This window comes from Leucopleurus acutus, assembly GCF_964270905.1.
Source record: "Leucopleurus acutus genome assembly, chromosome: 16".
Classification (NCBI taxonomy): Eukaryota; Metazoa; Chordata; class Mammalia; order Artiodactyla; family Delphinidae; genus Leucopleurus; species Leucopleurus acutus.
The window spans coordinates 8,425,189-8,486,136 of NC_139158.1; the positions used below are offsets into that span (position 1 = coordinate 8,425,189).

Sequence of the window (60,948 nt, forward strand, 5' to 3'; positions counted from 1 at the left end):
TTGGGGGGGTTGTTTGTTATGCACTCTATCCCAGCAAAAACTGATGAATACAGTTTCAGAGCTCATATTATAACTAAAACAAGGAATGAAAAAATTGTCCCTTGAATCTCATGATGTGCAGGTCACCATTGACCTGAGGAAGGGTTGTCTCAGTGACGTGCTAAGGACCAAAAGCAGATTGGAGCCATTTGAGTAGTGAGTGAGAGGAAAGGAAATAAAGGTGGATGAGCAGACAGCTCTTTGGGGAAGTTTGGCTGTGATAGGGAGGAGAGGGGTAGGGCAGCAGCCAGAGTGCGGCATGGAGGCCAGTGGCAGCCATGCAGATGGTCTGCTCGGATCTCCCTCCGAGAAAGGAGCTGATGAGTCGTGAGGAATGTAGTCAGCTGACAGCCTCCATTTGTAGCAGCTTTGGGATCTACTGCAGCCTTTGAGCCAAGGGCACACTATTCCCGGGCATCCCCAGCCAGTGACAAAGCATGGTAGGGAGGGACTTCCCTGATGGCCCAGCGGGTGTGGGTTCGATCCCTGGTCAGGAAACTAAGATCCCACATGCCGTGCAGCGCGGCCAAAAAAAAAAAAAAAAAGCATGGTAGGAATACTAGGGCTGGGCCATTTCTACCCTGAAGACCCAACCGACATAGGTTGAAAGGGTTTTCTGTTGTTTGCTTTAAATGACAGAAACCAGTTTGCTTAGAAGCCCCATGGGAAGAATCCAGGTGGGAAAGAGCAACTGAACACGGGAGAGAGAAGACCCACAGATGGAGAGAGGGAGGTCCCCGAGAAGGCAGAAGGAGATGGGGTCTGGACTGCAGCGGAGCAGTTCCTCAGGCCCGGGGAGGAGAGGAGGGCTGAGTGAGGACACGTGAGGGGGTGTAGGTTTGGGAGCTAGGTGATGGCAGACCTCGTATCAGAGAATTTTCTTTTTCTAAGTAGGAAGCAAGATCAGGCTCCAGAGTCAGGGAACTAAGTCCTTCGAGGTTGTACAGGCTGTGTCTCCATTTTCCTCTCTTGGCCTCAGTTTTCCCATCTGCACGATAAGCAGCTTGGGTTAGGCCCCTGATCCCCAAACTTGTTTGAGCCTCAGTAGATTTTCAAAAATACACTTTTGGGGGGAATCCCATCCCTCAACTGCTGGATCGGAATCTCTGGGGCGAAAGTGGTAGGGGCAGGAGTCTGTTTATATTTTTAAGTGCACCCAGGGATGATGTGAATTTGGGAACCACCCTGTGGAGGCTCTTAGGACCCCTTCAGCTCTGAGAGTTTGTGGTTCCAGCCAGAAGGTGCAGAATTCCAGTACAGCATTTGACTGAAGCTATAAACTACAGAGTAAACCCCACGCCGCTACCTGTCACCTATGACTACAAAAGCGCCTAAGTCCCAAAGGTACCGGAACTTAAAAGGAACCACAATAAGGCAAAAAAATCAGCAGCAAAATCAGAGATCCTGCCTACATGGGAAGCCTACCTCATGTACTCTGGCTCCTGCAACCAGGTTTCCAAACCCCCAGGCGGGATGGGTTTGGACATGGTCAAGGGGGAGTCCCAGGCAACGGAACTAAGGGTTGAATCAGGGCTGTCGCAGGAGAGACAGGGATGCTTTTGGCTGCCCTGCCAAGGGGTGGAGGCCTATCCAGGCCTTTCTGAAACCTGAACCCTGGGGTGGGGGAAGGGGGAGGAGGGGCTGCCTGGCCCTGAGAGTCCACGCCTGCCCCCCAACCCCAGAGCTTCTCCTCTGCCCTGTGCCCCTTCTGGGGGCTGCTCCAGACACTGCAGGCCACCTTCACTCTCCCTTTGCCTCCCTCTGCCCCTAAGGTCGGGTGGGGACAGGCTGGGACCACCAGCCAGCTCCATGGACGGGGGACTTTGCCTCTGCTCACCTCCCAGCTTTGGAAAGAAAAGAAGAAAGGTCTGTGTTGATCTGCATCTGGGGGATCCTTCCCAGTCCTAAACTTCTGGAGGCAGAAAAAGTGATTTGACTTCGGACTGACTATAGAAGAAGGAACAGAAAGAGCCTAGAACCTTCCCCCAGGTATGAATTCTTCCCTTTTGCTGGCGTGTGTGAGTGTGAGTGTGTGTGACTAGTTTTCCACTGGACAGATGTGGAGTTGTCCTTAATGATCTCCGGGGCCCCTTCTGACTGCTTCAGTGCTGTGATTCTGCAGCCTTAACCTTCATTCAGTCTCCTTAGTACCCACCCTGTGCCAGGTGCTACCGTTGGGTAAGCCCTGGTCCCTGCTCTCGAGGGTCCCCAGTCTAAACGGGGAAACAGTAATCGTAATAACAGCTACCACACTTATGGTGGGCCAAGCTCTGGGCTAAACTTTTTACAAACTTTAGCTCATGTATCCTAGCAAGAACTGTAAGAGGTAAGTGTATAACTAGCCCATTTTACAGATGAGGACAGCGAGGCGTGGCAAGATGAGCTCACACGGCTAGCAAGTAGATGGTGGAGCGGATTCTTGTAACCACTGTGTGTGCTGCCTGCCCTGAACAGTGAAGAAACAGTTCAGGGCAACAGGTGCACTGCTACAGGGCAGGGAGGGAGCCACAATCCACGAGGGCAGGGAATGGTTAAGCCTCATTTTGACCAAGGTTCCCAGGGTGTAAGGCGGGAGCAGTTTTGGGGACCAAGCTAGGAGCTAGAGATAAGGCAGTTTCCACAAGGCCCACTGAGAGCTCTAGGGTCAGCCAGGACCTGAGATCAGTGGCGGTCAGGATCGGGGGTCCTCCTCCCTCACTCCCGGGCCACGGTGGCAGGGGATAGAGAGGGGGTACTTCAGAATTCCCAGCCAGGTTCCCTGGGAGCTGTGTGTCCCCATACTCACAGAGCAGGGGCTTCCCTGACCTGGGGGGCCAGTGTTCCAACAGCCTGAGAGATGGGTGGCCCCAAGGCCTGGGAGGCAGGGGAAGGCCCAGATCACAGTGGATTCCCCTCAGCAAAGATTGGACCATGGTTCCCCCCTCCTCACAGCTCTCGACTCCCATCTCCCAGCTGTCCCCAAGAACACAAAAGCTGATTATTCCACTGGGGGCTGTACTGGGCCCCATGAATGGAGTATTGAAAACCCTGTGTCCACATCCAGATAGGTTTTCATCCTCTTCCCAAGCAGACTGTTTGTATGCCAGGGTGGAAGCAAAGCCAGGGAAAGATGGGGGGGTGGGCGGGTGCGTTCTGGCTGAGAGGGGCACCCATGTCCCCCGGGAACCTGGCTCTCGGTATGTCCCAAACAGAACCATCTTCTAAACCAGTTGCCAACCATCCAATCATAGTCCACACACTGGGATGCTGGTTACATGGTGCGAATGTTTACTGAGCTCTGCACTTACGATTTATGCACTTTTTGGTTTGTAAACCTCAATCCAAAATTTTTAAAAAAATCCCAAATGGCATTTACTCTCCCAGCCCTATACCATTCTTGCATATTTGTGACTCGTGGGAACTATATTTCCTTGATGTTTTTTCTTTTTTTAATTTGTATTTATTTTAGCTGTGTGGGGTCTTAGTTGCGGCACGCGGGATCTTCGTTGTGGCATGCATGTGGGATCTAGTTCCCTGACCAGGGATCAGACCCGGGTCCCCTGCATCGGGAGCGCAGGGTCTTACCCACTGGACCACCAGGAAAGTCCCTGATGTTTTTTCTTTAAATTAACTTCTTTTTTTTTCTGATTTCAATTAACTTTAGGGAATTCCCTGGTGGTCCAGTGGTTAGGACTCAGCGCTTTCATGGGCCTGGGTTCAATCCGTGGTCGGGGAACTAAGATCCCGCAAGCTACGGTGCAGCCAAAAAAATAAAATTAAATAAATTAAATTAACTTTAAAGGGAAACTTTATGTTGTTCCAGATAAATGAAAAGCCAGAATCCTTTGCCATAAATAGAAGGCAGTGTAAAAGAAAAAATAAATGAAAATGAAACAGTAAATGTCATCTATCTCCCCCCAAAATGATGTGGGTTGCCCCCAGTGGCACAAACACCCTGCTTTGGGATGTGCTGCCCTGGAGGAAAAACTCTGAGCCTTTGGCACAGCCAGGCAGACCTGTCTCGGTTTGGGATCAGACAACCCTCCCACCCCTTGCTTTCATAAACCCTCTGCTCCAGCCAGACCTAACTCCTCATGAGGAGTTTCCATCTGTGTTTCTGTCCTCATCCTCCAGCTGCCGCCTCCACTCAGAATACGAAACCCAAGTGGAAATGTCACGCCCCCACCCCTCACCGAAGCTCTACCTGGGCCCTTCCAGCTGGAAGAAGTGAAGGGGAACCTTTAATTCCAGAAGTTCCAGCTGTGACTTCTCCACCACCCTTTAATGGGACCCTTGGAAAGGCCATCCACTGGCTGGACGCGTAAGGACACGGAGATGCAAGTTGGTCCCCAGCCTGATGAGAAGAGCAGGGGATGGAGGCCGGGAGACAGGAACGCTGCCCCTTCCCCCCTCACCCCTGTCCTGTCCTTCCTCCTCCTCTTGCCACTGGGTGAGTGCCCCCCTCCCCCATTTCCCCTTTCTGGCTCTGAGTTTTCCCAGTTGTAAAATTACGGTGGGCGGTGGCCTGTAAAGGAGGTGGTTTTCAACATTCCCTCCAGCTCTGACATTTGCCCAGGTGTGATGAAAGCTAAGGTCTGAGTTGGGGGAGTGGAAGGCTCAGTGCTAAAGGTGAGGGCTCAATGTACACAGAGTATGGGCAGTTAGGATATTGGAAACAGGTGAGGAGGGAAAGGGCATGGGCTCACCAATGGCTGTTGGAAAGCCAACTGGTGGAACAGATGCATTCAAACAGCCTAGGGGCTATCCTAACTTAGGAAAGAAGAAACTGACTCTTAGTTGCTTCATCTGTAAAATGGGTACACTAGTACATGCCTCAGAGGTTGTAAGGATTCTTTCTCTGAGCTAAGGTATGTGGCTGTGTCTGAGAATTCTGTGCACAAATGAGGGGCTATTATGGGTATTCAATTTCCCATGCTAGGCCAGTTTCCCTCTCAGTCCACGTGCTCAGAATTGTATGGTGAAGGAGAGTGTGGCTGTCCGGGTTAGAATTCCAGCTCTACCTTTTATTTGCGGAATGGCCTTGAGCAATTTACCTAACTTCACTAAACCTGAAGTTTCCCCTTCTGCAAAATCCAAGCTGCCTCATAAGTTGTCCTAATGAGTAAGTGAGTCAGGCCACATAAAGCAATGAGCACAGTACCTGACATACACATATGTGAGAGCCGAACCAGAAGGACTTATACAGGTAAACCTTTGGGGGGAAGTCAGAATGAATCCCAAAGTAATTTACACACTTAAGGCAGAGCTACTGAGCACCTGGGGAGTAACAGGCTCTGGGCAGGGGGCTCTGGGGGAGACCGAGATGAGACAGACATGGCCACATCACCGGGCAGAAGGCCTGGAAAAGGGTATGTATACGGTGCCCAGGTATTCAGAGGAAAAGGAGAGCACTTCTAGCTGAGAGCTCCAGGAAGGCTTCCCACAGGAGGTGGCTCGATCTGCAGGGCTGTAATGAGCTGGGCTAGCAGAGGAGACGGCAGGGTTAAAGACCTGGAGATAAGACTGATGGGATATTAAGAAGTAAGGAGAAGCGGATCAGAAGATCCTAGAAGACTTTGTAGAGAAAACTTAGGTTCTGGGACTCCTGCAGGAAAAGGGGAGCCTTTGAGGAATTCAGCAGTGGAGTGGGATAAGCTGAGCTGATAAGTGTCTCGGGCAGATCTCTCTGGCGTGGCCCATGGACCAATGGGCGAGGGATGAAGCAAGGAAACCAACTGTGGCAGTCAGGGGCTTTGGAAAAGCAAGGGTAGTGAAGAGGAGGGGGATGATGGTGGGGACCATGGGCGGAGGAGGGGGTGCTGTGTTCCTAGGGCCAGGCAGCCAAGGGAGGGGGCTGAGGGGGCAAATGCTCTTCCTCACTCTGTTCCAGCCAGCGCCCTACAGCCCACCTCACTGCCCTTTCCAGGTAGGTGCCCCTGCCCCACCCCCCCACCCTCCCCCCTGCTCCCGAGGTACTCAGATGCTCAGACAGAAGACCCAGGGAATAATGACTAACCAGCCCTCCATTATTCTAGAGGCCCCCGAAGGGATTGCTCTAGTCTCCCCATTTTACAGAAAGGGAGAAATAAGTCCCAGGAGGGCCTGATCCCAAGGACCCCACAGCTTCCGGGCAAGGCGGAGGCACCCTCTCGTTTGGGCCCACTGATTCCCCCCGTGCCAGCTTAACCCACTCCACAGAGCTGAGGCTGGTGGGGGGCCCGAGCCGCTGCCGGGGACGCCTGGAGGTCCTGCATGGCGGCTCCTGGGGCAGCGTCTGCGACGACGACTGGGACGTGGTGGACGCCAATGTGGTGTGTCGTCAGCTGGGCTGCGGCCTGGCTCTGCCCGTGCCGCGGCCCCTCGCCTTCGGCCAGGGCCGTGGCCCCATCCTGCTGGACAACGTGGAGTGCCGTGGGCAGGAAGCTGCGCTGAGCGAGTGTGGCAGCCGAGGCTGGGGCGTCCACAACTGCTTTCACTACGAGGACGTGGCTGTCCTGTGTGACGGTGAGCAGGACAGTCTGTGACCCGGAAGGGCAGACAGGCTGGCAGGCAGCAGGGCTTCCCAGCGGTAAGAATGTTCCAAAGAAGAAGACCGAGCCAGCAGCTGCAGTGCACGGCATTGGGGAAGCGCCCCAGCCTGGCTGTCAGAGCCTGGGCCCCAGCAGTGCTCTGGCTCATTGTGTGACCTCTGCTGAAAACCAGCATTACTGCTTCCATGGAGGGCCTTGATTATCCCAGCAGAGCCCTCTTCCCATTTCTAAAACCAGACAATTGGGGTCAACACTGGCGGTGAGGCCCGCTTGGTGTAGAGCTGCAACAAATCTCTGAGAGGCTTTGACCTTGAGAGCAGTAGTTCAGGTTTTCAAGAAAATCAGCTGGAGGGCTGATCAAAACACAGATGGTGGCCCCATGCCAGAGTTTCTGATCCTGCGTCTGGGGTGGAGCCTGAGAATTTGCATTTCTAACAAGTTCTCAAGTGATGTGATGCTGCTTTAAGAACTAAAAGAACTGAGAGCCAAACGAAATCCTCTAAAGCTACTGCTTTCAGGACTCAGGTGGCCCTTTCTCCTCTCATACCCCAGATTTCCTAGTTTTGACCCTTTGTGTGGCCAGAGGCCCTGAGGGCAGGTACCTTAGGGGTCCATGCCCTGCCCCTCACATACCTGTGTTTGTGAGGATGGAGAACAGAAAACTCCATATTCTCCTCCCTTCCACCCTGCTTCTTTCCCAGAATTCTTGCCCACGCAGCCCCCAACAAGGAAAGTGTTAACCAGTAGGGCACCCCCTACAACTCCCCAGAATGGAAAAGGTAAGTAAAGGCAATGTGGGGGACCACCTGGGTCTTAGGAGAGGGATCCAGGGAGGAATATCCCAAACCCTACCCTAGGCAGTGGGAAGTGAGGGATTACTGATGGGTGAGTTTGGTCATTCCTTCATCCCGCCCTGCCCCTGCACCCCCTCAGGCCACTCACCATCTGGACAGGGAAAGAAGAGTCATTCTAGTGGGATGATAAAAGTAGTCAGCACAAGGTTGGAGAAAATAAGAGAGGTGGGGGCTGAAGCTTAATCTAATGGGAGAGTCCGATATTCACAGAAATGCTGATAATGATGTAGAACAACAAAATGAAAAGTTCCCTTAAAGAAAGACAGATAAAAAGGCAAGAAAATCCAGAGGAGGAAGAAGATCCCATTCATCAGAAATCAGGGAGGGTTTCCTGGAGGAAGAGTTGTTGGTGCTGTACCTGGAAAGATGAGAAGGCTTTCATTGCAGTTGTGTTATAAATGAGGAATCAGCACATCCTAGATGGTTAGCAGAGCATGGATGGACAAGGGCAGGGAGGGTTGCTTTTAGGCAGGAAATGACACAGTCATAGGATTCTGTCCTCAGATCCCACAAAGCACCCCCAATCTAGACTCTGAGGAAGCAGTGCCTTGGGGGTAAGTGGGTGAGCAGCTCCTCCTAGGTTTTAAGTCCTGGGACATCATGCACTGTGGGTATGCGGAGGGCCTGGGGCAATAAGGAAGAACTTTGGGTTGGGATGGGCAGCAAAGCCATGTGGGAGATGCTCCTTGTCCCCCACCCCCATTACCAGGTGAGGGCAGCGTGCGCCTGGTGGGGGGCGCGGGCCCGTGTCAGGGCCGAGTGGAGATCCTGCACGGTGGCCTGTGGGGCACCGTGTGTGACGATGACTGGGGGCTGCCGGACGCCACCGTGGTCTGCCGCCAGCTAGGCTGCGGGGCGGCCCTGGCAGCCACCACCAACGCCTTCTTCGGCTACGGCACGGGGCACATCCTGCTGGACAACGTGCACTGTGAAGGAGGCGAGCCCCGTCTGGCGGCCTGCCTGAGCCTAGGCTGGGGGGTGCACAACTGCGGCCACCACGAGGACGCCGGCGCGCTCTGCGCAGGTGCGGATTTCGGGGGCGGGGCCGGTGGGCGGGGCGGGGCCGAGTCCTGAAGCAGGAGGAGGTGGAGTGGGGCCTGGGAGGGGACCGGGATGTTGACTGTCTTGGTGTTAACCTGAGCTCTTTCAAGAAGGCCCCCGAATTAGTTTTAATTTCTCAGTACTGCTCTAGAAGTGCCTCCGAACATCCTAGTAGACTCCACAGGTATGTAATACTGCAGTATTACCTCACCAATACTCCAGAATTGTCTAACAGTACTCCAAAAATGCCTTCGGAATTTTCCACCACTTTCTAAGTACTCTTTATGGAATACTTCAGAGTAAAGTAATAGTCCTCTAGGATCGCTCCAGAGATACTCCAGAATTCTTTCATTGACACCCAGGTATGTCCCCAGAATTCCCTAGCCATCTGTAATCCTGATTCTCTTATAATAGTAGTTCTTCTCACCTGGTCCCTCTTCCATACTGAGAGGTTTTCTGAAGTAGGAATAATAGGGCTGTTAATGGCATTTCACAAATGGACTCCATTCAACCAGATATAAAGTGCTTGCCCATGCCTCACAGCTAACCAGGGGGCATCATCCCCAATTTACAGATGGGAAAGCTGAGGCCCAGTGAGGCAGAGTGAGCCCTGGCAAAGCCTCAGCTAACCTTGCTGCATGATCTTGGGTATGCCCCTTGCCCTTTCTAGTCTTATTATTTTATCTGTAAATGGGGATAGTGAGTTTTGTTCTGCAAGCACCTCAGGACTGTGCATGGCCCTCCCTGTTGGGCAAGGCCTTCTTTATCTCCCCATCTTGGACACACATTGGGCTTCTGGGAGCACTGGAGAGAAATGAAAGCACATCTGTGAATGCCTGTATAAACCGTGAAGTGTACACCTAGGCAGCACAAATAAATTACAAGAACTGGCAAAGTGGGGCAGACTTTCTTGGACCCCAGTTGGGACTAAGCCCCCAGCTCTGAAAGTAAAATCTGTTGTCTTCTCCAGGGAGACCCTCCCATCCTCTCCGAGAGCCCAAGGCTGACCAGGAACCAGAACCTTGGCCTCTGACCCTACTCCTTTCTCTGACTCCTACTCTAGTCCTGGGGCACCTGACTCTCACAGCACTGCCACCGTCGGGCACAAGAGCGGACTGGGCCTGGCACACAGAGCCAGAGGGTAAGGAGCCCAGCCCACCAGGCTGGAATGGTAGGGGCAATGGTAGGGGGGCAGGGCTGGGAATTGGGAAGACTGTTCTGGACTCAGGGGGAGGGGGCCCGGGCTAGCAGGCCAGGGCTTTTGACCAGACGGTAAAGAGGTGGGTGAGAGAACAGATGAGCAGGTGGAGCAAGGGTGAAATCCAGAGCTCTGAACAGTTCAGCAGGGTGGGAGGAGGCACTTCCTCAAAGCTCTGAAATAAAACTTGGGTTGGGGCTGAGGTTGGAAATTGAGAGGCCTTGTGAGAAGTGAGATATAACTTGAAGGAAGGGTCGAAGTACATTTGCAATTAGGGCTGGACCTATCATTGGGATCGAAATTAGGATAATGCATGGAAGTAGGATTTGGTTTATTCCCTTCAAGCTTCCTGAGGACCCCACCACAGCATACAACATGGTGACGCTAGGATTGAGGCTGAGTGGGGTGCAGGTGTGGTAAGAGTTGGGGCATCTCAGTAGATGCGCCCTGTGCCCTGCTGCAGGCCAGAAGCCCTCTTTGTCCCCTTCAAATGCTCTAGATACCCTGTCTCTGCAGCTACAGGAGTTGGTGCCCTGCCTTCCAGGGAGCCGGCACTGTTCACCACAGCGGCCTGGGCGGCGGGGAAGAAAAGTAAGTGTCAGGGCCGGGGTTCCGTTGTGGGTGGAAGAGGGTGGGGCCGGGGCTCTGCCCGGGAGCCGATGGCCCCAGCCCAGCCCCTCTGGCCGCGGGCCTGTGCGCCCCGCAGGCGGGCGGCTGCGGCTGGTGGGCGGCCCGAGCCCGTGCCGCGGCCGCGTGGAGGTGCTATACGCCGGGGGCTGGGGCACCGTGTGCGACGATGACTGGGACTTCGCGGACGCGCGCGTGGCCTGCCGCGAGGCGGGCTGCGGGCCGGCGCTGGGTGCCACGGGCCTCGGCCACTTCGGCTACGGCCGCGGCCCCGTGCTGCTGGACAACGTGGGTTGCGCCGGCACGGAGGCCCGCCTGAGCGACTGCTTCCACCTGGGCTGGGGCCAGCATAACTGCGGCCACCACGAGGATGCGGGCGCGCTCTGCTCAGGTAAGGCCGCTGGAGGACCACGTATGCACGGCGGCACGGGCGGAGCCGAGCGCCATCTGAGGAATGGGGGGGCGGGGGGGCGGCGGGGTGCCGAGCGCAGGCGCTTACTGCGACACGGGCGGGGCCTGCTGTGAGATGGGCGGGACCGGCGCAGGCGCGTACAGAGGCGCGGGCGGGATGAGGCAGGCTCTGGGGAACGGGCGGGGCCTCGCGCAGGCACGCTCTGCGGCGCGGGAGGGGCGGGGTCTGTTGGGAAATGGGCGGGGCCGAGCGTCAGAGCTCGCCGAGGCACTACGGCGTGAGCGCCGCGGGAGAGGATTCACGCTCCGCAGGCAGAGGCGGAGCCCACCATCGGCGCGCTCTGCGGCTGCGCGGCATGAGCGGGGCCGCGAAGGGAGCGCGCTCTGCTGCAGTGAGGGGCGGGGCCCGAGGTGAGAGGCCGAAGTCCCTTGGTAAAGTGTGGCAGAACCTGTGACAGACAGGCGTGGCCGGGGAGGTTTTGTTCTGCTGCGTCAAGGACCCGAAAAACTGTAGTTAGCAGGGAGAGTTGATCAGCTTTCGGGGAGCAAGCGTTTGACCCTTGGTGGGAGTCAATGGAAAAGGGGTGTTTGCAGAGTCTGACACATTTAAAAATGCGTCTCTTTATTGATTGCTTTGGGAATCGGTATTTTCGCCCTTGTTTGGTGTCCTGGTAGCCTTGGCCACAAAGGGTTCTGCTTTGGGCCCCAGGGTGAAAGAAGCACAACCCACGTTTCTGTACCAAGGAGCGGGGACCTATGAAGTCCTTTCTGACCCTAAATCAGTCCTCCCTTGGAGAGTAAGAGGTGACCTGGCCTCAAGGGACTTGTTCCCCAATGTGACAGCCACCTGTTTCTTTATCCTTGCGGAACCAGGCCCAGACGAGCTAGTCCAGCAGGACGGTGCTGAGACCACCCAGGTGCCCACTCCTCGGCCCAGGGACGGTAGGTGTCCACCGTCCCCAAGAGTGAAGTGGAGGCATCAGGATACGAAGGACCAGATTTGGAAGGAGGTCACAGCCCGGGGTTACACAGCAGTCCTGGAGCCTTTGTCCTTCTGCGAGAGTCTCAGGCCTCATTAATAGAGGCATGATGTCCAGAAAGAGGGAGGTGGGTTTTAAGCTAGAGTCATCTAGAGATTTCTAGAGTTGGGACCAAAATAAAGGGATGGGCTCCTGTCCTCAGGAGAGCAATGAAAGAATTCAGACTTTAGTCTGGGGAGTCCAGGGAGGAGGGGAGACGATGATGATAGAGAGGAGCCCTGGGTCTGAGGTATTGGGATTGTGAACAGAGAACTAAGGAGAGAGCAGACATGAAGCTCCCAGCATGCAAAGAGCGCCCCACGAAGTCTTGTGCACATTCTTCTATCTTGAGATGCAGTCTGGACCGATGCCCATCTTATTTTAATCTCATTTGTCTGCCTTCGTCCAGTGGTTCCCAGGGCACTGCTGTGTCCCAAACCACCACCCTTTGCCTCCTCTAACTACCCCTTACCTGGCCTAGCTTGGGAGTGGCCTGGCCTGGGCCAGCCCCTTTCAGCCCCAGACCTTGTCTCCCCACAGGGCACTTACGTCTGGCCAATGGAGCCCACCGATGCGAGGGCCGTGTAGAGCTCTTCCTAGGGCAGCAGTGGGGCACTGTGTGCGATGATGCTTGGGACATGCGGGCAGCCGGCGTCCTGTGTCACCAGCTGGGCTGTGGCCAGGCCCTGGCAGCCCCTGGAGAGGCCCACTTTGGCCCAGGCCGAGGCCCTATCCTCTTGGACAATGTCAAGTGTCGTGGGGACGAGAGTGCCCTGCTGCTCTGCTCTCACATCCGCTGGGATGCCCACAACTGTGACCACAGTGAGGATGCCAGTGTCCTGTGCCAGCCATCGTGACCCAGCCCACTCTGCAGACCACTTCTGGGAGCCTACTGTGGCCTGCCCCTCTTCCTTCAGGAAGTCCTCCTCCTGTGACAACTGCAGTTCACTCTGCCCTTCCCTCCCCTTGCCTGGGAGAGAGCCTGCCCAGATGGTGTAGTCCTGCCTAAGGGAGCCTGGCTCTATCCCATCAACTTAGTGTGTGACCTCACCTGTCATCACCTACTGTGGGCCCATTTCAATGAAAACTCCTACTTTCTGCTCAGCTAAAACAGAAACTGGTGGGAAGGGAAGAACTCCTAACTTTCCTCTTTGGTGGGACTCCTGTTACAATACCCTTAACCCAGCCTTCCTTAACCCTGGTCCAGGAGGTTCAGGTGCTCTCTGTAAATGGGGTATCTCCTTTCCCCCCACCCATCTGGGGATCGTCAAGAAGAGGGGAAGGCAAGAGAGGCCTACAGCTCTTACCTTAGACTGGCCTGGGGCTGCAGAAGGACCTGGGTCGTTGCCCTGGCCTGCTCTGTGAGGGCCTGGACTCAGATGGTGCTTGGCTGGACAAGGGGACCGGAGGGGCCAAAGCAGGGACAGTGGCCCCTCCCTGCAGCTGGAACCAGCAACTCGATTTATGCTGCTCCCACCACAGAGCCTCCACTTTGCAGAAGCAAAGAACCCTGGGGGCCTGTAGCCACCCGTTCATAGGTGCCAAGTCAATAAAGCATTGTCCCCCCTGTCTTTTAACCGAGGTCAATGTTTGGGCATAAGTGCGTTGTTTGTGGCAGCAGGGAAGACTCTGGTTAGGACTCTCTGGAGGAGACCTGCCTGGGGTGGAGGGCAGTTCAAGAACATCATCAGAGAGCTTTCGGCGGGCCCATCACATGCTGGAAATGCTGACTCACAGTGTCAGGCCAGGAAGGCCCCTAAAGGGTCCCCTAGCCCATCCCCATTTTCTTTTTACATACACAGAATCCTAAAGGAAGGGGTCTGCTCAAAGGCACATAGCAAGAGTCCCTAGAAGAGAAAAAAATTGAGAGGAGGCAGAAAGGATGATGGAGGAGAGTAAAGCAGCATTGGGGCTTCCCCAGGGGCTGCTCTTGAGGTACCTCACCTGGCGCCCCAGGGCCAGAGGGAAGTGAGGGATCCTGCCAGAGCCTCTCTCAGCCCCCCGGTGGCTGACTTGCCAGGAGCAACTGTCTGACGTCAAACCCCCGCCCTCCACATCAGCCTGCAGGCTCTGTATGAGTTTCCTATCCCTGCCGTAACAAATTACTATAAATTTAGTGGCTTAAAACAACAAATTTATTATCTTACGGTTCACAAGGTCACGAGTCTGCAAGGGTTTCCCCGGGCTCAATTCGAGGTGTTGGCAGGGCAATATTCTTTCTAGAGGATCCAGTGGGGAATCCTTTTCCTTACCTTGTCCAGCTTCTCGAGGCTGCCTGCGTTCCCTGCCTGCTCACAACCTCCTTCCAGCCAGCATTGCATCACTCTGACCCCAGCGTCCATCATCTCATCTCTTTTTCTGATTCTTCTGCCTCCCTCTTCCATCCTCGAAGGCCCTTTGTTATTATATTAGGCCCACCTGGATAATCCAGGATCATCTCCCCATCTCAAGGTCCTTAATTTAACCGTGTCTGCAAAATCTTTTTAGCTACGTAAAGGAGCATTTTCACCAGCTCCAGGGATTAGGACTTGACCTCTTGTGGCGGGGGGGATTATTCTGCCTCCCACAGGCTCCAAACCCAAGTCCTGGCTGCCAGCCAAAGAGTGAGGCAGACACTTAAGCTCCAAACTCCATCAGCTCTTGGCAGTATTGGTTTTGTCTCCATTTGTCGGGGAGCTCTGTGACCCACTGTGTTATTGGAGGGATGAGGGCTGAAGGAGTGAAAGGAATGAAAATGCTTAAGAATTCAGGGAGTCGGGGCAGAGGGACAGGGATGCTCTAGCTGCCCTCAGCCCCTAGACCTCAGTGCAGCACACTCAGATTCTGCTTAGCCTGTGGTCATTGCCACTCCAGCCACATCCACACTCGAGTGTGCCTCTCTATTGTCTTGAGATGTGTCACGGCTTCCCACCCCTGGACTCCCCTTCCTCATCTAAACAAAGTGCTTTCATCAATGCTCAACTAAAGGGAAGTATTAGCATCCCTTTTTACAGACAGGGACAACTGAGGCTCAGAGCGGGGAAATGACTTGTACAAGTTCGCAGAGGAGACCCAGGACCAGAAGTTAAGATTCTTGATGCCCATTACTGGGCACCAACATGTCCAGTTCTTCCCCTTCCTGGCATATGGTAGATTTGTACTTCCCTGTCCTCTTGAAGCGAGGCATGGCATGTTGACACGCTTTGGCTGATGAAATGTGAGTGGCAGTATCCCCCTCAGGCAGAAGCCTTCAAGGACCCAAGCACTGTCTGCCAAGTTCCTTTCCTTCAAGGTGACCAGTGACATTCCAGGTGGTGGAGGCTCCATCAGTCTGGGTCCCCACCTGGAGAAAAGCTTCCATTGACTCAAGATGGGCAGGTAGAGTGAGTGAGAAATCTGAGTTTGGGGATGGTTTATCATAGCAGCATAACCTAGCCCATCCTGAGTGAGACACCGAGGCTCCCAAATTTTTCTCTGTCCTGTGGGGCCGACCTGAAACCTGTTTTCCAGACAGTTATCAAAGCTGTTCTGCTGTCTGTTTTCTGTGGTTCTGTGTACACTTTGGTGTTCTGTGGGCCAGAGCCTACTGGGTTTGGGAACACGCAGATAAATAAGGGTTTTTGCCCTTGAGAAACTCACAGAATAATCCAAATGCTGATTTGAGCGCCCTGTGCGCTCCTGAAACTCAACCTGTGAGACTTAGAACCTCATCACCTACACCTAAACCTGGGTTTCCCTGTTTAGGAAGTAACACTACCAAGCACTAGCTTAAGCTGGAAATCTGGGTGTTATCCCCAAAAGTCCCCACCCTTGAAAAACGAATTAGTCATTAAAGTCTACTGATTCTACCTCCCAAACACTGCTGGAATATGTTCGTTTCTCTTACCATTTCTTCTCTTACATTTCTTTCATGGCCTCTTCGCTGCCTCACTGTCTCCAATCCATTCCCCATACCGCAAGAGCAGTGAATTGTCTAATGTTGACAAATCTGATTGTGCCACTCCGCTGCTTAAACCCCTTCCATGGCTCCCCAGTGTTTTCCTCAGCAACCTAGCTCAGTCTACAAGGTCCTGCAACAGCCTGGTTCTACTTGTGTTCGACATCATCCCTTACCACTTGCTGCCAGGCTCTTGCCAGGCTGAACTACTTTCAGTTCCTCTAGTGTCTGGGCTTTCTTCCCACCGGGCCTCTGCACATGCTGTTCTCTCTGCCTGGAATACACGTCACCCTCTCCCCTCCTTCCCTTTGGTCAACTCTTATTTAGCCTCATGTCTCAGCTTTCATTTTCTCCAGAGGCCTTCACGGATACCCCCTCCCCCACCCACGGTCTGGACTAGGAGCCCCCATCACACCCTGTACCTCCCCAGTGACAGCACTCACCCCTACATCACAGCAGACTGCTGACTTAGCTGTGTCTTCCACCAGCCCAGGGGGGCTGGGAGGGCTGGGACTGGGTCTGTTGTGCTTGACTTTGCACGTAGGACCTTATACATGGCAGGTGCTCAGATAATATTTGTCCAGTGAACGGAGGACGTGAACAAGTATTTCTGGAGCACCTGTGTGCTAGTCTGAGCACCGTGCTGGCCTCTGGGCCTGCAGAACAGGAAGAGATCTAGACCAGTTACTGTTTGCATGGCCCAGAGATTACCTTCAAAAGAAGACCCATGATAAGCCATTGAACAAGTCAATAGCCCAGAGAGTCTGAGCTAGTGATTAGTGCTACAAAGAACATGAAGCAGGGTGTTATGGGGAGGGTCAGGTGGTCAGGGAAGGCCGCTGAGGTGGTGAGCCTTGAGCTGGGCCCGAGGAGTGAGGGCGAACCAGCCATGAGCCTTTTGCTGATCATGAAAATGTTTGGGGTGGACCATTCCAAGTCCTTCACCGGGGATTTAGCCTGGCCTGCAGAAGGACCAGCAAGAAGGGCATTGTGATTGGAGCAAAGAGAAACATGATAATAGATGAGTCAGGAAAGCTGGTAGGCGCCAGACCACTCAGGATTTTCTAGGCCACCGGGAGGAGTTTTATTCGAAGAGCAATGAGAATCCATTGGAAAATGAAGAATGCAGGCGGCCCAGATGTCAGCCTCTTGAGCATTTCCCACCTCTTTTAACTTGCTGAGTGCACCTTGCCTCTTAAGATCTAATCAAAGGGACCCATTAAAGCAGGATACCAGGATCCCTACCAAAAGCCTCAGGAATGCTTAGGGAGCTTAGGTTCTGCTAAGTACCCCCGACTTTTGCTGATTTCTAAATCTTCCATCTGCTTTTGCCTCCTTTGTGACGCTCCTTTTACCTGTTCACTGACCAAGCCCTTCACTCCCAAAGTTCCACCGATTCTAGGCTGTGCGTGGTGCACACCTGGCTGACGATCTGAAGCAAGCATTCAACAAACAGCCGGAAATGAGATACCCTGTTTTTAAAAATCCCTTGTATATTCACATACACACACACTGCCACCATTACCACCACCGCACACACAGGCACATTCCCACGTAATTGTTACTGATATTCTCTACTCTAGCCCTAATGGCCTACCCCAAATGCTGAGACCCTCCGTCTCCTACCACCTCCTTCCGCATTTGCAAGCCCTCTTGACTCCCACATTTTTGCTCATTGCTTTTTCTTAAATAACAGCTTTATTGTGATATAATTCACATACCATCAAATTCTCCCTGTACACTCAAGTGTACAATTCAGTGGTTGTTAGCTATTTGCAGGGTTGTGCAACCATCACCACTAATTCCAGAACATTCTAGAACATTTCATCACCCCACCAAAAAAACCTCATACCCATTAGCAGTTACTCTCCATTTTCCCCACCCCGGGGCCCCTGGCAACTGCTAATTTACTTTCTGTCTGTATGGGTTCTAGACATTTCCTAGACATAGAATCAGGCAACATGTAGCCATTTGTGACTGGCTTCTCTCACTTGGCATAGTGTTTTCAAGGTTCATTTGCATTGTAGCATGTATCAGTACCTCATCCTTTTTTTTTTTAAATTTATTTATTTTATTTTATTTATTTACTGTTTCTGGATGCATTGGGTCTTCGTTGCTGCGACCGGTCTTTTCTCTGGTTGCGGTGAGTGGGGACTGCTCTTCGTTGCGGTGTGCGGGCTTCTCATCGAGGTGGCTTCTCTTGTTGCGGAGCACAGGCTCTAGGCGCGCAGGCTTCAGCAGTTGTGGCACGTGGACTCAGTAGTTGTGGCTTGTGGCTCTAGAGCGCAGGCTCAGTAGTTGTGGCACACACACCCAGTTGCTCCGTGGCACGCAGGATCTTCCCGGACCAGGGATCGAACCCGTGTCCCCTGCACTGGCAGGTGGATTCTCAACCGTTGCACCACCAGGGAAGCCCTCATCTTTTTTTAAGGTGAAATAATATCCCTTTGAATGGACTTATCAGATTGTGTTTATCCATTCATCTGTTGATGGACACGGGCTATTTTTACCTTTTGGCTTTTGTGAATAATGCTGCTTTGAACAGTCCTGTACAAGTATCTGTTTGGGAACCTGTTTCCAGTTCTCTTGGGTATATACACAGGAGTGGAATTGCTAGGCCATATGGTAATTCTATGTTTAACATTTTGAGGGACCACCAAACGGTTTTCCACAGTGGTTGGGCCATTTTACATTCCCACTTTGCACCGCACAGGGGTTCCAATTCTCCACATCTTTGCTAACTCCTGTTCCCTCCTTAAAAAAAATTCTAGCCATCCTACTGGTTGTGAAGTGTTATCTCCTGGTTTTGTTTTTTATCTACTTAATGACTAATTATGTCAAGTGTCTTTTGTTGTTGTTCTCATTGGCTATGTGTATATCTTCTTTGGAGAAATGTCTATCAAGTCCTTTGCCTATTTTTCACATGTGTTCTTGCTCATTTCTTATGCAGAATTATCTTGTCTACTGCCTAGCTTCCAGGACTAGCTTTCCAAAATTGCCCTTTTTGTTTTGCTAATCAAAGCTGGTTCTCCTAATTGGAATTCTGCAGCCACCTATTAAGTGGTTTTGTTCCCTCCCCCCGTCCCCGCATTTGTATACGTTGTCTCCTTTCACAGTCGCAACCTGAGAGATGGAGGTAAAATCCTTCTCTGATTTGACATTTGAGGATTTAGGGATTGGCCGGGATCTTACAGCTAGCTTATTAGGGGTTGGGATTCGCACCCTGAGCTGTCAAACTCCAAAAAGCCCCATGCTCTTCCTACTAACTAGTACTATCTTGTCTCAGGACTACCCGTGGACATGTTTATCTTTATCTCTACTGTACAGAAGGGAAACTCAGGGCCGGAGAAGGATCAGGAGTTTTCCTGGGTTACGAAAAAAGATCAGAGACCAGGTCTAGGGACGCCCACCTCCGCCCCCAAACCCTCCTCCCATCCCCACCAGCTCAGTGGCGTGGACCTGGAAAGGGTGGCTCGGCTCGGCCCTTTCGGCCCAGTCCAGTCGCGCTTTCCTGCTGAGTCACTGCCGAGGGGCAGGGCAGGGCGATCGCAGCGAGCACGCGCGAGGAGAGCGAGTAGGAGCCCGCCCCGCGTGGGAACCGAAGCCCCACCTCTGACTCCGCGGTAGCCTCCTGATTGGAGAGCATTGGACTGATACAGCCAATCACAGCAAGCTGCGCGTGCGGTGGGGCGGAGCCGAAGACCAGGGAGACACCTCCCGCCTGTCTCCTAGGATCCGCCCCTTCCGGGCGCACCCTTCTGGGCTTTGGGGAGCGTCTTGGGCTCGGACGCTGGAGGGACGGGAGTAGCCGGACCTTGCGGGATGCCGGGTGGTACCTACGCGGGGTCGGAAAGAAACGGTCCGGAAGAGTCCCCAAGAACCTGGGGTGAAGGCGACCTTTTCTAGTCTGTGCGGCCATTCTCAGTTTACAAAGAGAATTTGACACCCCACCCGCCGCCAGTCGGACCGGGCTGGGATCTTTATTCGTGTTTGTGGGGAAGATTAACCTACAGAGGCCTGTTAAAATTATAAGGCCAGTTTTCGTTAAAACTGGCATTGGAAAGGGGCGGGCCCAGGCACTTGCAGACGTGCGCACTAGGCTGGGAGTTTGCCGGCAGCTTAGAGGCGGCCCAGCAAACGCCTGTGTGTGCAGGGTCACCCTGAGGATGTGGCCCGCGTGGTCTCCAGAGTTGGCCCTGAGGGCCTTTGAGATGTAGCCAAGGCAGGGAGGGTGGTCTCTGGAGCTCAGCAGTTTGCTGTTCAAACTCGTAGTCTAGGCCTGTCTCCCCTGCCGACCGTGCACCCCTCCACCCACCTCCCTGGTATCTGCCCTTGAGGTGTCTTGATGGGCTTGAGTTTATCTTACTCTCAAAGACTGCTAGCAGTCTTCCTCTCCACCTCGCTCAGCTACCCAGCAAATATTTGAGCCCTTCCTGTGTCAGGCTAAGGCAAACAGTGCATCACAGAGCCAACCAGGTCTCTGCTCCTGTAGCGTTTACAGTCTAGGCAGGAGATAGACCAATGGTTACACAGTGGTTACATTGTGAGAGTTGGATGGGGGAAGAACAGAGTGCCAAGTCAGGGGCAGTTTGCAGGGGGCCCTAACAGTATAGGGGGAAGGAGCAGGGAAAGCTTTAGGAAGAAAATAACTTTTCTTTTTAATTTAAAAAAAATTTTTTTTTCTTTATTTTGGCTCCTACGTAGCAGATGCAGAAACTGATGCTCAGAAGAGACTGCTCTGCCCAAGGTCACCACCCTGAGCTAGAGGCAGACTTGGAACCTGGATATGCAGGCTCCCACTGGCTTCCCTTTCCACTGCCCACATTTGGGTTGTTTTAGGTCTTCTTTGCTGCGCACGGGCTTTCTCTAGTTGTGGCCAGTGGGTGCTACTCGTCGTTGCAGTGCGCAGGCTTCTCATTGCAGTGGCTTCTCTTGTTGCGGAGCACGGGCTCTAGGCACGCAGGCTTCAGTAGTTGCGGTGCGTGGGCTCTGGAGAGCAGGCTCAGTAGTTGTGGCACATGGGCCTAGTTGCTCCGCAGCATGTGGGATCTTCCTGGACCAGGGCTTGAACCCGTGTCCCCTGCATTGGCAGGCAGATTCTTAACCACTGTGCCACCAGGGAAGTCTAGCAGGAGGATTCTTAACCACTGCGCCACCAGGGAAGCCCGAAAATAGCTTTTAACCAGAGGAAAGGGAGCCTGGCCCACTTGGAAGAATGGAAGAAGAAGCAGATGGCTGGAAGAGAGGTTTAAGAGAGAAGGTGGATTGAGATGGGAGGAGAGCCTTGTGGGCTCATTAAAGATTAGGGAGATTATCCTGAGGGTACTAGGAAGCTAACTAGAAGGTTTTAAGCAGAGGAGAGACATAATAAGATTTAAATTTTAAAGAGATCATTCTGGGCATCTTGAGGAGGGGTAGACAGTAGGGGAATAAGATGGAAGCAGGGAAACCAGCTGCATTAATGCAGGGGAGACATGATGATGATGGTGGTTCAGACTCTGGTGGAAGCGGTACAGACCATGAGCAGAGGATGAATTGTTGACCTGTAAGGGGGCCTGTAATGCTTCGGAAGACTTAGAGTGGCACTCCCTCTGAGGGGCCCCCTTTATTTATCCGTTCATTTATTCAACAAATATTTGAGCACCACTCTGGCCAGAAATTATGCCCAGTTTCCCAGGGAGCGAGGCTGCTGTCTGACCCAGTCGGGGTGGAAGGGAAGGGGTGATGTCTGCAGAGGGGTTGGTGCAGACCTCACTGAGACCCCACAGCTGTACAGTATTTGGACACTGGTGTGGGGTTCCTATACATTTCAGCTCCCACCAGAACCTCCCTCTGCTGACAGCCAGCCAGAGATTTCAGTTCCTACTTGGCATATGGAGAAACTGATGCTCAGAGAAGGGACTGACCTGTCCAAGGTTACCACCCTGAGCTAGAGGCAGACTTGAAACCTGGGTATGCGGGCTCCCACTGGCTTCTCTTCCCACTGCAGTCTGGCTGCCCACATTTGGGCTGTTTCAGGCTCAGAGCGCCTCTCGCCACTGTCAGGCAGGAGAAGCTGCAGACAGAGGGGCGCCTGCTCCTTGTCTCTCTGCGTCCAGCTCCAGCCCTGAGATTGCTATATTATTAGCAACAACCCACGGCTGCGCAGAGCTGTACAGCCTCCTGCTTACCAAGGGACTTACATGCAATATCTCATTTGATCCATCTGGCCTCGCCAGGAAGTGAAAATTATTATCCCCACTTAACAAGTGAAGAGACTAAGTCTTAAAGGCACCAACTATTAGTGCATCTGATGAACTCCACTGAGGTTCAATAACATACAACTAATATGTATCCATTGCATTCTGATCCCCTGCAACTGTGCTGGGTTCCATAGAATGCAAAGATGAACAGGATCTGGGCTCTGCCCCCAAAGAGGAGATAATCTATAGGGATATCGTGCATATACATTCCTGGCCTTTGTGTAAGACCCTGGTGTGTGGGGCTTTGGAGAAGTGGTGCGGGCTCAGAAGCAGAAGTCACTCCTAGCAGAAGTTCTGGGAAGCCTCTGGAAGAGGAAGCATTTAAGCTGGAGTTGGAGGCCATGGGTTTGGATAGGTGGTCCTAGGGTCTCCTCTATGTCCTCTCTCAGCATCCTGGGCTCACCGTCTCATCACAAGTCATTACTTGTCTCCCCTGCCAGGTACCATGCACCTAATAAGTACTCAACATTTGAATCAATGGAGGAGCAAGTAAACGGTGGAGAGGCAGAACGAGGCCAGTGTGCAGGTGACCTTGATGATCAGCAGGGTCTCTTCCAGTCGCAGAGGGCTGCCATCTGGGGCAGAGCTCTTTGGCGGGTGGGATAGAGCGATGAAACATGTCCTTTCTTCCCTGTTTTTGGTGGGACTTGGCACCCAGCATAAGTGCTGGGGTTTGGGGGTGAGGGGAGGTGGGTAGGAGCCTTTAATTGGTGGGATCTTTATCAATGGTGCAGCCCTGGGAACTGGGGTCACAACCTACTCTCCTGACTCCCCACCTTTGGCCCAAACTGCTTGGCCAGATTTTTGGAACTCTCCCCAAAGGGTGCCAGGAACAGAAGGTATCTGTTGCCTCCAAGATCTTGTTGGACCTGAAGGACACCCTTGACACCCCAGGTTACTCAGGTCCTCTGTGGGGTAGGTGAAGATATGTCACAATCACTGAGGATTGGGTGGTTGTTTCCAGTTTACAGATGGCGATGAAGGCTGCAGAGAGCTCAGTGGCTGCCAGACCTCAGAGCTAGTGAGAGGCAGAACGGGGTCCCTGCCTCCAAAGCAGCCCCCTTCTCTGACCTCCTGCTGCCCCTGAGGAAGCCCTCAGCAGGGGCACTCCTCAGTCTGCAACACAGGGTCACCTGGCTGGGCTTTCTGCAGCGGGTGGTGCAGATGGAAGGGATGATCCAGCTGCCTGGCCCGGTGGCCTCTGCCTTCCCAGAGCAGCCATCCATCTTGCACTGACTGGGTCCAGCCCAGCAGCTTCCGGGATGAGCTGTGGGCACCTGGCCAGCGAGCTCAGCACCTTCCCTCTGTCGGATCCTTTCTGTCTTTCTGTCTCTGTTTATTTCTCTCTTCTCTGCTTTTATTTTATTTATTTATTTATTTTGCCAGCCTCAGGGCCTCCTCCCTGGCCTTTCCCTGCCCCAGGAGTAACCCCAGGACATCCAGTGCCTCAGAAATCACAGCTGCCCCTCCTCTGCCTGTGCCTCTCCTCAGCCACCTGCATGACCCAGTGGATGGAAAAGAACAAAGCAAGGGAATACGGTAGTCACGCTCCGCTTTGTTCAAGCCCTTGGCTGCTTCTTCCCTGGTTGTGAAGCTCAGGAGGCCCGAATCGGCCTCATCTTTCTGAGGTAGAAGTGCTGGCCCGGAGATCAGAGTTATAGGAGCAAGATGCGAGGGTGGCAGGGCCCTGTGCCAGGCAGAAGGGAAAGGTGTGGAGGTTCAAGCCGCCAGCTGCCCTGTCTGCCGCACTGCTTCTTCCAAAGCCAAACCCTTTGAGCAGACCCCCTTCCCTGGGGCTCAGAGCTCGCAGCTCTGTGAACCATCCCTGCGCCCTCACAGCCTGGTCCTGGGTGGCCTTCCTGAGGCCTTTGGCCCCTGGTTGTCGTTTTCCTCCTTCCCCAGGCCCTGCCTCATCCTGGGGACTTCCAGCATCCACAGGACACAGCGTCTGCCACCAGAGCCTCTCAAGGGAACCAACTCAAACCTGAGCCTCAGCCCTAGCCCCTGTCCACTCCCCAGAATTTTCTGCTGCTCTTGGGCTGCCCACTCTCCTGATGCTCTGGCACCCCACTTCACCACTCCCCTCTACTTGTTCTTCCATGTCCCTGAGCCCTCCGGCTTCTGACCCCCTCCCGCCTTTATTTTTCCCACCTTGCCCGGTCCTCAGCCAGTCCTGGCATTCACTCCTTTGATATATTGAGCCCCCTGGCCCCCAGGCCCTCGGCCACAGCTGACCACTGCCTGCCCTGGGTGGTCTGACCTCGACCTTCTCAGCTCCTGGCCCACACTGCTGAGAGCTGCTGGAGAAAACCACAGGGCCGGGCAGATGGGGGCCCTGTGCACGAGGCCTCCAGGCCCAGCTGATCCTTTTCCCAGCTCCCCCGCCCTCCCCAGAGGCTCCCTCAAACCTTCAGCCTGTTCACCAGCCTCCTCCCCTCCTCCCATGACTCAGCAGATGACTTCAGCTTCTCCTTCTCTCCCGGGAATCTCCCAGCCCTCCGCTCAGAAGTGCAGCCCACCTGCCTTCCATCCCGGCTGACCCCTCTTCCAGGGCTCCTGACCTCCCCCACATCAACATATCCACCTGTTCCTTCCACACCACCCCCATCCTTCCAGCCTCTCTCTCTCCGGACTCTTTCCCTTGAGCATTTAAACAATCCCAGCCTCTTGCAAACAAAGGAAACCCTCCCTCTGCCGTGAGCCACCAGTAATACCAGCGTCTCTTTCCTTCATCTGACCATTAAATTACTGATGAAAATAGTCATTTGCCTAACACAACATTGTAAATCAACTACACTCTAATATAAAATAAAAAATAAATGAAAAAAAAGAAAATACTTATTTCCAAATCCTAATTCACAACTTCTCTGCCCCCTGCCATCCTGAACCACTGTAGTTCGGCTCCACTAAAATTGCACTTGCCGAGGTTGACAGAGATGCCCTGACTCATGGAAAGGCCTGCTTTTCTGTCCTTACAGTTTTCTGGAGGTACCTGGCACCTTGGAGCACCATGAGGAATGCATGGTCACATCCTGTGGATCCTTCCAGGTCTCCTTCTGAGCCCATCTTTTCTGGCCCAGCCCATACCTCATCCCCTGCTCATTTATACTCCTTAAAGGCCCATGGGTCCACCTCCCACTGCAAACTCAAATTTCTGTGTCCAGACCCAACCTGGGCATCTCACCTCCCAAACTGAACCCATCAGCTTTCCCTTAACCCTGCTCTCTCTAGGAGGATGGAACTGTCCCCATCCACCCGCTTTTCTAGGAGTCCTGCGGGGTATCTCCCTCCTCCCACAGCCATCACTGCTCCCTAACCCCTCCCCCTACACCTCTCACAGGGGCTATTATAGGAACCACCCCCCAAAGGGTCTCCCCACCTCTGGTCTCCCCATCCAATCCACTCCCTACGCTAGCTGCCAGAATGACCATTCTAATTTGCAAGTCTGGGAATTCCCTGGCAGTCCAGTGGTTAGGACTCCATGCTCTCACTGCTGAGGGCCCAGGTTCCATCCCCGGTTGGGAAACCAAAATCCCACAAGCCTTGTGGGTGGGCCAAAAAAAAAAAAAAAAAAAAGACCTTAATAAATGCAAATCTGACTCCATCTCTCCCTTGCTTGATATCTTCACTGGCTGAAGAATCCAAAGGGCAACATCTGGTCCATTCTGAGATTCCCAGCCTTAGGGCTTTTCAGGACTGGTTTTAGTTATCCTCCCCTTCCCCACTCCCAGAACCCAGGAAATCCCCAAGGTTTCATTGAGCGCTCCTGATTTGTACAGGATAACTGGAGTTCAGATCTTTTCAGCGAAGGCTGGAAAATGTGAAGATTTTAGTATTAACCTAAGTGGCTTGTTCTGAGCAAAGGAGAGTCAGAGATCCAGAGAAGAGAAGTGATTTGTTTAAGGTTATTCAGCACATCATTGGTGCAGCCAGATCTCCAGTGTTCTGTTTGCTGCCCCAGCCCCCGAGGGCAGCCCCAGCCTTGGGGAGTATGCCTGGAAACGGCTGTCCCTCCAACTTCTCCAGGAGGACCTTGACTTTGACTCATCCTCCTGGAGGACACACTCCTTCCCGCTCCCATGAATGAGCAGGTCATTCACTTCTGCTCTCAGGCCCCTCCTGCTACCCAGCTTTGTCTGCATCCTCCCACTGGAGAGGTGAGAAGTAAACCCAGGGCTTCCCTGGTGGCGCAGTGGTTAAGAAGCCGCCTGCCAATGCGGGGGACATGGGTTCGAGCCCTGGTCTGGGAAGATCCCACATGCCACGGAGCAAGTAAGCCCGTGCGCCACAACTACTGAGCCTGTGCTCTAGAGCCCGCGAGCCACAACTACTGAGCCCGTGTGCCACAACTACTGAAGCCTGCGTGCCTAGAGCCCGTGCTCCACAACAGGAGAAGCCACCACAATCAGAAGCCCGTGCACCCAACGAAGAGTAGCCCCGCTCTCTGCAACTAGAGGAAAGCCGGCATGCAGCAACGAAGACCCAATGCAGACAAAAATAAAATAAATTAATGAAAAAATAAAACACCATTCACTAAAAAAAAAAAAAAAAAAAAAAAAAAAAAGAATCTGCCTGCCAATGCAGGAGACACAGGTTCGAGCCCTGGTCCTGGAACATCCCACATGCCGCAGAGCAACTAAGCCTGTGCACCACAACTACCGAGCCTGCGCTCTAGAGCCCGTGAGCCACAACTACTGAAGCCCACGTGCCTAGAGCCCGTGCTCCGCAACAAGAGAAGCCACCGCAATGAGAAACCTGCACACCACAATGAAGGAGTAGCCCCTGCTCGCCGCAACTAGAGAAAGCCCGCACGCAGCAATGAAGACCCAACGCAGCCAAAAATAAATAAATAAATAAAAGAAGTAAATCCAGCTGTCTGTAGGGAGTCAGGCCTGCCTTCACTGGCTCTGAAAAGAGGCCAACGAAGAAGAGTTCCCTCCAATGAGGAAGAGGAGACACATGAACCTCCTTCATGACCCAGCCCCTCCATTTCCTACCTATGTGACCTAGACAGGTTACTTAACCCCTCTGTGCCTTGGACTCCTCATCTGTAGTGTGCTTTCTCTCCTGTCTATGGGGGAATGGGGGCAAACGCATATGCTCTCCTGTTTTTTCTCATTTATTGGCCTTTCCTTGCCCCCTGAGTATTATTAAAGAAACAAGGTGAGGACTTAGGGGGAGGATCACAGAGCACTGATTATAGACCTCAAGGCAGCCTCTTATGGAGGCACCTGGCTCAGCCTAGGTTGGGGTGGCTGCCCTAGGGTTGGAAGGCCAACGTCCACTTGTCATGAAGGGCTCTTAGGCCTTGTATAACCCTCTGGGCACACATCTCTCAAGTTGGGGGGTCAGGAGCTCAGTACCACATGTCCTGGTCATCCATCTCTTTGGCCATCTCTCCATTCCCATCATGCACCAGGCATTATAGATGGAGAAGAAAAAAGAACGTGCTAAAATGTACTCTTTGTTCCTGGGGAAGCTTGTACAATATGGAGACAAAAGGGCTTCACATGTCCTGGCCTCAAACGTAAAAGGCCTTTGGGGAGAAGAGTTCTCCTTTTTCTTGTAACACCATGAAGTAGAAAGAGGAACAATGGGAAAAAGGTCTGGGAACCTAAGTGCTGTCCCACAAAGGAAGGGGGACTTCAGGAAATAGTAAACTGCCTATGGCCAGAGGTGTGCTCACAAGGGCTGACACCCAGGAGATGGGGTGCTATATGTGGGATTTCTCTATTGGATGAACAAGGGTCCTTCTGCTGTCCCTTCCGGTTTACCAACTCCAACTCCAGGAAGACAGGGAGGAAATTTGGCTGGCTCTGAAGCTTAGAAGACAGTGCAGGCCCCATGCTCCTGACTCATCTCAATTTGCTCAAGGGTTGATGTGGAGGGAGTGCTTTTTGCCCCTGTCTGTCCCCAGGCTCAGAGCAAGGAGTTGGTGCTGTCTGTGCCTACCTCCTGTCCCCTGGTGCAGCCTGGGCTTCTGTCTGCCTGCTGTGTCAACACCAGCGTTCCTATTACACGATCAAGTGGGATTTGCACTCTGGAAGCATTAGTGCTGGGCTGACTTGGCAGAATGGCCAACACAAGAAAATGCCAGTTCCCTACCTCTTCCAGCTCTCAGAAGGCCTCATGGCCACTCTACTTCCTCTTTGAGCAACCCAGCCTGGCCTTCTTCAGGGTTTCCAGGGTCCTTTGAGGTCACTCTGGCAGACCACTAATGGTGGAAGAATCCCCCAGAGAGCTTTAAAAACGTACAGGTTCCCAGAACCTACTGTTGGAGATTCTGATCCAGTCTGTTGGACCGAGGACTCTGGATTCTAGACAAGCTCCCCTCAGGTATTTGGGGGACCGCAATGCACAGCCCGGTTGAGAACCACTGGTCAGCATCACCTCTGAGTGGCCGGTCCTCTGACCCTGCTTATCTGCTGGTCCCTCACCTCTGATTCCTGTCCCACCCTATCCAGACTCAGCCCATGCCATCACTGGACAGCTCTAGCTGATGGAGAAATTGCCTCCTAGAAATGAACTGAAACTGATGGGCTCTCTGCAGCTTGGAGTCTTCTAAAAACAGAAAGCACCTGCCTCATTCTCTGTGGTAGGCAGGCTGCCACCATCCCCATCACCATGGCTCTCCCATGAGTCATTTGCCCTTTGTTGGAGTCAAGCATCAAAATTCTCACTCAGACCCTTCTACCAAGTCAAGAACGCATTCATTTCATAGTCCAATTCAGAGGTCATCGTGGACAGTTCTCTTTAAGGTTCAGTGGGGAACCTGAGGTCGAGATTGGTGAAGCACTTGGCCCAAGTTCACACAGCTGAGTTTCAGGAGAAGATTCTATCCTGGGCTCCTCTGCCCTGGAGTGTCCAACTCTTGAGAATGGGGACAGTTTACCTCTTTGTTTGGGACAATGGCCTATTTTTTATGGTGATGGACATTCCCTTGGTGTGGTAAAGTTTGAAGTGGGCTCTTTTCAGGGGAATGCAAAACTTAAAATATAAAGAAGTTTTAGACTTTTCAATCTCTCCCTCCTTCCAGGCCAGTCAGTTTTAGGGGATCTGAGAGGCCCTAGATTTAGGGAAGCTGGCTTGTTGAGGAGCGGTCAGACACTCAGAACAGAAAATTTCTGCGGGTTGTCAGACCCAGGTCAACAGGCTTCCTTTGAAATCTTCTGTCTGGCTCTTCTTCAAGACCATTCTTTCTGGCTGTGGCCCTATTTGCTCCTGGGATTGTCTACAGTTCTGCCTTCCTGAGTTTTGGCTGCAATTTGACCATGGCCGTTTGTTTTGGGGCAAAATCTTTCAAGTCCTCCTCAGGAGGTAAGACCATCACCAGGCCATTCATTCTTGAAGCAGAGTCTTTTTCATTGAACAAAACTTCCCTGAGCACCTGCTCCATGCCGGGCTCGGAGCTCAGAGGTGACTCCGATGGACCTCTGTCTTTGAGAAATCCATTTGTAAGACCACAGGGGAAGACAAAGTCACACACATACAAGTGCAGTGATGAGGTCTAGAACCTGTGCTGGGAGCTGGTAGGAGCACCGAGCGGGAGCGGTCAGTTCAACACACTGTGTCTGAGTCTAAAAGACGAAGAGGTAGGATTGAATGGGGGGTAGGAGTAGAAGGAGTTCCCAACAAAAGGAACAGCTTTTGAAAAGGCCCAGAGAGGGAAGAGGGCACTGCATGGTCAGGAAATGCCAGTCTAGTGTCCTATGTGAGATGCGGGTAGAGAGGTAGGCTGGAGCCTTGGGAAAAGCCCTTGAGTTCCAGGCTAAGAAGCATGGACTTTGGCCCATATGCAATGGGAGTGGCATGCATGGCAGAGCCAAGGTGAGGGAAGGAGAAGATGGGATGCACATATAGAAAGATCTTTCAGATCTTGTACTGTAGAGGCTAGGAAGACACTATGGTAAGGCAGTTGGCAGGCTATTGCTACAGGCTGAAAGACCTTAAGAAGCATCCGTGCAATTCTGTTATATTACAGATGTACAGTCTGAGGCCCAGAGAGGTACAGCGACTTGTTCAAGGTCACCCAGCAAGATCAATAGCAAAGTCAAAGCTTCAACCTGTGGGTCCTGCCTCCCAGCACAGCCTTCCTCCACTGCTCCAGTATCCTCAGGAGGAGAGGCAACCCACTGAGATCTCCATGTTGTCCTTTGCCTCTGAATCTGTCATGTGCTCTGCCCCTACTGCAGACCAGCCTGTCAGGGCAGTGACTGGGAAGTGTTCCTAGAGGACAGGGTGGGGAGCATTACCGGTCTGTTTTGGAAGATGCTGCTGCTGCTGCCGCCTCCACACCAATCAGGGAGCTTTCTAGCCGCAGGAGGAAGCCAGGAGCCAGGGGATGGGGCTGCAGTGATTTATGACTGCACAGAAACAGCAGGACAGAAATGTCTCTGGCTGGCCTGTGTGTCCGCCAACTCAGCCCAGAGAGGATGCATCTAAAGGTCATATCCTCCAGCACTGGAGATGGGGCAAAGGGTTAGCCATACAGGGTGCCTGCCCAGAGCCTGTGTGTCAGGCCAGTCACCAAAGGGCAAGGCCCCTCCTTCCCTGAGCAGATACCAAGGGGTAGATTCTCATAGCCTGGGCAGGAGAGGGTGCCCTTGTTACTGGGAGTCCAGAAGATCTGCCTGGATTTGAATTCAGGTTCTGTTGGTCCTTGCTGTTTGAGCCTTGACTGGTTACACAGCCGAGATCTCTGTGTCTCAGCCTCCAAGTCTAAAAAACAGAGATGACTGAGCCTCTCAGCTCTGGGACTGAACCATCTCCCAGGTCTGCAGGTACAGATTCCCTGTTTCCACAGCTAAAGAATGTCAATAGCCTTCCATTTCAGAAGAGGAACAGGCTGAATCTAAACTATGACTTGTCACACCTGGGCGGAGCACTTAGCGCTCATTGAATTTAATTTCTCACTTCAAAGGTGGGGAAATTAAGACCCAGAGAGGACACAGGCCTTGCATATAGACCTGGGGGCCAGGCAGAAGCCAGAATGCTAGTTCTCCACCTCCCTGCTCCAGGTTTCTCTTAGCAGTACCACGGCGTGGAGGAGGAAGCCAGAATATTAAGCCATTTGCTCTATGTCATGTTGCCATGCCTCTGAAGCAGCCCTCTAAACAGCCAGGGGCCGCTGGGCAGCTGCAGCTTTAAGCCTAGAGTCTTAAAAAGAATCAAAAGGGAAAGGAGGGCAGGGCCAGCTCTCCCCTGCACCATCGGAGAGAGGCCTGGATGTGGAGACTACAGATGTTATTCCTGTTTGATTTTAGAACATCCTTTTCTTTGCATCTGCTTTGCTTTTTCCCCAAACAGGTTTGGCCTGGAATTCTTTTACTTTATTTTATTCTTTAATTCACATTGGACTGGTGGGGGAGGGAGAGGTCAGAGAGGCAGCCTGAAATGTGCCAGGAAGTTCCTGGGATTTAGCTTCTGGGGCCTGAATCATTGGTACATTGAATCCACATGTGGACAACCAGGGCTGGCTGTAAGGGTTCCCTTCCCATGCACCTGGGATGCCCAGGCCAGAATGGTTGAGGCCTGGCCTGCAGGGAGGAAGAGAAAGGAAGAGGAAGGACTTGGCGAACTCTCATGTAAGAGACAGAAGGAAGTGGGAGGGTTTATTCACCAGCAGGATTGCATTTTGCTGGGTGGTGTAGTAAGAGAAGAGGGACCAGATCCCATGTTGGAGGAGGGGAGAACAGAGCTATTTCTAGAGTCCTCTCCTCACTCAGGCCATCTCCTTCACTCCTGCCACAGCACTCTCCCTAAGCGCATGCATGTGTTCATTCATTTCTTCATTTCACATGCTCTGCATACGTATGGTGTGCCAGGCACTGTGCTCGGCACTGAGGAAGCAACGATGATGAAGATCACATGCAAATCTCATCCTTTTCTGCCCTGGTTAAAATCTCTCACAGGCTTTCTATTTATTTTGGAAGAAAGACTTCACTCCCTTGCCTGCCATTCAGGGTTCCTCATGTTCTGGCTCCTGACTCCATCCCCAGCCCCACTACCTGTCACTTCAGGCAACAAACATACTGAATTCTTTGCCTATCAATAAATATGTCAGGGAGGAACCTTCTTCTGAGACCCCTGCCTGTACCCTCTTCTGCTCTCAAATCCTACACATCTTTTTTTTTCTTCTTTTTTTGTTTTTGTTTTGTTTTTCTTTCTTTCTTAAAAATTTTTTTGTTTTTCATTTTATTTTATTTATTATTAGTAGTAGTTTTTAATCAAATCCTACACATCTTTAAGGGCCGGGTTGGAAATGTTACCAGCTTTTCCGAACTGGTGGTTCAGTGGTTAGGACTCCCGCCTTCTCACCGCGGAGGGCCCAGGTTCAACTCCTGGTTGCGAAGTTGCCGACACCGCCCCCCCCCCAAAAAAAAAAAAAAAAAAGAAACTCTTCCTATCTAGCCTGAATTTCTTGAGGGCAGGGTTCCATGTCCTCTTCCTCCAGTGCCTCGCATAGAGCCTGGAATATTCCTTCACAGAAACTCCCTCATTCTCTATTCTCATAAACAACGCTTCATGTCCACTATCTTTTTTTTTTTTACTAGTTATAATTTTCTAACGTACTCTACACGTTATCTTTATTTTGCCCATTTTCTTGGGCGGGGGTTTTGTTTTGTTCACTGCTGTACCCCATTACTTAGAACAGTGCTTAGAACATAGTAGGTGCTCAGTAGATAAGGGCCGAATAAATGAAATAAATAAAATGTGCAGTCAAAGCTATGGGGTGTGTGAGCTACATGGAATGTCAAAAAGGGAAGCATATGAGCAAGAATTAGTCAGCCTGACCTCAGCGTGTATATCCTAGGCGGGGAGAGAAGGTTTGGTCAACCCCGAGACACAACCCAGTGGTAAGCATCCATTGGCTCTGGTAACTGAATTGAATCTTTAACGCTCCACCCCGGAGAGGAAGAAGGGGCTCCCCAGGGATCAGTCTGCAAACAGCTGCATCCTTTCTGTATATTAACCAGAGTGCCCGGCTGGTATTTGTCTTTCCATATTTCCACCTGTCAGGTCCAAGAACCTCAAGGTGGGGATGGGGGAGCTGGAACCTTGTGGGGGGTGGGGGAGGTTGACAGTCCCCCAAGGTTTGGCTCTTTAATTCAGCCATCCCTGAGGTGGGTACCACCCTGACAGTTTGGATCAACAGTGGACGCGCCCCATCTCCCCAATCCCCCCATGGCGTGCTATTTTATCTCGGAAATACGGTCCAGGGCTGAGGCCCTGGCCCCCTCCCCCAGTAATTTCCCAAAGAATATGGGGCGGGGCCGTGAATCAGCACTCGCTCGGACACAGGCAGCCTTCGTCCCCGCCAGGGGTCCCCAGCGGCCGCGGAATTAGACCCCCCCACCCCGAATCCTCCTCCATCTGCGCGCTATGACCACTGGGAGATGTAGTCTTGACCGCTCCTTTGTCCTTGATCTCCCCAACGTAGCACCCCAGCAGAGGATGAACTACAACTCCCAGGGGCCCACGCGCCAGGGGCCTGGCAGGGCGGGGGTCTGCATGGCGAGGGGTGGGGGGTCATCTGGAAAAGCTAGGGCGCAGCAACCGGGGTGAAGGGAAAAACGGGGCTTGCTGAGGGGCAGCGGGGAAGAAGGGGACACCCAGAAGGCGGTGGCGAGCTGAGTTGGGGAGGGGCAACCTGAGAAGCGGAGGGGCTGGGGCGGGGCCGGGGCGGGGTGCGCGGGGTAGTGGGAGGGGCCGTCTGCGTCACGCGGCGTGGGCGGGGCCGCAGGGGGTTGTCCGCCCGCGGCACGCACAGCAGCCGCAGCCACCTCGCGCCCGGTCCCGCGGTCGCAGCTCGAGCCGCAGCCTTCGCGCCGTCGCCTCAGCCCCTCGCTTCGTGGGTCGGTCCTTCCGGCACACGGGCTCCAGCCGCGCCCGCAGCCGCCCTCCGAGCCCTTCAGGCCGCCCTGGTCTCCTCGCCCGGCCCGACCCAGCCCGTGAAGATGGTGGACCGCGAGCAACTGGTGCAGAAAGCCCGGCTGGCGGAGCAGGCGGAGCGCTACGACGACATGGCCGCGGCCATGAAGAACGTGAGTTTCTCCTCCCCCCCCCGCCGCCTCGCCCCAGCCCCTTCGCAGACGCGGGCTTTCGCGGGGTCGACTTGGGGACTAGTCGCCCGTCGCTCCTGCAGGTTGGCCGCCCCAGAGGGGGCTGGGGAGGGTCCTGAGAGCGCTGAGGACCGGGTGTGACGCGGCCTCTCCCCGAGCATTCCCCAGGGCCGGCGGCGCTGCCGCCTCGGCCCTCCCCACGCGCCCGCGCTGGGGCGGGGTCTTGGAGGGCTGGTCTCGGGAGCGGGGTCTCTGGCCGCTGCGCCTCCGGGTCTGCTGGGGACCTGAGCAGGGGCCGTGCGCATCCTTTGTGCCCCACTTCCCCTCCTCCCAGCCTGGCCGTGTGGGGGCGGGGGACCGCATGGATGCGGTTCCTCTTTTCTCCCTGATGTCTGGGCGGCGCCTTTCCCATTCACTCAGCAGGTCTCCCGGTTTTCTAATGCTCCCCCCCTCCCCAAATCTTCCCACTGCCTCTCCAGACTGATCCTTTAGGACCTCCCCGGGAAAAATGTAGGCTGTCCTGAAAACCTGGGGTCCAAGATGCAAAATCGAAACCTCCTTGCTCACGTTTTTCTTAACAAAAGGCTCCTCTTTCTGCATGCCCCAAAGCAAGTCCTCTTGCTTTTAGGAAGGGGGCACGTTTGTCTCGCTAGCGTTTTCATTGATTGTTCTCAATATGTCATCTCCTTGTTTTCCTACGGCTTTCGTATTGAAAAGTGTTGGTATTGTCTTTAAAACAAAGGTTGTGAATTTAGCTGACTGGTTCAGTTTGTGATATATGCTGTTTCTTTTTTAAATATAGGCACACATTTGTCGAAATTCCTATAAGTTGAAAAAATATTCTCTGATCTGATATTGCAAACAAAGCGGTGGTGGGAGGCAGTATCAAGTCATTCCAGAAGATTCTGCATTTGTCGTATTGCAGAGAGCCTAGACTGGGTGGAGGCTGGGAGGAGTTATTTTAAAGGGGAAAAAGTCTTTTTTTTTTTAATTTGTTTTGTTAGATGCATCTGAAGCTTAAAAAAAAAAAAACTAGCGCATCCTCAATGCTGATGAGAAGAGAATACTGATCTCCAGTTGTCGCATTTTGCAGATTCCTGCTTGTATTGCACCATTTTGTCAGTAACACTATATTCACCTAATGGGTGGTCAACCAGTTTGATATTAGAGGATGGGGGAAGTATTGAGCATTATTAAATGAAACGTAAAATTATCTAATGGTTTCGGTCTCCCACTATTTTCATATCTAACTTCCTGCCTTATGTAACAAAGGTTTTAAAACGCATCTCCAGTGTGCAGCGGATGGAGGAGTGTACCTTGCCTGTTAAACCTTTTTAATGAAGCAGTATAGGTATTGCAGATTAATTCTTGAATAACTTTACTGGTTCACAGAAGATGACAATGCTGATGCCTGTGTATCTAAGCCAGATACATTAACAAAGAAGATTTTTATCTCATTAAGGAAGAGAATTGATTCTGACATTTGGAGTACTGCTGTATTAATATTATTGCCACAGTTGCTGTCTTTAAAGCTCAAATGATGTAAGTTGCACTTTAGCAGATATCAGTATCTTTAGTTCACATTACTTAGACTCTTCTAATTTATCCATATTTCTAGTTTCACAGGAAAGCGAGTGACCTCGCTCCTATATCCATAGCAACCCAGTGATGTCACACACAATGACACAGAGGCTGCAATGCACCTAATGGGTTGGTAGGGAGTATGCAGATGGCATTTGTCCAAGGTAATGCAGAAATTAGCAGATAAGCCAGGTGGAATTGAGCATTTTGTCTTCCACCGGATGAGAATTGGTCGTCCAAATAAGAATTTCATTTATCCTTAGACGTGCAAATCAGGGATGTCTGACTATGCCTGTTCACCTTCGTATTTGTAGTTTTCTCAAAAGTTTATAAGATACAGTCGTGGTTTTAAACATTTGTTAAAATTGGGCAATGAAGGAATAAAGATAGAAGTTTTAAACAAGAATATGTTTTATGCTCATAGTGCAGGGATGAGCTGTATACATGGGTTTATTGCAAATTATTAACTCGGCAGGTTTTAATAAAAACCTTAAAAATATTATGACTTCCTGCTGGGGCATTTTCAGTAAACGTTAGGGAATGAGAATCCATTACAGAACAATTTAGCTTGGGATTTGGAAAAGTTCTCTTTTGCTGTGTTTATGTTTCTGCTCCTTAACTGAATGTGCAGGAAAAAACAGTTTATAAAATATAGCAGACCTTTTCCAAATCTGTTTACCATGATTTTGAGGAATTAGGCTTACCTCTGATGTGCATTTTCCTCATCTGTAAAATGGGTCAACACCTGCTTGACAAAGTTGTGAGGATTAAATAAAAAATATAGTAGGTGCTTAAGAAAAGGTAACTATTTATAAAACTTTGTTTCTTCCTTTGTTTATAAAAATCATCTCATCAGAGAATTTGGAAAATACAGGAAGATACAAAGAAAATACTCAGTTCTACCACTTGAGTTCTCTTCTAAGGCTGAAGTCATCCAGGTGCTAGCATGATTAAAGTTATTTGCATCGGATGAAGTTACCCTAGTAGTAAAGAGTTAGGACCTGTGATAGTTGTAGGTGGGTGACCAGGATAGAGATAAAATGATGTATTCTGGAAAGGAGGAAAGAAGGAAGTTTAGTCTTTTAAGACACATGTGTGGGCTTATATCTAAAAAGAGCGAACACCTAGATGTTTCCTACTTGTTAGACAATATTGACTTGTCCTTTGGATTTTCATAGCCTCTTGAGAAGTTAATATTCTAAGTAGGCTACTGGTACTTTCCTGGAGGGGGGGGAGGGCGGGCAGAAAAGGTTCTGGGCTAGTAACTTTGTTGAAGTTACTGGGTTAAGCAATTTAACTCGGGTGTGTTGGGGGGCATTAGTGGCAAAAGGCTATCTTAATTATATAAAAAAGTCCTCGTGGTGGAATCGATATACTTAAAAAGGTTTTACAATGTTAAATATTCTGTTTTTCCTACTAGCTCTTCCAGGAGGCTAGATCAATAGCCATTATCACTAATGGAGTAATCTTTAGACTCTTCAGAGGTGGAGTTCTGCCAGCCATTATTATAATCAAAGTCATGTGGTTTCAGTTGTTCTCTTTGGGGTGGAAAGAATACAGATGACAGTTTGCTTTTTATGTTAACCTTCACAGTAACTGAAATGACTCTTAAGTGCCTTTTCTAATTATTTAAATAATTTCATATGTATCTTTTGGATTATATTAAGATAAAAGATGTTGCTGAATGTGCATCCTCATTACAGTTCTTTGGATTAACTGCAGACCCTAGGGAGGATTTCATCCCCTTGTACTTGGAGGAAGCCTTATTTATTTATTAAACCAAACTCTAAATTATTAAAAAGTGGAGGAAATGATTTTGTTTTTATTGAGGTAAAAGTCACAACATAAACTGACCACTTTCAAGTGTACAATTCAGTAGCATTCAGTACATTCACAATGATGTGCAGCCATCACCTCTAGAAAAAATAGGAAAATGATATTTTTAAAAAGTGATGATGGTCTGGCTATAGCTGGCTGGATTTCAGCACATTACTGATTCAGGAATGTGTCAATAGTGCAGGGCTCACAGCCAGTGGTAATCAGTATCCCTTTCTCTTTGTTTTCTAACATCCGAACCTTTCAGCATAAATTGAAAAGGGGACTTATTTTGGCTAGATTTGTATTTCCATTTAAAAAGTTACAGAGCTTAAAAACTATACGTTGCTCACACAAATGAATAAGAACAATTTACCTGAAATCGGAGCAAACTATTAACTATTTGGAGATTATAGGAATTTTGCTGGTGTTCTTATCATCACTCATTTTCCACCCCAAGACTGACTTTGTTAGACACACTTGCCCTGCTGTGTGGCCCGGGTTCCGGCAGTGCTGAGAGTGGTGAGCTATTCAAGCATGGGCTTCTCGTAAATAAGATGTTAAATACATTGTTTTGGTGTTTCTGAGGCTGCCAGGAACAACTTCTTGTCTCCAGTATCACCAGCCCTAAGAGTTTTATCTGGCAGGGCATCGGATTCTTTCGTATTCCTACCAGATTCCATGAGATGTGGAAAAAAAGAAGCAAAGACCACTTTATATGTTTAACAGTCAAAGGGAAAAAAATCACATATAAACCATTGTCTTTTGTCTTATTTTCTAAGCTCTGTTTGTTAGAGCTTGACCAGATATTCGAGACTGTAATTATAGGGAACCTGTATTTGTTGCCTTTCTAGGCTATAAAGGCTATCAACATGAGCTGCCTTATGGCCTTTCCTGTCATAATCATTTTTCTGCTGTCTTCCCCACATTCCATTTTAGGTATTACCTATCATTTTGGTTTAGTACCAGACCATATTATCTTGCTTTAGACTGGCACTTGAAATTTTGATTTTACTAATTTATGAATTTGAGTCATAAAAAAACAGTTACATGAAAAGTGATCAACAAAAATTCCCAAAAGAAAGCTTTAATTTTAAGATAAATGGTTAAATTTATTTGGTTCCATGATTTTGCAGAAACAATAAAAATTTGTAAATCTTGTAAGACTTTGCATCAGTCTTTTTTTTTCTTCCTTTTAAAAGAACTCGTGAAGTCTAAACCAAATGTTCATCAGCATATCACTTGTAAGAGTGTCCCACGGAGGTAGATTTTTCTTTACCTAAGTTGAATAATGTGGTGCATAGCATTAGTTGCGTTGTGAATAAGTAGATAGAAATGAGAGTGTTCTTACATATGTAGATTTTTAATATGACATTTTTTAAAAATTCCAAATAAACTCATTGGTCTTATCCTTTTAATCTTTGAAACGATACCTCATTTTTGGAGAGATGTAAAGCCAAACTTGGTGAGTAGGACCCAGGTGTAGTGTCAGCTTTTCCCTCTTAATAATTCTGTTGCTAGAACAGGGGTGCCAGAGCTGGGGATATGACAGTGACGACAGTGGGCAGCTGAACATGTAATGACAGTAGTGCGAGAGGAATCCCTCATCCACCCTCCCCCACCGCCGAGTATGAAGAGCAGCTGTGGTGGTGTGAGAAGTGAGAGAAGGCTAAGAGATAACAAGAGGAAGGCTTTGAAAAAGAAGGTTTGTTTTGAAGAGAGATCATTTAAAACTTCTTTAGCTTTCTGAAAGGAGTTATTAATATGGCACTTAAGCTACCGTATTCAAATAACCAAGATCTAGGAAACAAAGTTGCCTATGGTGCCAGTACTTTAAGGATGTGGAAATAAGCTTAAAATATTTTTGACTGAATTGTTTCAATTCAGTGCTATTCAGTTCAACACAGTGCTCCTTTTGTATGGGTCTAACATGAAATAGTGAATGAGTATGTCTTTGCAGCAGAAGCCCAGGATGGATAGTCGCCATGCAAACAATCCCATATTCCCGCCAGGACATTCTTAAATGAGGGCCTGCCTGGCATGGCTAGACCCGGTGGATAGATGTTATTTTCAAATCATACTCCACTTTTCACATATGACTCACCTCTGGTCTTTCTAACTACATCTGTGTAGTAAAAATAGAGACTTAAAGTTGAGACTATATATATATATATATATATATATATATATATATATATATATATATTTTTTTTTTTTTTTAACGGTACGCGGGCCTCTCACTGTTGTGGCCTCTCCCGTTGCGGAGCACAGGCTCAGCGGCCATGGCTCACGGGCCCAGCCGCTCCGTGGCATGTGGGATCTTCCCGGACTGGGGCACGAATCCGTGTCCCCTGCATCGGCAGGCAGACTCCCAACCACTGCGCCACCAGGGAACCCCAGACACTATATTTTTTTTCTAGTAGTTTGAAAATGACCCAGTGCGTGAGGATAAGGAGAAATAACAAGATAGGGTAAGAACAGCAGAACAGCATTCCGCAGACAAGGAAAGCTGGTGGGGACAAGTGAGTAGGGAAGAAAAATTTTAGAATATCTTGATTTGGGGGTGCTCTGATCTTCTAAGGGACTCTGGTTTTTGGAAGGTTGTTATCAGTGGGACAGACCACTGATGACAAAAATGTCTGGCCTTTAGGACGCTAGAAAAATGACAAGTATCACCATAATAGTTCCCTATGCAGGGATATTTCCATCATGTCTTTCTACAGGGTTTTGCACCTTGCTTTTTCCCCTTGATATTTCAAGGATATTTTCTTCTGTTATCAGTATTTTCAGTGGCTGAACAGTCCTGTGGGTGTGTCATAATTTAATTTTTATTTAGCATTTAGGCCGTTTCCAAATTTATAAATAATATTGCCATGAATATCTTTGTGGCTAAAGCTTTCAACACAGATTGTATATTAGGACAGAGACCCCAAAGTGGAATTTTTGAAAGAATTGCTAAGAATTTTTAAGGAACTTGAAACCATCACTAGCACTGGTATGTATCTCAAAAGTTTTGGAAGATGTACTTGTTTGGATAGATAGTACATACACATGGTTCAAAGTTCAAGGATATCCTATTGCCCTTTCTGCTCCAGAAAGAGAAAATGAGGTTGAAACAGGGGAAAGTTTAACTGCAAGCTTATTTGTGGCAAGCTTCTCTTCTGCTTTCTTGTGGTTGGAATGAGTACCTTTTTTAAAAATTAAAAAAAAAAAAACAAAAAAAACTAATATGGTAACTTTCAAGTATATGCAAAATAAAGATAATAGCATGATATAACTCCATATAACCAGTTTCACCGTTTGTCAGCATATTGGCCAATCTTCTGTCTATATACTTTACTACTGTTCTGGTCCCCTTGGTATTTACCATCTTGCAAGATGGTTTCTTTTTTGCGGTACGCGGGCCTTTCACTGTTGTGGCTTCTCCAGTTGCAGAGCACAGTCATCCAGACGCGCAGGCGCAGCGGCCATGCCTTACGGGCCCAACCGCTCCGCGGCATGTGGGATCTTCCCGGACCAGGGCACGAACCCGCGTCCCCTGCGTCGGCAGGCGGACTCCCAACCACTGCGCCACCAGGGAAGCCCGCAAGATGGTTTTTTATTGACCTAAAATTACGCCTTTTTTCCCACAAATGTTCCAATTACCAGCAAGATCTCTTTATATTCAGATTTGGCAACCTCAAAGTGTAGTTTCTTGCTTAAGGCATATAATCCAGGTGGCAGATAATTTTTTCCTTGATTTTAAGAGGAGTGTTTCTCTCAGTTGACATCCAAGTGCTGCTTCCCAGCAGCCTTTGCTCATGAGGAGGAGGAAAGGCTGGATGGGTCACGAGTGGGGAGAGGAAAGGTGGTGCTGTGTCAGGTAGGTTTAGAGAAGGGCTTTATCATTACTGGACTGTTTTTTACTGCCTTTTTTGGGAAAGGGACAACAAAGGCTGATATCTTTTGTCAGTTCTGGCTTTTATCACCAATCTGATAGAAGTGCTAAAACCCAATTGATTTGTTGAGGGCGATGTGGATAAACAAGTTTTGCTTTTGTTTGGTTTTGTTCCTTGCCAAGCATTTTTAAAAAATCATTTTTGCCTTAAAGTTATCATGGTACTGGTTGTAGGTATGAGTAGGTAGGTAGGTAGGTAGGTAGATAGATACGTACATACACTAGCTGTCTGGGCCCGGACACCCTGGGCTTGAATTCCATGCTCAGAAGTATGGAGTTGACTAGTTTATTGATATCAGTAATACAGGTGAGTATACTGCCGTTTTATTTTTTTACCATTCGTAGGTCCTGCAGAAAAAGGCTAGATTTTTGGAACCATTTATTGAGGAAGAGAAAACAACATGGTAAACTTCAAACAGCTTTAGTAATGAATTGAACTTTAAAATTGCATAAAATATATTTCTATTAATATTACTTATTTAGAACTCTGTCTAGCATATAGATTCTCAAAAACACTGAATTATAGCTAGTTCTTATTTTGGATTTATGGTACTCTTGCATTTTGATCATGTTTTTCTCTTCATAATCTGGCTGGCTGTATAAATACATATATTTTTTAATGAAGGATGATTAAGACTAGCTTTTTAGCAAGTGTTTACATCTGTTGTGAAAATCACGTCAGTACTATAATTTACTAAGCTGTTATGGCATAGCATTACCCTGAAATGTTGATGAGTTCCACTATACGGTGGAAAACCTAGTGTACTTTTGGGTATGACTTTTTTCACATCTGTTCTATAGACTTGTGCACTGACTATAATATTTTTGGGAAGACAAGATTTTTTGGGGGGGGTGGGTACGCGGGCCTCTCACTGTTGTGGCCCCTCCTGCCGCGGAGCGCAGGCTCAGCGGCCATGGCTCACAGGCCCAGCTGCTCCACGGCATGTGGGATCCTCCTGGACCGGGGCACGAACCCGTGTCCCCTGCATCGGCAGGCGGACTCTCAACCACTGCGCCACCAGGGAAGCCCGGAAGACAAAATTTTAAGTTACACACTCTCAGATTAAAATATTGCAATATAGTTGGACATTTACTGTCACTTGGGAAGCATCTTTCTATAATTTTCCCATTTAATTTCACAACAGTTTTATAAAGTGATGGTCCCATTTTACAGGCAGAAATGTTTAAGTAATTTGCTTATTAAGGCTTGAGTTAAAAGTATTTTTCCTAAATCTCGGCCTCTTTTAAAAGGTTTTTTAGTTTTCAAAAAGGAGTCAAAGGTGAAGTGTATACATGGATACTGGTAATCTTTTAGCTATTGTTTCAGTGATCTGTTTTCATTAATTTTAGTCAATGTTCCATTGTTTGCAGAAGCTTTGAAATTGCTTCAAACTGCTGTATATTTAATATTTTCCCATTTGGTTGTGCTTGAGAGGGTGGTTATGTAATCCAGGTTTTTAATACAGAGCAAACTTCTTTAGGACAGCCCTAAGATGAAATACTCAATATGAGTGTAATCTTTCTTCTAGAAAATATTTGGTCCCATGACTGTGGTGTGTTTTAAATACCATTTAACAAAGGAGAACTTGCAGTTTTTTAGCATAAGGAGGTAAGTACCATGCTTTTGCCATTGGAGTCTTACAGGTATGGCCAAGAAGTGAAAGGATGCTACTCAAACTGAATGGAAGAGTATACCTCACTTGAAAGAAATGGGAGGAAGCTGTGACTTTTTTGTACATCAAAGATAATATGGGCTTGTGTGGAATTCACAAACTGGAATGTGGAAACATGTTTTGAGGGGATTTAAGTGAAGATCAAAGGAAGAAAAGAATGTTAACTTGAATATTTTGTAGATGTTCTAGGCAGTGGAAGAAGTGAATGGTACTGATCCAGAATTCACACAGGGAAGGTAGAGTTGTGAGGGGATTATTGAACGTCTGTGGGAACTTCCACACACAGAAAGTGAAGGTCAGCCCAGTGCTGTGGTATCAGGACACTGAAGTCACCCTGAGAATCAGGGGAGATTTCCTAGAGAAATGATAGCAGAGCAGTGAGGGGTGGATGTTGAGGGGGGGAGGGGAAAGGCTGGAGGAAGGAGTGTCCAGGCAGAGGGAATAGCATTGTTTAGTTGCAGAATGTACAGGGAGCAGAGTCTGTTGCATGATTGATCCAGTCACTACGGGTTGCGTTGAGAGAATGTTAGGAAATGAGTCCAGAGAGGTAAATAGGGGCAGGAGCCAGTTCATGAAGGGCCTTGTGGAGTTTGGGTTTTCTTCTTAGGCTTTGGAGAGTCATTGAAGGGTTTCAGGCAGAAGAAGATCATTGTCCGGTTTTTGGTTTGGAGAGAACCTTGGCAGCAGTGTGGAAGTTGAAGAGGAGGACAGTGCGGCAGAGGGACAAGACTGATTAGTATTGCAGGGTCTGCTCTGAAGGTATGAGGACCAGGACATGGACAGTGACGGCAGATTTGAGAGAGAGAATTTGATGGCTGGAGATGGGAGGAGGAGGAAGGAGAAATGATGGGGAAGATCAAGTCAGTTGCCGGCATGCTGTGTTTGAGGAAACATTTAAGTGGCGGTAAATGGAAGCATCATGGCTACAAGTTAATTCATGAAAAGCTCTTAAAACAGGGCCTGGCACAGGTTAAGCACTCAGTGTTACTTATTATTCATTAAGTAAATAAATATTTATTTAGGAACCACTAACAGCCAGGTTCTAGTCTCAGACCTGGAGGATATAATATCCCCTGCCCTCACAGAACATTCTAGTGGGAGTCTCCTACCAGGCATAATAAGGTCACCTAGGCAAAATTGAGAGCTGAAGTCAAAGTGAACCCTGGGGAATCCCACTTCAGTAGTGACTGGAACGAGGAAGAAAAGACTAAGTAGATGGTGATGGAAAACCAAGAAAGAAAGCTAACAAAGTGGACAAGAGTGTCAAGAAAGGGGGATTAGTCCGCAGTGTTATAGATCCCTTAAGAATTAAGATTAAGACATAAGAGAACATGGGATATGTGAGGTAGGAAGACAGTTGATGACAGTGGTAATGGGGTGAGGAGTGAATGAAAGGTGAAGAAATGGTAACAAGTATAGGCTAATTTTCAGAAACCTGATTTTGAGGGAAACAGATGTGATTAAAAGGCATCGTTTATTTTATTTTTTTTTCTCTGCGGTACGCGGGCCTCCCACTGCTGTGGCCTCCCCCGCTGGCTCCGGACGCGCAGGCTTAGTGGCCATGGCTCACGGGCCCAGCCGCTCCACGGCACGCGGGATCCTCCCGGACCGGGGCACGAACCCACGTCCCCTGCATCGGCAGGCGGACTCCCAACCACTGAGCCACCAGGGAAGCCCCGGCATTGTTTATTTTAAACCTCAACTTGGACTACATGTTAATGGGAAAGTACAGGAAAGAGAGTGACTGATGGGAATATCTTGAGAGGGAAGAAGCATCTTGTTTGCATACAGGGCGGAGGCGGCAGTGGTAGGGGCAGTTGTTTGTCAAGTAAAGGCCTTTGGTCACTTTCCTTTGAAGAGGCTGTAGTAGAGCAAGGGTTGCCAGGCAGTGAGTGCTAAGGGCCCTGCTGAGGTTAAAAAGCCTTAATTTGTAGTGATTACAATCTAGTTCTTTTTGGTCTCTCCCTCTCCCCTACCCCGCACCGTATTTTGGGTATAAGAGTTGAAAGCAGGCTGGGTGGCTCTATTGATGGAGAATTTGGGTGTTTCGAGATGGTATAGCAGAAGGACAAGGCATAGGAATGTTGATATTAATGCAAAAATAATTGAATTTGATGGATCTTGATGAAGCTTACAAGGAGGAAATAAAACCTAAAGGACAGGGGCTGAGAAAAAAGGAGAGGGCTCAAGAGCGAGTCTAGTAGGTGGAAGTGAGGACTGGTAACACTGAAGGGTAGGTAGGAGTTTGGTTTTATTATTTTTTACTTGTTTTGGCCGTGCCGCACAGCTTGCAGGATCTCAGTTCCCCAACCAGGGATTGAACCCAGGCCACGGCAGTGAAAGCTCCAAGTCCTAACCACTAGACCACAAGGGAACTCCCCTTTTTAAAAAATTTTTTATTTTTTAATTTTGTTTATGTCTTTTTGCTTTATTTATTTAAAATATTTATTTATTTATTTATCTTGGCCACACCTCTTAGTTCCCTGACCAGTGAAATCGCCGTGTCCTAACCAGTGGACTGCCCAGGAACTCGCAGGAGTTTGATTTTTAAAGTGAATGGTTGGGGGTGGGGCGGGGGGATAAATTAGGAGTTTGGGATTAACGTATGCACATTACATAAAATAATCAACAAGGACCTACTCAATATCCTGTAATAACCTGTATGGGAAGAGACTGCAGAGAATGGATACATGCGTATGTCTAACTGAGTCACTTTGCTGTACGCCTGGAACTAACAGCATTGTAAATCAACTATACTCCAATATAAAATAAAAATTTAAAAAATGAATGGTTGTGAGTGAGGTTAAAGGTGTGGTTTGGGGATAAGTTGTCAGAATCGAGATAACTGAACTGTTGTTCAGAATTAATTTGAGGGAGTAGCCTTGGATAAGGAGGTAGGGCCAGAGGTCTGGATACAGGTAAACAATCTCAAAGAAAGTGAACATGACGTTGATTCTAGGAGAAATTTTAGAAGCACAGAAAAGGCATGAAAGAGAAGATTGTGAGGGAGTCAGTATGGGCTTGTATAAGAACCTGCATAACTAATTTTGATTTAACTAATTTTTATTTTTTAAAAATATTTATTTATTTGGTTGCACCGGGTCTTAGTTGTGCCGGGCGGGCTCCTTAGTTGAGGCTCCAGTTAACTAATTTTTAGAATAGAGTTATTTGACTGCTAGCCAGGGGAGTGCTAGAGCATAGTGTATCTGTTTCCTGATTTGTGAGGTTAAATGGTGAGCTGCAGAGCTTTGGCATTTGTCCCGGTTGTTGAAAAGTGAGATCAGACTGGAGCAATGGGTGGAATCTCGGCTAATGAAGTGGCCTTGTTTTTGCTTCAGGTCCTGTACCTTGACCCTAAAATTCAACTGTTCGTTACATTTGATGCAGGTGGCACTTAACAATAGCCATCTTAATATTCGTTAAGTTTTTGTTTGTATCAAACTACCTAAAGCAGATATTTCTTGTTTATCACAGTTCTTTATACTGGCCAGGTAGTTTGGGTCTAGACTTGCTCCTGTGGGGCCGGAATAACTATGAAGAGGTAAAGGCCTCTCATCTCCAGGTTAACCCAGGCTTCTTTGCCTGGGGAAGGTTCCCAGCAGCGAGTCCTGATTCACAAGCACTTTTCAGGCCTTTGCTTACCTCATACTTGCTAATGTTCTACTAGCCAAAGCAAGTCTCATGATCAAGTTCAGATTATAGAGTTGCGGAAATACAGTTCTTGATGGAAGTTCTTGATGGAAGGAGCTGCGAAATCATTTAAAAGGAAGGAGATACACACAGGGTTGGAGGGAGTTATTAGGACCATTTATGCAAACAGTCTGGGCTGGATACAGCCTATGTAGATTCATGTCACTTAAACATTTGGAAGTGACAGTTTAGGTACTGTGGTTGATTCACCGCTGAGTGAAGTGTGCTACCTGCCCTTAAGGACTTTAGTCCTTTTAGGAGAAAGAAAGGTATACAGTTAAACTACAAGGCATTAGATATAAGCAGTATAATAACTGCAAGGTGAAAGTTACACACAGAGTAAGCAGTAGTTAGTTCTGCCTGAGGAATTTTCAGGCTTCAGGAAGTAAGTGTAGTATTTGAATTAGGGCTTAAAAGATGACATATAGAGAATTTTTCTTCATAGTTCTGGAAGTGCGTTTTAGGTGGTTGGAAAAGCATGATAGCAGAGGAGTGTGTAATATGAGGAAGACTGTGAGACCTGGGTCTGGATATTGATGACTTGAAGCAGGGCTCTATTGATATTTGGGCCAAATTATTCTTTGCTCTTCTATGTGGCTGACCTGTGCATTGTAGGATGTTCACCAGCATGCCTGGCCTCTGCCTGGTAGATAATATCTAAATAGAGCTGCTTTTAAAATGCACTGTACCATAGGTTATACAGCATTTTCAAATACACCAGCTTATTTACCTTCTTCCCCCTGCCCCCCTCCCCCCCCAAAAAAGCAGATCTATGGTAAAACTAGCGTTATAAATGTTAGTTCATTTGTGCTGAATTCAGAAAATAGCCCGGCTAAAGTGTGAAGTGGTGTATTCTAAATAGCAGACTGACGAGTACTGACAAGAGTACTGGGAAATTCGGGGGGAAAGAGTCAGGATGATGAGGGGAGTTGTATCTAGATCATAGAAACAGTTAAGTAGAGAAGACCTAGGGGTATGAGGACTATCTCTTTGAAGAAGTGATTCTGGCTCCAAGAAATAAAATTCTTAAGGCTAGCGACTGGCAGTTTTAGGGGAGATAAACTTAGCTTTATCTTCAAGTCAGGTACTTCTGATGTTACTCTCTAAAGGTGGATTTAGGCAGAATTCTCCCAGGTGTCCAAGTAGAGGGTTGGAAGAGCACCCAGCAGAGTCTGCAAGAGGGAGGGGAGCACAGCTTTGGGTTTGTGTGTGGATTGTCTGTAATTTGAGAAGTTGTTATTTTAGTATATTTCTCTCCTGCCTTTTTCCCCCATAGTGGCAGAATTGAATTGCTTCATAATGAAGAATACCCATGGTAGGGAATGTAAAATTCTTATCCCTTTTCAGGTTTGCTTAACTATATCTGAGCAATAGAGATAACGCTCTCGTTCTCATTTTTGGCGAGGCTATTGAGAAATATTAACCTATGTCAAACTACGTAGTTTATTTGAAAGCGCAAGAGGAGGATTAAATAAGAGGTAGAGGTTCATGCTGTATTATAGTGGATTTTCTTTGTAACAGCCCACATGTTATGAAGTATTTGGAATTCTGAACTTGTCAAATAAGCTAATTAATTATTGACATGTGTGAAAGTGCTGTAGAGACTATGGCATAGTGCAGCAGTTTTATCTTTATTGAGATATGGTTCACATACCATACAATTCACCCATTTGAAGTGTACAGTTCACTGGTTTTTAGTGTGTTCAGAGTTTTGTAACCATCACTAGTATCTAAATACAGAACATTGTCACCTCCCCAGAAGAAACCCTGTACCATTAGCAAGCTGTCACTGCCCTCTGCCCTGCCTCCCCCCCACCCCCCAACAAAAAGAGCTCTAAGCAACCACTAATCTATTTTCTGTTTTTATAGATTTGCCTGCTTGGGACATTTCATGTAACTGGAATCATAATATGTGGTCATTGGTGATAGGCTTCTTTCACTAGCCTAATATTTTTATTGTCATCCATGTGGTACCATGTATCAGAACTTCATTCCTTTTTATGCCTGAATAATATTCCATTGTATGGATAATGCTACATTTAACTTATCTTTTCATCTGTTGACATTTGGATTGTTTCCACTTTTTGGCTGTTTTAACTAATGCTGCTGGGAACATTTGTGTGCAAGTTTTTGTGTGGGTCTCATGTTTTCATTTCTTTTGTATATACCTAGGAGTGGAATTGCTGAGTCACGTGGTAACTCAACATTTTGAGGAACATTGTCCTGCAGTTCTTGACCTGGAGAAGTAGACGTGTGTGGATCCCATGCAATACTGAATCTTTGAAGGTTAGGGCGCTAGGGAGAGTGTTTTACAAAAAGCTCCTCCTTGGTTAAGAACCAGTCATATAGTGGAAAGCATATGGGATTTTGAGCCGTGAGATTTGCATTCCATTCTTTGGCTCTGAGCCTTAAGTTTCTAAACTCTAAAATGGAAATAACAGTACTAAATCATAAAGGGTTATCTGGAGGACCAAGGAGGTATTATAATTTTAGTGAAGATCTCATTTTTGATACTACAGAAGTTATTTAGAAAAATACGGAATAGATGAGTACTTCTTAACATGATAGAAGTATCTTTTAAACAAAGAGTTGGTATTTAAGAATGAAACACTGGACGTATTCCATTAAATTCAAAATGAAACAAAGATGCACATTATAAGCATTATTAATATTGTCCTTGTCCTTGCAGTAGATGTGATACAGTATAAGAAATCTAACCACGGGAAAGGACAAGTGATATTTGGAAACCATAAAATTAGGTAGGGAGTAAACTGGAAAAATGTTAGAATTAGTAATTCAATGAAACAGGGCTGAAATCTATAGTATGTATTTCATATATCAGCCCTAATCTGTATAAAGATATAATGAAAGATTTTTATGCAACTAAGTTTTGGGTTTTTCTGCTTTTTAAGGTGTTCTTGGTAGAAGCGAGGTGGTGAGCACAAAGCAGCAGGTGTGGGTTTGAGTTATTTACATCAGTAAACTTGTTTACATAAAACTGCTGGCTTTGAGCTTTTTTTGAAAACTTGGTTTTCAAAATTGACTTTAAACTTTAATCGTGGGTGTGATTAACTCGGTAAGTTATGGAGAGGGTTTGTTTGAATAGGTACTACTGGTAACAGGTCAAAATTCAACCTCCTCAACCTTGACTGCCTCCCAGCCGCTCTGTTTTCAGACCCTTCTAGAAATACAGTGAGAGCATACAAATTCCTTTTTAATGGCTACCTAGAACTCTGTTGTATGGATGTTTCATAATCTAGCCAGACTTCCATCGAGGACCATTTAGGTGGTTCCAGACTTTAGCTGCTACAGATGATGGCAGTGAATCAGTTTCTAGAAGTGGAATGGCAGAGTCAGAAGTTTTCTTAGTATTTGTAATTCTGATAGCTGTTCCCAATTGCCCTCCATAAAGTTTGTACTAATTTACGGTTTCCAACAATGGATGAGAGTGCCTGTTTATCCACAGTATCAGCCTTCACAGTGAGTCATCAAAGTTTAAGTTTTGCCAGTCTGATTGGAGAAAAATTAGCATTTATAAAATGAATGAATTTGAGTACTCTACTTACATTTTCCTTTTTCTTTTTCAATTGTCCATTCCTTTTGCTCACTTTTCTATTACTGATTGGTCTTAAATTCCTTTTAGGAAGGTGTTTTTGTTTTTGTTTGGCTGTGCCGCTGTGAGGCTTGTGGGATCTTAGTTCCCCAACCAGGGATCGAACCTGGACGCTTGGCAGTGAAAGCACGGGGTTCTGACCATTGGACCACCAGGGAATTCCCTGCAATAGCATGTCTTAAAGTACATCTTTTTTTATTGGAGTTTAGTTAATTTACAATGTTGTGTTAGTTTCAAGTGTACAGCAAAGTGATTCAATTATACATATATATTTTTTTCAGGTTATTATAAGATATTGAGTATAGTTCCCTGTGCCATACAGTACGTCCTTGTTGTAGAAAAGTACATATCTTAATTAAAAAGTACTTCATTGCTAAAAATTGCTAGCCATCAGTCTGACAACACAGGGTTGCCACAAGCCTTCAGTTTGTAAAAAACTGCAGTATCTGTGAAGCGCAGTAAAACAAGGTACAGCCTCTATTAGAGAAACTAGTCCTTTCTCTGTGACATGTTGCAAGGTTTACATCTTCAGAGACTCAAGGTGGGAGAAGGAGCACAGGATTTGAAACCAGCGGACCCGAGTTTGTGTCCCTGCCCTGCTGTGTGTTAGCAGTGTGATCTTTGGGAAAAAGTCCGTTGATTCCTCCGCATCACACCTGTAAAGTATAATGTCCACCTTGTTAGGGTAGTTGTGAAAAGAACATAGGATTTGGTGGCTGTCAGAAAAGCCCGGGTTCTCAGGAAGCTCTCCTCTCATCCATGAGACCTTGAGCTTGGCCCTGAATATGCCATGGAAGTTTCATTTTTCTTCTAGGATGTTCCTCTTCCTGGAATGTTTCCCTTCAGCACAGTTTTTATCCAGGGTCATTGCTACTGGCTTTTATTTATTTATTTTAAATTGGTAAATTTTTGTGTGGGCTTTTTTTTTAAATTTTATTTATTTTTGGCTGCATTGGGTCTTTGTTGCTGCACGTGGGCTTTCTCTAGTTGTGGCGAGCGGGGGCTATCCTTCGTTGCAGTGCGTGGGCTTCTCATTGCTGTGGCTTCTCTTGTTGCAGAGCACGGGCTCTAGGCGCACAGGCTTCAGTAGTTGTGGCACGAGGGCTCAGTAGTTGTGGCTCGTGGGCTCTAGAGCACAGGCTCAGTAGTTGTGGCACACAGGCTTAGTTGCTCTGCAGCATGTGGGATCTTCCCGGACCAGGGCTTGAACCCGTGTCCTCCGCATTGGCAGGCGGATTCTTAACCACTGCGCCACCAGGGAAGTCCCTCTGCTGGCTTCTAAAAGGCCATCTGATGAGCTTTCCAGGCAGAGTTTGAATATGTGTTGAGGGTCCCCAAGACTTACCCCCGTGTTCAGTGATCTGCCAGGACTCAGCATATAGCTGTGCTCTTGGCTATGATTTATTACAGTGAAAGGATGCAAAGCTAAATCAACAGAGGGAAAAGGTGCTTGGGGCGAAGATCAGAGTGACCAGGTGCAAATTTTCCAGAGTCTTCTCTCAGGGGACTCACACAGATTGCGTGTGTGAAATGTCTGCTGGGAATCTCATTAGAGACTCAGTACCCAAGGGTTTTTTCGTTTCGTTTTGTTTTTTTGATGTTTAAAATGTTTATTGGTATTTTTTTAATAGATCTTTATTGGAGTGTAATTGCTTCACACTACTGTGTTAGTTTCTGTTGTACAACAAAGTGAGTCAGCCATATGCATACATGTGTCCCCATACCCTTTCCCTCTTGTGAGTCCCTCCCACCCTCCCTGCCCCTCATCCATTGAGGGATGCTCACAAAGGCACTTTCTGGCTAGCACAAACCAAATTCAAGACGCCTAGAAGGAAAACAGGTGTTCAGCATAAACCACATTGTTTGGACAAACATTTTAGGGACAGTGCGCCATTCTTAATCGTGGATGGTGGGAACCCTTCCAAAATCTTAGTTCTCAGATGCTAGCCAAGGGTCAACTTTGCAAGCAGACCTTTCTAAAGATAGCAGTCTCAAGGCTGTTGTGTTAACTCTTTTTTGTACAGACTGTACTTCAAGTTTAAGGCATTTTGCCTACATGTGCAAGACATGACTTCAGATTATTTTCAGAAATTTTAATTTGAGATTTAGCAGGCCATCTCTAGAATACATGACTAATTTTGTGCAAGCAGAACAGTGTCACATTTACTTGCAGTGGGTTATTCTGCTGCCTGCACAGTATATAGATAACTGTCCATTACATGGACACTGAGACTGATTTTGCACCTTGTCACGTTTTTCTTTTTGGTGTAGGGTGTTGATATATAGCAGTCACTGCATTTACCCTTTTTATGGCCTCTTGGCTCTTTCGGGTGATATCACTCCTAGGACCAAAAATGCTTCATGGGGCCAAATGTTATACCTGGTGTCTGCTAACTCATTTTTTTAATAGACTATTTTTTAGAGCAGTTTTAGGTTCACAGAGGAAAGCACAGAGGTCCTGTATGCCCCCCTGCCCCTCCCCACTGTCAGCGTCCCAGCGTAGTATGCTAGTTACCATCAGTGGACCTACACTGACTCACCGTTAGTATTCAAGTCCGTCGTTTACATTGGGGTTTAGTCTTGGTATTGTACATACTGTGCATTTTTACAAGTGTGTAATGACATGTATCCACCATTAGAGTATTGTACAGAGTAGTTTCGCTGCCCTAAGAATCCTTTTTTCTGCCTGTTCATCCCTCCTATCTTATTTTTTGGATGTGAACAGAATGTGAGTTTGTTCTTTGTGGAGATTTTCGGCTTTCCTTAAGTCAAGGCGTCTTACCATCATAAGTTATTGTACAAGATTCGGGTTGATAGAAATACATTTTAAGTAAAGTAAGCTTAATTCAAGTTTCATTTAAGGAGTTTAAACATTTGAAGTTGCACTCATTACAATTTAAGGTTCTCCATAGGTAAGTTGAAGAATTGTGAATGACTTGGTGCTCCAAGACCACAGGGTCAGAAAGTCATCTAAATAGCTTTCCAAGAATCTCATGGGTTGTTCATCTTAGGTAGAGAAGATTTCTCTCCTCATCAACTCTTAGGGGACAACAGTTGATAACTAATTAATATCTGATGCCTTAGCAGCTGGGATTTGGGGAGTTTTATTTCTTAAACTGTTGGTGAGAATAACAGATTTTTCTAACCTTTTTGCTAACAGCTCTCTCGAACTCGCTGAAAGAAATTTGAACTTGAGCTAGTATCATAGGAGTTGAGAAGAGAAACCTTAATTTAATTTTATTTATTTATTTTGCGATACGCAGGCCTCTCACTGTTGTGGCCTCTCCCGTTGCGGAGCACAGGCTCCGGACGCACAGGCTCAGTGGCCATGGCTCACGGGCCCAGCCGCTCCGCGGCATGAGGGATCTTCCTGGACCGGGGCACGAACCCGCGTCCCCTGCATCGGCAGGCGGACTCTCAACCACTGCGCCACCAGGGAAGCCCCTTAATTTTATTTTTAACCAGAACATAAAACTGGAGAATGTACAAACTGTCCACATTTTTCAGTAGCCATGGCAGTAAATTTTGGGGACCATATATACAAGTATTGCGTTCTTAGAAACAGTTCAGTGACTGTTTTGAAAGACATTACCTTGCTTCCCAAGTGATACATATCTCACATCTTCCTACACTGAATAGGCATTCGATCTTGGTTAAACCTTGTGTGAACACTATGTGGATACTTTTTTTGACCTTTTAAAAAAAATTATCTTGACTTTTGAAACTAGTATGGTTGGGTTCTCTATTTTATTTTAATGTAAAAATCACAGATTATCTCTCATACAAGTCATTTTGATATTAAGGATTTTTAAAAAAATTCTGATTTAAGGTTTTTAGAGAAATCTTAGTTCCTTTGAGCAGACTTTTTTATTAGAGTTAAAGGTTTTCCCCTCTAACTTAGTTTTTCAGTGGCAGAGAACATCTGGGTATGTCCCAAATGTGGTTGAGTTACTGTATCTAAAGGTGATGTTGGCATTTCATAATCTCCATGTTCCAGCTTGTCTGAGGCAACTGGACAAATTTTACATAAGCGCAAATGGCTACCTTTGGGCTCTTTAGCCCAGCTTTTGCAGCAGGAGACCTAACGGTATAGAGTACTGGTGAGGTAATTTGAGCTTTAAATAGTTGCTGGCTCTTGAAATAAGGATAGCATGATTTAGGGGAAAGGCCAGAACCCGATCTCAGTGGCCTTAGGTATCACAGCTTCTTGCATTGGAGACAGTTATCAGGTTACTCTAGAGGTGGCTAGTCTTCAATATCTGCACATTCATTCAGTGAATATGGGCTGGTGTCCTACGGTATGCGGGCCTCAGGCCTACAGAGGCCTCTCAGCCTGTTTGAAAGCCAGTCTGGGGAGTTATTCCAGGCTATATGATATTAAAGTTTATGGAAAGGAAGTGATGTAAGGGAGCTAAGGACTAGAGAATAGCATGAAATGGAGAAGAGATACTTGATACAGTATCTCTTATACATTAGTAGCATTGAGCAGAAGATAAACGAGATGATGTGAGAAATACAGAGGCCTCCTATGGCGAGACTTAAAGTGAAGGGACGTTATTCAAGGTGTTCTCAAAAGTAATTGCTCAAGGGAATTTCCTGGCAGTCCAGTGGTTAGGACTCCGGGCTTTCACTGCCGAGGGCGCAGGTTCAGTTGACCTGGTCAGGGAACTAAGATCCCGCAGGTGCATGACTTGGCCGAATAAAAGAGGTAAATGCTCACATCTCTATAGCACTTTACTCTGTTGGGAGCACTTTATCGTTCATCTGATACACCCTTAAAATCTTAACGAAAGAGGTAGAAATCTGTATGCAAACTGAGGCCCAGGTAGATGAAATGGCTTGTCCCCAAGGTCACTTAATAAATGGTAGGACTGGAAAGCCCCAGTCTTCTGGGTTATTTGCATATATGTCAGAAATTGACAGGAGTGACAGTGGCTGAGGGCTGGGAATAGTTTCTCCAAAGTCCAGAAATATATGGGAAATTGGATGTGAGATGATAAGCCTCCTATTCAGGGGAAGCAGTGTTTCCACGGTGGGGGGGTGGAGGGGCGCTCAGAGAGTAAAAAGCACCTCTGTGCTGGTTTCCTTCTGCTCTGAAGTCCAGTAGAACCAGAGCCCTGTTCCCCCACTCTGCATCTGTTTCCCCTAGGCCACCTCTGGCAGAGCTACTGTTGCTGTCTAGTGTAGAGTGGAGAATCAGTAATGCATAGTAAAAGGTTAGCATCAGAAAAACCACTCAAAAAGTTAGGAATTTGAGAGTGTGTTATTTGCTGGATGTTGTGAGAATTAGCAAGCAAAGCATATGAACTAATAAGTATGGTTTACATTCTGATTTGATTGTATCTGAGAGGAACTATTTTACAACCAGTTTCCTTAAGTATAATCCTCTCCCACCCCGACCTCTTCCATGATAAAAGAGGAATACATACCAAATGGAAACGGTCCATACACAGGTAGGTCTCTTGGAATCCCAGCCCTTCCTCCCCCAGATACTTAACTTATCTTTTTGGATTATATCCCAGTACCTTTCACATCTCTGAGTAATACAATGTTACATGGGTGCTGTGGTTGGTCTACACAGGGAACAGGGAGTAGCCAGTTTAACTGGGGGTGGGAGGAGTAGAGCTGGGCAAGATTGCATAGAAGCCATGAGTATAACTTGGTTCTTGACAGTTGTCTTAAGTATTTTCCAGGCAGGAGCACTGGTAGTTGTTCTAGGCAGAGGCAGAAGAACAAAGGGCAGAAGTATGAAAGGTTTTTGCAATTAACATGTTACCACTGGAGCGCAGGTACATGAGAGAATGAGGCGAGGAAAGCATCTAGTCTGTTGTAAGTCATAGGAAAGAGCTCATGATCTGGGGTTTCTGATAATGCCGTTGACTTAGTATGTACCAGTCTAGATATGATAGTTAACCAGGCAAATAAAAATGTGACCTCAGAATAGGAAAAAAAGTAAGAGCTCAGTCACTCCTCCTTGTAAAATTTTCTGTTTCATATGGTTGTTAGACACTTAGAGGTGTATGGCTCTGACATCACAGAAATCAGGTAATATAAATTAAATAGTTTTAGTCACTTGCTTTAATTTCTTTATTATATGCAGTTGTTTGGTAGTCATAAAAATACACAACATTGGTGTGCCGTTGCTTTAGTGTCCTCAAGGCTCTTAGTGTTTGGGACGACGAAGACCTAGCACAAGTGAAAGAAGCATTAATTCCTGTTGGCCACCTCAGCTCAGAAGTGCTTTGCTCACCTCTCCATTTTACTGCTGTTGTATTCAGACACTACAAACACATGTTCCCCAAGTTGCTAATATGTCAGTGATCAGAGTCAATCCCGTGCCCCCAATTTTGACTTCCTTTCTGGCGTTCGTAATTTATATTATTTTAACATAAGAAAAGTTTCTTTGTTTCTCAAAAGTCAACTTGAAGTTGACTATGTTCTCACCCGGTAGGCAAGATACTCTCACCCAAAATGGATGGGACCGACGTTTGGTAGACAGGGCAAGGTTAGGAAGCAGCTGTCATTCTTTTTTCTTAAAAAAACTGATGAGATATATAAGCCATCTATACTTAAAATCCTTAGGATCAGTATGTACGTAATGTTGCATGAGAGACTTGTTGACCTTTTGTAATTTAGATCAAATTTCGATTTTACATCTAAGAGTTAGACTTGATAGTTCTTTCCTGGAACAGCTGTGTGATAATAAGCCTATGTGTCCTTCTCTAGGGAGAAAGCAGGGGTTCAGGCACCATTGAGCCAGCCAGTCGCAGGTTTCTCCCTTCTTTGTTGCTCCTTCCCGCTCCATCCCTCTTCCATATAACCACACAGCCTAACTTCTGTTTGTTGATTACTTTAATCAGCTGGTAGATCTCTTTGTGTTTTAGTGGCATAAAGATATGATTAACCCAACTGACATCATCTGTACCATAACAGCTCTTTATTCTTTCCTCCTTAATAGGTGACAGAGCTGAATGAGCCACTGTCCAATGAAGAAAGAAACCTTCTCTCTGTGGCCTACAAGAATGTAGTTGGGGCACGCCGTTCTTCCTGGAGGGTCATCAGTAGCATTGAGCAGAAGACATCTGCAGATGGTAATGAGAAGAAGATAGAGATGGTCCGTGCTTACCGTGAAAAAATAGAGAAGGAATTGGAGGCCGTATGTCAGGATGTGCTGAGCCTGCTGGATAACTACCTGATCAAAAATTGCAGTGAGACCCAGTATGAGAGCAAAGTGTTTTATCTGAAGATGAAAGGGGACTATTACCGCTACCTGGCCGAAGTTGCCACTGGAGAGAAGAGGGCGACCGTCGTGGAGTCATCTGAGAAGGCCTACAGCGAAGCCCATGAGATTAGCAAGGAGCACATGCAGCCCACTCACCCCATTAGATTAGGCCTGGCCCTTAACTACTCCGTTTTCTACTATGAGATCCAGAACGCCCCAGAGCAAGCCTGCCACTTGGCCAAGACCGCTTTTGATGACGCCATTGCTGAGCTCGACACTCTCAACGAGGACTCCTACAAGGACTCCACGCTCATCATGCAGCTCCTCCGAGACAACCTCACGCTCTGGACAAGCGATCAGCAAGACGACGACGGTGGAGAAGGCAACAATTAAGGCCCCCAGGTGGACTGGCAGCACACGCTGATGCTACTACTGCAGTCTTTATTTTTTTCCCATGAGTTGGGGGTCGGGTGGGGGAGGGAAAGGGAGCGATGACCTTCCTAGGGAGAAACCCACGACCTGTCCTGTCTTTGATCGCCTCTTTGACATTTTTGCCAAAATACCACTAGTGGAAAGTCAGGCTAGCTGTGCTGGTATTGGAATAGCAGCCTCACACTGGCATATGGACTGTTCTGTAGATTAATGCAAGTGGAGCTGTCCTTAATTTAACTTATTGCTAGAAAATAGGGTTTTAAGATGAAAAGAAAACTTAAACGGAATAGCCCTCATTCAATAAGTTCTGTGGTTCCAGTAAGGATTTTTATGTACATATGCTCTTGTCTTTTAAGTTCTGGGTACTTTCTAGCTCATCCGTTTTAGCTGTGCATTTTGTTTTTCAGGTGTACTCTGCCAGACATGGAATAGTTAAAATCCCAAACTGATAGACTTAGAACATAAGGTATATTTATCCTTGTGGTTTAGGCCTTGCCAGTTTTCAGAAGTTTCTGATTAGTTGACAGTATTAACACTAAATTGCAGTTTACAGTATTTCTACATTACAGCCATATGTGACATCAAGCCATTGTGATTGTGTGTTTTTCTTATTTTGGCTTTTACAGCCTTATTCAGCCTCATCCAGGTTGGTTTTGCTATTATCTGTCTCCTAGGCCAGAAGGCTTGCCTGAGGAGAATCAAAGCTACTTTAGGTTTTGTTGAATAGGTGCTTGGCAGATGGCTGTGGGATCTTTGTCCTTCTTTCTTCTTAACTTAAATCCACCACAAAAATGATTAATCACTTTAATAGAAACGTTAAACACCACAAAAATAGAGAAAATTCAGGTCTGTATGTCATTTATTGTGCTGATATTTCCAGAGAAATCCTGATTTTTTTCAGCCGCCATAGCTTCTTCCTCAGGGACTGCACTGCTGTCTCACTCCTCACTTGAGTCTTCCCTACTGTACCTTGTGCCCAGGGCATGCACTCGGGTGGGTTGAAAAGCTGTTGGGTTGTAGAAGTTGGCGGTCGTTTTGAGAAAGTTTGTGGTGCAGTGTGTGAAAATTCAGGTGCTAGGAGCTTACTGGTAGAAAAATCCTAAAGGAAGAGCTCTATTCGTAAACATTCTGTCCAGTTTCAGGAGCCTCGTGTGTCAGTTTTTCCTCCCTGAAAACACTCCTTCCCCAAATAATCCTTGTAGGAAAATAAACTGAAATCATTATCAGATAATAAATACTTAACTCCTATTTGACCAAAACTTTTTCTATATATTTTTTTTCTTTTTAATGAAAGCATAGAAGTTGGAGATTCATTTGTGCCATCTGTACACGTTTTAGAATTGAAGGAAACCACGATGCTATTTCCACAAGTTTGTTTCAGTTAGCCTTAGGTCCTTGGTTCTCATTTTGGATAAGTCTTAACACACGACCTGTTGCATGTGCATTCAGCCTTTTTTATAAAGTCAGTAACTGTGAACTGCTGAGATAGGTAATGACACCAGACTTGTTTGTTTGTTTTATTTAGGCAGGGAGAGGAATGAGTAGTAATTGAGGAAAACCTGACAGTTGCTTTTGCTAAAACGAAAATGGAGCTTCCAGTTGTGAAATGCACGTGTTGACCAGGATCCAGGTGACAGTGAAGATAGAAGAGTGTGACGATGCTCTGTAATGTGGCGCAGTTACCCAGCATGACTTTCCTTAGAAGGCCCCCTCCATATGCTAGAGCGGAAGTCCCAACTAACCAAACCTACCAGGAGAACTAACAGAAGAGAGCTTTATAGCTTCTGTGCCCTAACAGGGGCCTAAGGTCAATGCCACGGATGGGAACAGATTTGCGGGGGTGGGGTGGGGGGTTGGTGGGGTTTTCCTTAATTTATCTTCATGTCCAGTGAGCAGTGCTGTGTCCTTCCTTGTAGCATTTGGAAATGATTTACTGGAATTACAAAACCTATTTTTCTTTTAAATTTTAGCTTTGGCTCTGGCTGCTTTTTAGAATAATGCAAGATAAAACCGTGTCTGAGGGCTAAAAATGAAGGAGGGAATGGGAGACTTGATATTTAAGCAGCTTGAATGGTTTATTTTCTTTTCTTTATTTTTAAAGAAATGCACTTGCCTATGATGCTGTCTCTCCAGTGAAATGATTACTCCTCCATTACTCTATTGATACAATATTGTGCATGCTAGTGTTGTATTTCTATACAGTAGCTTGAAATTTATTAACTTATACTGTAGGTGTTATGTATTCCTATGACAAAAAAAATTAAGTCTTCAAATTTTTTAAAGTTTTTTTAATTTAATTTTTCCTTTTGGGGGTAAAGTTTGCTCTACCAAATAGTGATCGTAACAAATTGATCTGTTTTGGATGTTGCTATAGTGACATGCAGTTATATATTTTGTTTTTAAGGGTGGGGGGGAAGCAAAAGAAACACCAGTGTTAGCTTAATCTTAATGTCTGGTGTTTGTCATGGTGAAATTATAACTATTACAGTGTAGGAGAACAACGAATATGTTCTCTGAATGAGCCTTTGTGCTTTTTGTCATGTTATGCAGTGAACTATTTTTAAGGTCTAATCAGTGATTATTTTTCCAACTCCGTGTTTCTCTAAGGAATTATTTCACACACGGACCATTCTTAGCAGTTTTCCTCAGTGATGGAATATCATGAATGTGAGTCATTATGTAGCTGTCGTACATTGAGCAAATAAACTTACAGATCTGATGTCAGTGCTAGTTTTATTTAATGAGTTGAAATTTTCCTTTGCTTTTGAAGGTTTGATTGGACATGGGCGTTCTCCCCCACTCAAAGAATGAGGTTGGACTGCGGGGGGAAAGGGGCAAAATGGTGTATATTGGAAAGTGCCTACCTCTGGGAATCAGACCTGGGTTTACTGACCTTAAAAAATGATCGCACCTTTTGGGTCTCCATTGTATCTATTATGAAACGAACCTTAAGTTTGAATCATGACTCCTTTTGATTCTCGGTCAAGTGACTAAACTTCTGAGCCCTGGGGGTGGGGGATATAGGTCTAAATGAAAACCGGGTCACGTGCCTGGTTTGGTATTTCTC

The 60,948-nt window shown here is 47.8% G+C and overlaps 2 protein-coding genes across 3 annotated transcripts; both read left to right on the plus strand.

Moving 5' to 3' along the window:
- Positions 1-4,302: 4,302 nt before the first annotated feature.
- Positions 4,303-12,707, plus strand: SSC4D (scavenger receptor cysteine rich family member with 4 domains; the record flags this gene model as incomplete). Of its 2 annotated transcripts, XM_082856227.1 has the most annotated exons (11): positions 4,303-4,468; positions 5,909-5,944; positions 6,217-6,522; positions 7,250-7,327; positions 8,112-8,426; positions 9,507-9,584; positions 10,158-10,232; positions 10,348-10,659; positions 11,553-11,621; positions 12,239-12,551; positions 12,620-12,707. In XM_082856227.1, the coding sequence occupies 11 exons, from the start codon at positions 4,303-4,305 to the stop codon at positions 12,705-12,707; spliced, it is 1,836 nt and encodes a 611-aa protein (XP_082712353.1). The 2 variants fall into 2 exon arrangements, with proteins under 2 accessions (XP_082712353.1, XP_082712354.1); XM_082856228.1 differs by lacking the exon at positions 12,620-12,707 and having other exon boundaries at positions 12,239-12,555.
- A 20,926-nt stretch (positions 12,708-33,633) lies between these two features.
- On the plus strand, positions 33,634-59,140 carry YWHAG (tyrosine 3-monooxygenase/tryptophan 5-monooxygenase activation protein gamma). The gene is made up of 2 exons (XM_082858073.1): positions 33,634-33,900; positions 57,186-59,140. Exons 1-2 carry the CDS (start codon positions 33,814-33,816, stop codon positions 57,840-57,842), a joined length of 744 nt encoding a protein of 247 aa, XP_082714199.1. The 5' UTR covers positions 33,634-33,813; the 3' UTR covers positions 57,843-59,140.
- The last annotated feature ends 1,808 nt before the right edge of the window (positions 59,141-60,948 follow it).

Excerpts from the sequence above, each read along its gene's own strand:
- YWHAG (XM_082858073.1), top strand. The coding sequence starts at position 33,814 with ATGGTGGACCGCGAGCAACTGGTGCAGAAAGCCCGGCTGGCGGAGCAG. Across the intron at positions 33,901-57,185 it reads TGGCCGCGGCCATGAAGAAC|GTGACAGAGCTGAATGAGCC; the intron begins GTGAGTTTCTCC and ends CCTCCTTAATAG.